The following is a 72,089-nucleotide window of genomic DNA, read 5'->3' on the forward strand; positions in this document are numbered from 1 at the left end:
TCTGCTTTAGTATGTAAGATATGTATCTCAGTTACCTGTCCCCAGGTCTGAAACCAACCAACACCGTCTCTGAGAAGTCACAGGATTTCTCTCTAGGACCTTGGGTCTTTACGTTGGATAGGATTTTTTTTTTTTTTTCGAGACAGGGTTTCTCTGTGTGGCCCTGGCTGTCCTGGAACTCACTCTGTAGACCAGGCTAGCCTCGAACTCTCGAACTCAGAAATCTGCCTGCCTCTGCCTCCCAAGTGCTGGGATTAAAGGCGTGCGCCACCACCGCCTGGCTGGATAGGATTTTCAAATGCATATTTTAACAGAACCGATAACTTGCCTTAAATCTACACTCACTTTGAATAAAGTACAACATCATGGACCAGCAAGATATCCAGTGAGGAAAGGTACCTGCTGATGAATGTTCGATTCCTGGGACTCACATGGTAGAAGGAGGAAACCTTCCTCTGTGGCTTGTTCTCTGACCTCTGCAAGTGCGTCATGGCATGTGCACCCTGGCCTTGTCTGGAGGATGGCCCTGTGGAGAGCTCTCTGCAAACACACATGACTCTGCGCACAAGTCCCTCCCTCCTGATAATCAGGTGCTGTGTTAGGACCAATCAGCCCTCTCCACCACACCCCTAAGAGCCCTTACATACCCTACCTGTGGAATAACAGAGTAGAGCTGTCCCACTGCAGCTTACCTGGGAAGTTCTTACATCACGGGGCCTTCTGAACCCTGCTTGCCGCTTCTGCTCTCTCCATCATCAAGGGCCAGTGGGCATGACCCCCTGACTCCCCCCCACTCCCCCGAGAAGGGAGATCCACAATATCCCTAATCATAGTCCACTGAGGGAGGCCAAGGCAAGAACTCAAACTGGAAGAGGGGGACTTGGAGGGTGTCTGCTGAGTGGCTTACTCCCTATAACTTGCTTAGCCTGCTTTCTTATAGAACCTAGGACCACTAACCAAGGGCTGGCCCCACCCACAATGGGCTGTGCCCTCTCCATCAGTCACTAATTAAGAAAATGCCCTACAGGCTTTTCTATAGCCCAATCTTACAGATGCATTTCTCTTTCCAATGGAGGTTCCCTCCTCTCAGATGATTCTAGCCTGTGTCAAGCTGACACAATGAGCCAGCACAGCCATCAAGCGTTATATCATATGAGCTCATGGGAGCCTTTCATTCGAACTTCCACCGACCCCCAGCAGCCACACATAGGGGGGAGGGGGGGCAGAGGGAGAGCGGCTTGAGAATCCTGACAGCACATACCTGTAATTCCAGCACTCAGGAAACTGAAGCAGGAAGATAACAAGTTCAAAGCTAGCCTGGGCTACATAGTGTGAAACCCTGTCACATACACAAAAAGGCTTAAAGCACCTGTGGTGGTTTGAGTAGGTATGGCCCTCATAGAGTCATGTGTTTGAATGCTTGGCCATAGGGCACTGTTAGGAGCTGCCGCCTTATTTGAGAAGGTGTGGCCTTGCTGGAGGAAGTGTGTCACTGTGGAGGTGGGCCTTTGAGATCTTAAATGCTCAAACTACACTCCGTGTGAAACACATTGAGTTTCTTCTTTGCTGCCTGCAGATCAAGATGTAGAACTCTCAGCTCCTCCAGGACCATGCCTGCCTGCATGCTGCCATGCTTCCTGCCATGATGATAATGGACTGAACCTCTGAACCTGTGTGCCTGCCCCAATTGTTTTGTTTTATGAGTTGTCTTGGTCATGGTGCCTCTTCACAGCAATGGAAACCCTACCAAGGCCTAAGACAAGGACTTCAAGGCCTCAGACCCACAAGACATTTGCAGAGCTGTTCCCCACGCAGGCTGGAATGGCAGAGCTTTGCTCTTGAGTCAGAGTGTTTGTAGGTGACTGATGTTTCGTGCAAAGGACCAGGGTTCAATTTCCAACACCCTCTTCTGGCCTTCATAGATACCAAGTGTACAAGTGGTGTACAGACATACATGCAGGCAAAACTCTCATACACATAAAATAAAATAATTTTTAAAAGAAAGAAATGACCCGTAGGAGAGCCATCCCTGCACTCTTCTGTGGCCCATCTTGGTTAGCAACCGTGCTACACTCACATGGTAACACGAAGGGAAACCTGGCAAGGAGGTCTTTGGGAGTTCTCTGTTGCAATATCTTTATAATGTTTCTATAAGTCAAAAATCATTCAGAGTAAAAAAAAGTCCTGTTGCTTTCTTCTTTTCTTTTTCTTTCCTTTTCTTTTCTTCCCCTTTTCCTCCTCCTCTCCCTCTTCCTCCTTTTCCTCCTCTTCTTCCTCCTTTAGTTTTTCAAGATAGGGTTCTCTGTGTAGCCTTGGCTGTTCTAGAGCTCGTTCTGCAGACCAGGCTAGCCTCAAACTCACAAACTCAGAGGTCCGACTGCCTCTTTTTCCTGAACTAGGATCAAAGACACATGCTGCCACCTGCTACTTCCTTAAAAGATGAAATTTGACAGGCTAGCACACACCTTTAGTCTCAGCACTCGGGAGGCAGAGGCAATCCGGGCATTGTGAGTTTGAAGCCAGTCTGGTTTACAGAGCTAGTTCGAGGACAGCCAGGGCTATAGTGAGATACTATTGACCAAAAAAAAAAAAAAAAAAAAAAACTTGTCTCCTCTCACTTCAGTCTCTGGGCAAACAGGAGCCAGTGTGCCAGCTTCTGACTTAACACAGGGATATTCAATTAACACTCAAGAAAATATGTGTACCCTATGAATGTCACTTTCAGAAAGCAGAAGCTGGCTACAACGGCAAAAAGCAATGAGGTCCTGAAGAAGCGGCAGCCACACCGTTAACGTTCCTAACATCAATGACCACTGTCCCTCAGAGAGCCAGAAGGCTATTGTCTAGAATCCACTGCACACAAAGGGTCAAAGCCTCAGGTCTGTGCCTCCTGAGGGGTGTGGTGGAGGGGACACTCCACAGGTCAAAGCGTTCAGATTACGCCCAAGAAAATCCCTTTGCAGAGAGCCAACAAATCCCCAGCGCAGTTGAAAGGACAAAACTTTCTTCACCTTAGAGACACTGCAATGAATAAACCGGTTAAACATGGTTTGGATTTACTGAACATGAAAACAACTGGATTAACGTATAATCTGGCTCGAAAGGAAAGATGTCCCAAGAAAGCTGACTAACCGTGAGGCCAGGGTTTCCCTCGCCAAGCAGGAACCGCCAGGCCATTCCGGTTTTAATAACTCAGATCAATCTGGACAGCACTTCCCTCGTTCAGACTGTTGTGCACAACACTTTCTAAAAAACTGTCACCAAATGGCTGGTCTGTCCTTAAGGCACAGTTACAAACGAGAGCTGCGTGGGTATACACCTGGGCAAACTGTGCACTGCGCCTGCGTACGGAGCAGCATCTGCTGCACAGCGCCGCACAGGGCCAAGTTTTAGGGCCATGTGATACTGGGCAAAGGAAAAGCTGTCCCAGCTCCTTCTCTAGGTGAGACGAAGATTCTAAGTTTTGCTCTCTATGCTACCCACGCACTTGTGCGTTGTCAACCTTTGCCGTGAGATCATTATACTTATCGGTTACTTCTAAGGTGTAATTCTACAACCTGTGATGTGTCTCTCTGGCTTTGACTGCTTTCTCTCTTCAGACTTCTTTCTGCACTGTGTAATACTTAAAACTTAGAACAGGCATGACGAGGAGCGACGCGTGGCAGATCTGGTAGGAGTCGGACTGTTTATGATTTGTGGTAGGGTTGGGTTTGTTGTTGTTGTTGTTTCCAGACAGGGTTTCTCTGTGTAGCCCTGGCTGTCCTGGAACTCACTCTGTAGACCAGGCTGGCCTCGAACTCAGAAATCCACCTGCCTGTGCCTCCCAAGTGCTGGGATTAAAGGCGTGCGCCACCACTGCCAGGCGTTGGATGTTTTGTTTTGTTTTGTTTTTTAACCTGCTGGAGGCTTCACCTTCTTCTGGTGTCTTTGTTTCTGCTCCTCTGTTTTAGATTTCTCTAATTACTCCTCAGAGAAGGGCTGCCTGTCAGCAATAGCCACTGTGATGTCCACGCCCCACTGGTGTAGTGGAAGGTATGGAGGGAGACGCTACAATGTCCAGCTCAAAACTCAGTACTTACTGGGTTTCTGGCATCACAAATGTACCAAGGTTGTATAGCTTTTAGCCCCTACTCCCTCCGGGCAGTGGTATTTCCTGTTTAATTCTAACCCCCTGTTGACAGGAGGCTGATGCAGGGGCTGGACGGGAAAGGAAAGGACATCAGTCTAGACTTGGTTTAAGGGTCTGGAGGTTTCACTCTGAGGATCAGGGCAAGGCAGGAGGTTCTGGCTGTTACTTCATGATGAGTATCCACTGTTTCTTCTGCTGCTTATCTTCGATGTTATCTGCTGGGTCCCTGTAGGAGCTTCTGTAGAAAAGACTTCCAGGGATTTCTTAGTCTCATTTTAATCCATACTCAGCCTCCAGCCTCCAGCAAGCCACACACACAGACAAACACACACACACACACACACACACATATGCTGTGGTGCCTGAGTGGGGATCGCAAAACAATTTTGGGAGTCAGTTCTCCCCTACACCATGTGAGTCTTAGGGATTGAACTTATGTATCCAGGCTTGGCAGCAAGCTCCTCTATCACGCAGAGCCATCCTGCCAGCCCCAAGTCACCTGCGTTCTGTTCTTAACCAGGTTATAGCTCCAGTGACTTCTCCCAGAAATCTGACAGTGGTTGATTCACTTAGATGAAGTACCCTGTGAGATCTTGGGGAGATAGTTTGCTCTGTAACCATAATTCTGAGGGGTCTGAGAAAGGACTGATTTGGTCTAGTTTTTGTTGTTGTTTTGCTCTCCCCCCAACCCCCGCACGTGTGCACGCACGCATATCTGTTAAGCCCAGGGTTTTGTACCTCAGGTAAGTGTTCTACCACAGAACTACTACCCCTTCTCACCCCTACCTCCAGGTTCCTGTTTGGAAGCGCAGACTCTACTGCCACCCCCCCCCCCTCCACTTGTACCCCACATCCCTTTGTCTTCACATTTGCTGTGTTTACTTTCTGGCCTTGAGGAAGGGGCTGGCATTTGCTCTCTCTTGTCCACACTTCTCCAGCACTCAGTATCACTGGCTGAGTACACAGGAACTCAGCACAGCACAGGCTGTCATGGTGACTGTGACAGGCAGCTCTAAGTGCCTTTTGGGGCTGTAAAATAGCTTCCTAGCTTCCAGATCAAAGGGCATATTTTCTCTGAGTTCAGAATAGGAGAAACTTTACTCACTATACATGAAGATTAACAAGCTGGGCAGTGGTGGTGCACGCCTTTAATCCCAGCACTTGGGAGACAGAGGCAGGTGGATTTCTGAGTTTTAGGTCAGCCTGGTCTACAGAGTGAGTTCCAGGACAGCCAGGGCTATACAGAGAAGCCCTGTCTCAAGAAAAAAAAAAAAAAAAAAAAGATTAACAAAAATATTTTTTCAAGATGTGATAAATACCCTTTTCTTAATTTCCTGTTTTCAAAGTTGAAGTTGAGCTGGGCATGCTAGTATACGCCTTTGGTCCCAGCACTTGGGAGGCAGAGGCAGGTTGATCTCTGAGAGCTGGATGTTAGCCTGGACTACAAAGTTGAGCTCCAGGACAGTGTAGGCTGTTACAGAGAAACTCTCTCAAAAAACCAAAAGCTGACGTTGGTCAATGAGGTTCAAATATGATCAAATTCATCACAGCACCTCTGCTCTCAGCTGCACGTCCGTGTCAGGATTACCCGGAAGTCAAAAGGGCCCAGACTCAGTCTTACTGAGCAACTGTGGCATTTACTTACTTGAAGCCGAACTGAAATCCAACCCCCGTGCATGCATGTCTTCATGTCTGGCTACCCCACCTTGGCGACTGAGGGTCAGGAGTCATGACAGGATACAGTCCTGGAAACCCAGCCTTTCAGTCTGCCAAGAGCTACATGGAAACCCACTGTTGTATGGGAGAACTTTTGATCCAGATATCTTTAGTCATCCATCCTGAGTAACCCCAAGCCCAGCTTGTGAAATTTGGGAATCTGTTCTGTCGTTTATCAAGGGGACGGTTACCTACATAAGGGTCAGCACACTCAGAGCTCACTCAAAACCCTGGAGGCTGACATTACTCTAGAATAGTTTCAAACTCAGCTCCCATTCTGACAGCGTGAGCAAGCTCTGGCTATGTAATCTTCAGGATGCAGCACTCTCAACTATCTGCCCTTCCAAAACAGCAGTGGATTTTATCTGTACTAGTTCAGGGGCCTTGGGCCTCCTCACAGACTCCACTTCTCCTACGGAAGGAGGAGATCCCTTCACAGTGACCCACAAAAAAACCATCGCAGGGTCTTGGTAGCAAAACACTCCAGCAAGAAAGCAGATACCAACTATACTCGCTACTCTCGAATGGCCACAGGAAATGGCTATGAGGCAGATCCAGGGCTTCCCAGTGCGAAGACAGCACTGTTGCCCAACTGAGCGCCACCGCCAAGCCCGGAATTAGGTAACTACACGGAAGCCTCTCCGTTTCTCCAAGCTTCGGTTCTAGACTTTCACAATTAATCCTGCTAGGTATTTTTGTGTCCCCAGGACTTCAGAGGGATTAATAGCTAGAAGGGTTCATTTTGACTTGTGGGTTAAGGGGCTATCGGTCCAAAGTCTTGAGGAGGGCACAGTGGCATTACAGTAGCAGAGATGTCACAGCACCAGTGATCACTCACATATCCATATCCATGGTCCAGATATCTTCAGTCATCCATCCTGAGTAACCCCAAGGCCAGCTTGTGAAATTTGGGAATCTGTTTTGTCATTTATCAAGGGGACAGTTACCTACATAAGGGTCAGCACACTCAGAGCTCACTAAAACCCTGAGTTTCCTCAGGGAAAACTCACATGGCAGTCACCCAGGAAGCAGAGGTTCCTGACATTAGGGGCTGGCCCAATAACCTTCAAGAGCAAGCCCTTACTGACTTACTTTCACCAGCTAGGGGTCCACTTCTTGATGTCTCCACTGTCCTCGCTGAACCGAACCGAACTGAACCAAACCCCAATTGGGAAACAATTACTGAAAACATAAGCCTGTCAAGGATATTTGAAACCACAGTCCCCAACAGGCCTGTGAGTCATCAAAGGCCCTGCTGATACTGACTGAAGCAGGCAGAAGTGGACACAAGGAATTACCGAGGAGGCAAGGCCTGAAATTCCCTACATTCACCCAAGGCTTTGAAACCCACATACAGAGTGAGTTCTGGTAGGAAGTCTTGGGCCTTCAACACTGACATCTTTACATGATGAGCCGTTGTGTCAACCCCTTCTATTTTATATAGCAAAACCTGATAGCCTTGATGTTTTCTGTGGCTCACTGCAATCAAATTGTATAATATGTGTGTGGTGTTTGTGTTAGAATCTGTATATGGGTGCACTGAACATGTGTGTATATAAATATGGAGACCCAAAGTCAAAGCTGGGGGCCTCCTTTGATGACTCTCCCAGCATGCATGCACACAGGATTTCACATGCAAGCCCAAGCTCACTTCCTGTTTGCTGGGATTATAGGTTAGCAACATGCTCTTCTGGGCTTTATAAGGGTTCTCGGGATCTGAACTCTGGTTCTTACTCTTAGGTAACAAGCACTTTCCCCACTGGGCTATCTCCTCAGTCTGTGTATCTTTGTATCTTTATAAAAGATAATTTGTTTTTATTTTAAATCATGTGTCTATAAGTGCAGATGTCCTTAGAGGCCAGAAGATGTTGGACGGCCTGAACTAGAGTTAAAGGCAGTTGTGAAGTGCCAGATTATGTGGATGTTAAATGTGGAGACCCAAAGTCACAGCCAGTGTCTTCTTTGCCTACTTTCCCACATGCATGCATGCATGCATGCATGCCCTCAGAGGATTTCACGTGGAACCGTTAGCTTCCTATTATGTGCTGGGATTATAGGCTGAGTAGTATACCTGGGCTTTACACACGTTGGTTATCTGCTGAGCCCTTTGTTTTTCAGTTTTGCTATGGATCATCCTGGATTAACTCTGGAACTCACTATAACCCTCTTGCCTTTGCTTCCCAAAGGCTGGGATTACAGGTGTTCACCACTGCACCTGACTGCTTTATAACATCTTGTACTGATTCAAGTAACTAGTTTTATGAAATTCTGAAATACTGTTTTGAGCAACAAGGTCTTTTTCTGCACCTGTGACTTCACTGCACTTGCAGTCTGCTTGCGGATATCTCAAGCTTGTTTCTTCTCAAATATATTGTCTCAAGCTGGTGTGTGCTGGCCGATGCCTGGGATTCCAGCATTTGGGAGGCTAAGGCAGTAGGTGTGTGTAGGTCTGTGCTACTCCCATGATTCCACAGATACTCTAGGGATGCTCTTCCTAGAATCTAATACCCAATTTCATCGGAGTCTCAAACCACTTGATGTACAGGTTCAAACTAGAAACCTCATTTTAGCTGCAGAAGTCTGGTCAAAACACGTCATGAAACAAGAAGCTGTGTATCTTCTGGTCTTGTGATTTATGTATGTCAGGCTGCAAGGCTGTGCTCTTCTCTCCTCGAAAGGACAGAGCCTGCCAACAAGCCAAGCCAAATGATAGAGAGCAGACCTCTGCCAACTCACTACACCATTGCTAAGTTCCAGCAAGTCACTCGTATGCCTGGGAAAAGCTGCTGAGAACAGGAGGCATGGCCTTCCACAGAGTGACTCCAGACTACACAGCATTTGTCAGCACACAGTCCTTCCCAACAGGGCTGTAAGCCAAGGAAGCTCGCCCAGCTCCCATTGTTTAAAGCCCCATTCAAAAGGTGGTAGTCTATTTGATACCACTGGCCTTTAAAAAGGAATGGAGTTGAGAGTGAGTGTACAACCCCTCTCAGCAAAGGGGGATGGCAGTATACAGCTGGAGAAGCCAGGCTCTGGAGGCCATGCAATCAGAGCACACAGGAATGCATTTCAACTTTTATTTGAAAACAACTTAAATTTTAGACAAATGATTTTAGTATATAAATTTGATTTTGTTTTTATACAGAATATAAAGATTTCCCTCATTAATCTTTCATGTGAAGGGGATTACAGGTCAGAAGGAAGACACATTCTGCACACAAAGTTCACCTCATATGTGTGGCACTGGAGACGAATGGTGTCGTGCTCCTGCACATAAATTAGGACCAAGTGGTGACATCACACATCAAGGGATGGGGGAGCAATACTCTAGTCAATCAGATCCAAGAAGCAAACATGACACAGGAACTGTGAGAGCAAGTCGGCAGCTTTAGTCAGGACACAGCAGGGTCTATGGGGCTGGGAGGCTACAGTGTGCACAGGGACACAGCGGGAAGAGCTACTTAGAAAGAAGGCTGGAGCGAGGGAGTTTCACTAAAGCAAATAACATCTTGTCAACTGCCAAAACAAAGCGAATGGAAGGGAGAGTGTGAGTGTTAGTATACCCAGGACGTGTTATACCAGCGCCTGTGCAGCATGCTAAGTTAGTTACAACTTCTTCATTGGTGTGGATGAATCATTGATGGTCTCGGGTTTTACTTCTTCTTGCCAAACTCAGGCATGTCTTATTTTAGATGGAGTATAGCTTTTATCTATAATTTCATCTTGTAAAAACATGTGAAGACAACGTTCATTCTGGGCCAGAGGATGACCAGCGACCCTGGAAATAAACAAAATTTTGGTCCATTGTTTATTAAAGACGGTGGTGGGAGGAGTCAAAACAAACATACTTTAAAGCTAGGAAACATGTACAACTTATGGAATGCAAGCAGTACCCTGATGACCCATAAGCTATGGTATCAATAATGGCCTTTCCCTTGGGTTTATAAAAGGTGGCTCAGCAGGCAAGGGAGCTTTTGGCAAGTCTGCTGACTTGAGTATGGTCCTCAGGGCCTCACCTGGTAAAAGGAAAGAAAAGAGTCTGCAAATTATCTTCTGTCCTTCACATAGGCGCAAGCACACGCGCACACGCGCACACGCACGCACGCACAAAGTAAACATAATGGAATGCATATCGAGTTAGCTTTATCAGTTGGTACATGCCTAAGAAATTTATTTAAAATATTTTATTGGGGGCTGGAGAGATGGCTCAGTGGTTAAGAGCACTGACTGCACTTCCAGAGGTCCTGAGTTCAAATCCCAGCAACCATATGGTGGCTCACAACCATCTGTAATGAGATCTGATGCCCTCTTCTGGTGTGTCTGAAGACAGCTTCATATATAATAAATAAATAAATCTTTAAAAAAAAAACATTTTATTGATACATGTGAAATAGTTCATGTATTATTAAAATCTTTAAATGTACAGGATCCAAACTAGGAATGTTAGACCATGCCTGTAATCCCAGAACATGTAGCAAGGGAGCTTTGAGTTTGAGGCCAGCTTGGGCAAAATAAAACAGGGTATATAGGTGTTAACTTGAAATCCAGGACAGTCACTGATAAACCACACAGTGCCTAGGAGCTCTTCTCCTTTCCCGGCCAAGTTCTCCTCTGCAACTTGCAAGCAGCCTGTGCTTCAGACCGAGCTCTGCTTTCTCAAAGACTATGTTCACAGAAAGGCAACTGCAGGGGGCGTGCTGGTGTACACCTGTCATCTCAGTGCCTGGGCTACACAGTGAGTCCAGTCTTCAACAAAGAAAACACACACACACACACACTCTCCCTCTCTCTCTCTCAGAGAGAGACACACATGGTTGTGTGTCAAGAAGGTAACAAAGTTACAGGCTTTGATTCACCTCTCACAGAAACCAAATTATTAGTTAGAATGAATGTGTGAATGTGTAGCTCCCACAACCATCTTCTCTAAGAGCTGGCTAACTGGGTAGACCTCACGACTGGTACATAATTACACTGGGTGCTGCGGCGAGCTGCTACAGCCCAGCTCAGGGACAACAGTGAGCACTGCTTGAGCTGAGAGAGAGTCTGTCAGTCGGTCTGTCTGTCCGTCTCAGCCGGGTGTGACATTGCAATACTTCTGCTTAGCTTCCTTAGTGCTGGGCCACATCTCTTAGGAAAGAAAGGAAGAAAGAAAGAAAGGAAGGGAGGGAGGGAGGGAGGGAGGGAGGGAGGGAAGAAGGAAGGAAGGAAGGAAGGAAGGAAGGAAGGAAGGCAGGCAGGCAGGCAGGCATGCAGAAAGACAAAAAGAAAGAGAAAGGAGTGATAATACTGGTTTGAGCTTATCAATTGACAGCTACTAGAAGACAATCATAAATTTTCTTACTTTTTTTCCCAAAAGAACATTTTGCCATGAAAAAACTACAATGTACACTTTTACATAAAACACATTGATAATACTACTACCTGCAATCAAACAAAATGATTGCAAATATATTGTACATTTTATTACTCACAAGAGAATATATCTTAAATCAGAATCACAAGTAAAACTATTTCTGAATGATGCAATTTTAAATGTAATTTGCATAAATTATCCAAGAACAGAAATAAAACTTAGGTCAACACACAATCCCTCACTTCAACAACTCAAAAGAGTGTCAGCATTATTTACCATGTGGTGTTCAACTTGGGGGTACTTTCAGTTCATTTAGACAGTACAAAAAGGCTGGAAATGGCTAAAGGGAAGGGTGGCATGGATTTAGTTTAACATTTAAAATGACAGGCTGAATAGTCAAGGCTAAAGATGGCTCAGCAGGTAAGAGCACTGGCTGCTCTTGTAGAGGACCTGGGTTCGATTCCCAGCACGCATGGCGCACATACAGGCAAGCATCCAAACACACACAGTCAAACACTGAATGAACAGAAAGGGAGCAGCGGTCCTTAGTGCCTCACAGCGCGCGGGTGCCCCCGCGCGCGTGCACGGGGAAAAGGACTTACTTGTTTATGAACTGTTCCAGCCCTTGCTTCCTCTCCTCGATGAAATTGTCATCAAATATTCCATCATCTCCTCTAAAAGGAAGCTGCCGCAAAAATGCTTTCCCGGGGAGTGGGGGAACCACAACCTAAAACAACAGAGCAAAGTGAGTCCTGGCGATGGCAGCCCAGCAGCCAATGGCCGCTCTGTGGGACAGGGGGAGGTGCCAAGGCCATCCCTGGAGAATGCCCTCACAAGGACTGCCACCTTATTCTCAAACATGTTTAAATACACAACTGAGAAGAAAGCAACAGGAGGCAGAGAAGGTAGCTCAGTTAAGAGTGAGGCCCAGGTTCAATTCTCAGCACTGGAAAAACCAAATCAAAGGAACAAACAAACCACAGTAAAACAAGACATGACTCTGGAGGCAAGAAGGCCAGCTGTGGATGTGGACAAGTCCACAGGGCCAAGGCTCCTTCAAAGTGGGGTCCCCAAAGGTTTCTTCTTGAACTTATTAAAGACAACATCCTGTCACTTGACACTGAGACAAAGGTTCCTGAGCCCCTCAACTTCTGTGGGAAAGACAATGCTTCATTGCGCTAACTCAAGCCCCAGCTAAAGGATAAAAGGCTCTTTCTGCAGCGTGGCTTCACCCAGGGGTGGGGTGGGGGCGCTGCCCGTCTTCAGCCATGTGCATCTTCTAACAAGCCATCAACTTTCCCCCAAACTTCCTCTTCTACTCTTCCTCCAAAACCTCTCATCCCTCCTTTCCCACTTACAGATGATTCAGTCCTTCCCACTCAACATGATATGGACTCAGCTTCCCCTTCTGGGAATTTTCTAAATCACTTGGTTCCTCAGTCAGCACCTAGCTGTTCACCAGTTCCTCTGTCCATCCTCGGGTCGCACATCCCAGCTGTACCCCCTCCTCCACTGGGACCTGGGACTTCATTCACCAGGGCCTTGTGCATGTTAGGCAAGCAAGGAAAGTGATGCAGAAGATCAGAATTCATGGCTAGCCTCAGCTACCACAGGAGTTTCAGGTTAGCATGGGCTACATGGGACCCTGTCTTAAAACAAAACAAACACTATCAAAATACTCCTGTTGCCATGGTGCTAGGGGCTGTAACTCTAACCAGCACCCCAACTAAGGAGCTACAGCCCCAGCCCAGGAGCTCAGCTCTAAGCCCCTGGTCCTTCCTATGCAGCCCTTGAACTTGCCTGACTCTGGAGTGACAGCACTGTAGACACGTGCTCTGCAGCAGGCTCTGTCTCTTTACAAATTTACCCTATAATAGTAACTCAATAAAGTTAAAATAAAAGGACCAGTTCAAATGCAGATAAGTGGGGGAGCAACAGAAAACAGCAGCAAAGAAATAAACAAGAAACCAGATGCTCAAGATAAACTTTGCAATCCCTTCCTAGACTTGCTCTCCGATGATTAAGATGAAAGGATTTCCTTCCAGAAGTCTGTGTCAGAACCAACATATCTCTTTCCCATATTGGCAATTTGTCAAATTAAATGTTAAAACCTGCACAGACTTTACAGCAGAGAAAAGATCCCATCCCACAGTTATAACAGTGCCTTGGCAGGGAGGGAAGAAAGAATATCCACACTTACAGTACCGTCTATTAAGGAAAAAAAGGCTGGGCAGTGGTGGTGACACACACCTTTAATCCCAGCATTCAGGAGACAAGGTCAGTCAGGTCTCTGTAGTTCGAGGCCAGTCTGATCTACAGAGTGAGTTCCAAGACAACCAGGGCTGCACAGAGAAACCTTGTCTCGAAAAACAAAACAAAACAAAAGGAACCCTGTCTCTAAAACCTAAAAAGGTGGCAAGATGCTCTGCAGGGAAACTCACTGAGCAGGGCTGCTCTTATAGAGGACCCAGATTTCACTCCCAGAAGGTACATGGCAGCTCACAACTCTGCAGCTCCACTTCCAAGAGACTTGGACGCCTTCCCTGGCATACAAAATTTAAAATCAAAACAAAACAACCCACCCCAACCAAACATAATAGAACCAGTGTACTAAATAATCATCTTTAATTCAAGATAAAATACATATGTAAGATTTCTCTGCCTTGCTGTTTTTTCGATAAGGTTTCCTGTAGCCCAGGGTACCCTCGAGCTTGTTATGTAGCTGAGGATAACCTTGAATTTGACGCCCCTGCTTCCACCTAGGATTATGAGCTTTGGCCCCCATGTAGACGCTTTCTTTTCTATAGACATATATTCTTCCTAACAATGTTCAAAACAGTCATTAGAATGGCCCTTACAGGCAGCAGGCCTACAAAAGTCATGAATGGCTTCTCTAGCAAAGATCCTCTTAAACATCAAAGAAACTAAGAACCTTTGCTAGATGGCCTCAAATTCCTTATGTAGCTAAGGATGACCTTATGTTTCTGGTCCTCCTATGCTGGGACTACCTGCAGGTGCCGTCACACTGGGTTTGTGTAGTGCTGGGAACTGAGCTCGGGCTCTATGCATCAGAGGCAGGCACTCGACTGACTGCTGCATACATTCAAAGTTGATCAGAATTCTTTCTATCAATCTGCAGCCAGGAGTAGTAGGGCACACTCATGATTTCAACATGTAGAAGCAGAAAGAAAAGACCTCAAGGTTCCCTCTTGTTACACAGAGTTTGAGGGCAGCCTAGACTGCATGAGACCCTGTCTACAACAAACACACAAACACTTCTTGTATTTGTTTCCATATGTGGGTAAAAAGGAGGATCTCTGCCGTATAATATTGAAAGCTAAAGAATCAAACCATGATGACAAACATACTGAATGTCACTTGCTGTCTAGCTTAGGCCTCTGAAACGAATCAATAAACAACAGAATGACCCATGTGCACTGCTCTTCCCAATGATGTCATCTTCCCAAACATGTTCAAAGAGGCTGGACTCCCAAAATGCTTAACACATTCACGAGTACAAAGTAGAACGGCCCACAAAGCCTGCAGGGCAGTGTGATGTAATAAAAAAACAGGCAAAATCTCTCAGTAAACATCTCTGCAAAGAGCAGACCCAGCCCATGGGTGAATGCAAAGCTCGGCAGCAGTATTATCCACCAAAGCACACCCGCAGCACAGTAATCCACTCCTCACACAACCAACAAGGGTAAGGGGGATGCCGGGCGGTGGTGGCGCACGCCTTTAATCCCAGCACTTGGGAGGCAGAGGCAGGCGGATTTCTGAGTTCGAGGCCAGCCTGGTCTACAGAGTGAGTTCCAGGACAGCCAGGGCTACACAGAGAAACCCTGTCTTGAAAAACAAAACAAACAAAAAGGGTAAGAGGGACACAGAGCACGGGAGAGCCGGGGTGCTCACTCACACCGCGGGCAGGAATGGGAAACGCTGCAAATACTGGTACAATGGCACAGGAGCTGAGAGGCCAACCTGGGCTACAAGGTGAGCTGGACGCTAGTCTGGGCTACACAGACTTAACTTTCAAAAGGAGCAGGGGGCAGTTATGGGCTGGCAAGATGGATCAGCGGGCAAAGGCACTTCTGCCAAGCCTCATTTGATTACTTCCAGGGTAAAAGAGAAATCGCTCCTGAGAGCTGTCCTGTCACCTCTGTGGCACTCATGACTGCAGGCATGCATATACATATCGACATGTAATAACAAAATTTTAAATTATGTAATCCAGCAACATAATCCTAGGTGTCTATTCAAGAACAGTAACAACCTAAGTGCCTATCAAATGATGAATTGCTAGAGATCAGTATCTATCTTCGTGGATGGGCATTCTTCTAACGTGTGAGTCCTTGGGTTTCATTCCTAAGCCATCAAATGAAGGGAAATAATTACTGAGAGATGGAGACATGGCTCACTGGCTAAGAGCATGACTGCTCTTCCACAGAACCCAGGTTCCGTTTCTAGAACACACATGGCAGCGCATACTATCTGCAAGTCCAGTGTCAGGACAGTTGACACCTTCTGGTCTCTGCACACACAGAGCACAGACAGGTAAACGCTCATACACATAAAATGATAAATCTTTTTAAAAAGAAAAAGTATTGGGCAGATAAAAAATGGTATTTCTATACAACAGGCTACTATTTTGCAATAAAAATCAATGATGGGCTAGAGAGATGGCTCAACAATTAAAAGCACTTGTAACTCTTACAGAGGACCAGGTTCTGTTCCCATCACATACACAGCAGCTCACAACCACCTGTAACTCCAGTTCAGTGGATCTGATGCCCTACTCTGGGCTCCTCAAGCACCTGATATGCATACTCATGAGGGCAAAATAAAATCCTTTCTACAAGTGTGATATGTGCTACAATAGGATAAAACCTCAAAAACACGACGACACTGGGTATTTTGTGCTCCCGTTTATAGTCAAGGCCATAGAGAACATAAGTGACTAACAGGAGTACCAAGGAGGAACTTGGAAGAAACTGCTCATTACCACCCAGAGACACAGGACTCCTTTTTACTCTTTCTCTCCCTCCCTCTTTCTTCGTCCTTTTCTCTGGAGATGGTCTTGTCATGTTGCTCTAGCTGGTCTGGACCTGTAAATCTATAGACCATGAACTTTCCCAGTCCCGCCTCTGCTGCCTTAGTGCTGTGACACTTACAGGGATGTCACGCCAAGCCTGGAAGCTTCCTTTAAAAGGGCCATCGATGATAATGAGTTCCTCCACTATGGTCATGGCAGTGTAATTCTCAATATCTTAGGTGAATTATATCACTGTTTAGCATGCAAATTATCTCTTAATAAAGCAGTTGCTGGGGGGAAATTATATAGTCAGCAACATTTATTAAACACTCCAGGACCTGGAGAGATGGTCAGAAACACTGGATGCTCGCTCTTCCAGGACCTTGGTTTAATTCTTAGCACCCACATGGCAGTTCACAACTGTCTATAATTCCAATTCTAAAAGGATCCAACACCCTCGTGCATACATACATGCAGGCAAAACACCAATGCACATAAAATAAAAATAAATAAATCACTTTAAACACTCCAGTGTAGGACCGGGCGGTGGTGGCGCACGCCTTTAATCCCAGCACTTGGGAGGCAGAGGCAGGCGGATTTCTGAGTTCGAGGCCAGCCTGGTCTACAGAGTGAGTTCCAGGACAGCCAGGACTACACAGAGAAACCCTGTCTCGAGAAAAAAAAAAAAAAAACACACTTCAGTGTAGCATATAAGCTATATAATATATAATATGAAGAAAAAATGCAGTCTATCAAAATACTTCATGGTCATTTAGTTTTTTTCTTTATTTTCCTAAATTGTTCAATTTATTTTATTTTTTAACACATATATACATACGCATATATATATATACACACATACATTTGCTTTTTGAGACAGGGTTTCTCTTTGTAGCCCTAGCTGTCCTGGAACTGGCTAGCCTGCACTCAGAGCTCCTCCTGCCTCTGTCTCCTGGGATTAAAGGCATGTGCCACCAGGACTGGCCTAATGACGTTTATCTCTGCTTCTTATCTCTGCGGTCATCTACTGAAGCCATAGGCTGTATTCCTCAATACTCTTCAGAGTTTTCAAAGTCTTTAACTGAATTCACCTATCCATTGGCAGGTATTATCATGTGGTTTTGGTAAAGATGGGTGTGGTTTGGTACATGTACTCTGTCGCTGAGATACATTCCTGGTCTTCACCCACGTTATCTGTGTTATAAATTAATCTTCTATAAAAACATGGGTTAGTTTTTAGACTCCTCACACTCTGCTAGTCTGTGTGCACAGCCCAAAAGCAATATAATATATAAGGTTTCTCAGGTGTGCTATACTCCAGCCCCCCAAGTTTTAACTGCTACATCCTTAAAGTATGTTCTTGGTATCCAGGAGAACAAATAATACATGCTCAATATACCATCAACCACGTTCTGATTCTAAAGCTTGAATCTGCTAAGTGCACACAGACCTCCTGTTGAGATTCCTGTCACAACTTTATGGATTATAGCTACGTTAGGAGATGTGCTCCTTTTGAAGGCAAGTATTTTCCTTCTCTCCACTGCAACTTCTCTAACCGGATGTGAGAGCCTTAAAAGGGATCTTCCTGTATTCAGAGCTCCTCCTTGACTCCTAGAATAACAGGGCGAGTCTTGTGTTCACAGACTAAATTGACACGCCCACCTGTCTGCTTCCGGGCTTCCTGTCCCACTTTCAGGGCTTTTTTTCCCACATGGCTGTAAGAAGTCCAGGTTTATCTGAACTACAGTTCTGAGGGATGTTATGACTTACATACGATGTTTGTCTCCCATCTGGCCATCTTTACCTGGCTGGAGTTATTTTCCTTTCATTTCTATTTTACTGAGTCAACTTCTTTCTACTACATTCTAGTTACAAAATAACCTCACATTTTTCTTCTAAGAGCAGACAATTCTTAGCAAGGTATACAACAGTGTCTTTCAAAGTACAGGCAGCAATACATTAGTGGACCATTGTCACCACTTAAACCTAGGCCTGGGAGGTGGCTCCGTTTGTAGATTGCTCCCCTCACGTACACAAGCTTGTTCCCTAACATCACATGGAAACTGGTGTGATAACATGCCTGTACTCCAGCATTCAGAAGGAGACAGACCAAGGTCAGCCTCCTTAGCTACATAGAGGCCATTCTGGGTTACATGAGACTCTGAGACTCTGTCTCAAAACATACTCCCACTCATACAAACGATCTAAGGGCTAGAACGTGTAGCATGAGGACACGAGTTCAGATTCCAAGCGCCCATATTAAACCAGGAAGTGGCAGTGCCTGCCATTCCATAACCTGGGGTAGATGAAGTGGATCTAAACTTGCTAGCCAGCCAGCCTAGCTGACCCAAACTTCGGCTTCCGTCAGAGATCTTGTCTCAAAAGTAAAGTGGAAAGTGATAGAGGAAGACATTCAAAGGCGTCTCCAGGTCTTCATATGAGCACACACCTGCCCATCAGTCTCCTATAGCCACCCAAAAGTGTATCTGAATATCGATGCATCAAACAGTATGATCATTATTTTATGAAACTTCTGCATACATGTGAAATAATAAAAAATGCAGACTATGAGTTAAACAAAGTTGGAAAAATATACTGCCCTTGAGGATGAGGAAGGAACAGCAGGAAGGCTGTTCAAATGAGGAGGGCTATTCAAATGTCAAGCTGCAGAAGCTCAACGGCACTACTGGGCAGAAAAAGGCAAGCGCTCTCAACAGTGAGGACAAATGCCCACTATTCGGGTACAGACGGTGGGAAGCCCTGGACTGGCTTTCACCCACTTTAAGACACATTCTGGAGATCTTAAGTTAGAACTGCCTGCCATGTTTTGCTTTCGAGTTACAGGGTAAATGAGGCACAGCTTCACTGTAACGTCTTACCTTACTCTCTCTCTCTAGTTCGCTTCGAAGCCACTCAAAGTCACTGTACCTTCTTCTCACAGTAGATTCCTTCAGCTTGAAGATGGGAAGATTTGTCTGAAACCAAAACAGTCACTCCTGAGTTGAAGTACATAAGACTATCAGAAAAAGAGATGATGTCTGCCACACCGATAAGGTGACAAACGTGGTCACCGTACAAACACCATAAAGTTATTAAGCATATCACCCAGGCTACGCCTTGACTACCCCTTACTACGTAGTCCAGGCAGGCCTTGAACTTGCCGTCATCCTGCCCTGGCCAGTGACCGCTCTTCTTTCTGCAATGCCAGGGCTGGGGCAGCGGCTCCTCACACTAACCTGAGACTCATTTCCAGTCCAAAAACATAACTTTGTTTTTTGTTTTCTCCTTTGAAATTCATTTCTCTTGCATGTGTGAGAGAGGGTGTGGGTGTGCATGTGGAGGTCTGAGCAACATTTTGAGTTAGGTCTTTCCTTCTACCGTGTTTTGAAGTAGGGTGTCTTGTTTTAGCTGCTGAGCTGTGTGTTCTTGTCCGTCTGGCCTGCCAGCTCTGAGTGAGTCTTCCGGCTCCTCCTCTCATCCTGCTGTAGGAGAGTTGGGATTATTGAAGCCTGCCACCATGTCATCCAGCTTTTTAGCATGGGTTCTAGGAGACTGAAGAAGTGATATTATCCTTAATTGGTTTCTTTAAAAATGCCCAAAGGTCAGGGAGTGTTATAATTTCTTTATTTATCACTAGCAGAAAATTAGGAGTCATATAAAACAAAAAACACCTCCCTCCCAACATAAGAAAGGCAACTAAGGGGCTGGAGAGATAGCTCAGCAGCTAAGACTCAAGTTCCGTTCTCAGCATCCATGCTGGATGGCTCACACCACTTGTAACGGGTTCCAAGAGATCCAATACCTTCTTCTGGTCTCTGTGGCTACTGTACTGGTGGGCACGTGCCCATATTCATGTACAGGAAGAGGATATGTTAAGACCATGATGCTGAGTATTCCGAGGTTAGTCATAACGCAACATAATTTTTGGACTAAAGGCTACTTGTTGCTATTTCTGTCAACTTTGTGGGTTGAGTGGGTGGGTGTGGAGGGAGGTTGAGACAAGGCTTCTCTATGTAGCCCTGGCTATTCTGGAACTCCCTATGTGGACCAGGTTGATCCTGAACTCACAGACTTATCTTTCTGTCTCTGCCTCCTAAGAGCATTGAGATTAAAAATATGCACCACCAATCCTGCTCCAGTACCATGAGGGTCCTGCCAGCCAGAGAAGTGAAGGTGAACTTTCTATCAATTATAAATCAGTCCCTGAAACTCATGTGAGAGCAGGCAGGAACTAACTACTGTAAGCTGTCTTGACTTCCACATGGGTATTGTAGCATGTGTGCACACACAGATAAATAAATGTTAAAAAACATACAAACAAGAATTGGCTGGGATGGGATGCATCCCAGTAGTAAAGTGCTTAACTGGAAAACCGAGGTCCTGGATTCAATCCCTAGCAGAGGGAAAAAAAAAAAAAAGGAAAACCACTAAATCTATTAGAAATTATTTATGATTAAAAACATTAGCAGAAGAAAACATTTTAGTATGTGTGTGAGAATTATAATCCTTGTTCTCTGGAGGCAAAGCGGGGTATCAAGTGCAAAGGCAGCCTGGGCTCTCAGAGCTGCCCTGCCACACAGTCCACCATAGAGCTCAGAAACTACCCCATGCAGCAAGTGCCGAGCTCTATTAAAACCCCACCCAATACGACCGACTCTCTCGGGTGAATTTTATTCTTAATTCACTATTGCACTTCGGGAACTGAAAACTGCTTTATAGCTGAGAAGAAAAAAAAATTGCAAGCCGCCTGGAGGAGAGTGCTTCCTGTTGTGTAGACCAAGGCACAGTGCTGTAGCATCCACTGCGGCGGTGGCCATGGCTGCGAACATTCTACTCACTTGCTAACCTTAATGCCGCCACTAAACACAAGAATGCCTTCTATTCAGGGCCCTGCGTTCCGTTTGTAGTGGTGTCGATTTTTTCCAAAGTGTATTAACTTCTATGTTGTACAGCTTAAAGCTTGGAGCCTTCTACCGATGCTACTGAGCATAACAGTGTATAGGTTTCAAGCATGAAACCAGATCTCACAAGAGGTTTAAAAGCACTTGAGTTTTCTTTCCCAGGTAACCACAACATTTGTTCATTGTATTAATGACTAGGAGAAAAATTGCACCTAACAAGACTCTTATTATACTAAAGTCAAGCTTGCATTTAAGAGATGCTGGCTGGCTATACAGAGCAGCATTCTCATTCCTCAGAAAGAAAAAAAAATCAGGTCCCCTGGAGAGCAGGATGATAATTCCCAGAAAGAAAGCACTGGATTATTTCTCTCTAATTTCACCCAGTGGCTTTTTAACCAGGCTCACCCTTCCGCATTAAAATATTAAGTCTTTGTAAGTGTCTAAAGATAGAAAGGTCTTTACAGAGCTGAGTATTTTCTGCAGGTGAGATTTTACATTCTGAATTCCCTCCTCTCAAATTACTTTACAAAAGGGATTAACTGCTCTCTTTATTCAGTATGCTAAGATCAAGCCTGTGAAATGAGGTCCCCAAGAATTTTCATACTTCTGGGTACGGAAGTCTGTAAAGTTAATCTCTCAAACAACATATCAAGCTTACAGGTACAATGTTGAGGGAAGGGAGCCAACTCAGCTCATTTTACATCCCATTTTCCCTTTTGAACTTTTGACACAATCATGATTATATCTGATTCTCTCTAATTGAGTGAGGAATGAGGGGAAAGTCTCTTCCCTTCTATATTAGCTAGTAGTTTTTATATTTGAAAAGGGATCTTTTAGGTTTACTCAGCTGGCTATAATTTGTCTTCTTGGACAAGTGCTACACTGGAGTTCTGACAAGGTCTAGCAGGAAACTCTGGTTAGTGTGTGACAGACTAATGACGGGAACCCCAGAATGCAGAGACCCTCTAGCACTGTAAGAACAAACAAACAATTGGATATTATTTTCCCATTACATTTAGAATACTGGGCTTGACAATGGGTGTCTGTCAACGTTTTTCCTACTTGATCTCAGGGGCAGCTAGCAAAGCCAGCATCAATCAGAAAGTCTCTCTGGCTAATCTTAGTCTCTTACTCTCTTGCCTCTAGCTTCTCCTCGCCCTTCTGCCCTTCCCTTCCCCCTCTCTCCACATGGTCATGGCCAGTCTCTACTTCTCTCCTTTCTCTCTCCTCTTTCTCCACCATCCTCTCCCGTTTCTCTCCCTACCTTTGCCCTCTGCCCCGAATAAACCCGCTCCCCTTTGGAAAAAAGAAGAGAAAAAAGAAAGTCTCTCTCAGCTACTTAAGTGTGAGGCCAGCCTGTGCTCTGTGTCTCAAGAATCAAGCAAGCTTCCTGAGGCTTAGCATTCAGGAACACTGGCTACTCTTCCAGAGGACCCAAATTCAGTCCCCAGCACCCACATGGTGGCTCACGGTTTTCTGTAAGTCCAGCTCCAGAGGACCTAAAGTCCTCTTCTGACCTCTGTGGACAATAACTGACACATGGTACGGTACACACATGCGCACAGAGACCAAACATTCACATAAAATAAGTCTAAAAAAGAAGTTGTCTTGATCATTAAAGATCACTTCAGCCGGGCGGTGGTGGCGCACGCCTTTAATCCCAGCACTTGGGAGGCAGAGGCAGGCGGATTTCTGAGTTCAAGGCCAGCCTGGTCTACAGAGTGAGTTCCAGGACAGCCCGGACTATAAAGAGAAACCCTGTCTCGAAAAACCAAAAAAAAAAAAAAAAAAAAAGATCACTTCAACTTACCTGGTCAAAAGAAAAAAAAAACCGCCATGCTTCTGTCTGAACCACTGAGCTACTGCTATCTGACTACACTCTTGTGTGCCTACTTGCAATTTCTTTAATGCTTATAAAAAGGCCTGAGGCTGGATATTCCCCACCTCCCAACTTTGGCAGACTATTTACCAAGCATCTATAAGACAACAGTGCTAAATATGGAATCATTTAAAACGATGAATAAAATGCAGTCCAATCCCTCATGAAGCTCATGAACACCAAGGAAAATAGAAATGATATAAAAAAATCTGAATTTGTGTGGTTAAAACACCACAAATAGGACTTGGAGTTTAGTTCCTCAATGGAGCCTTGCCTGATATGTGCAAAGCCCTGGGACTGATCTCAGTGCCCCTCCTCCAATGAATGCCTTTACATCCCTTCCCTATTACATTAAATCAGCCATACACCCCAAAACTGGGAAACAAATAAACAGCAAAAGCAGAAAAATGAGCAATGTGACCAGGACAATGACACTGTGACAGGGCTCAATATATATAGCTCAGGCTGGCCGTGCAGTCTCCCTCAGAGCTGGCTTTTTTTTTTTAATAAAGATTTTCTCTTTGATTATAAGTGCACATGCGTTTGAGAGTGCATGTGTCCAAAGGCCAGGGGCACTGGCTCCTAGGTGCTGCAATCACAGGCAGCTAGCAGTGAGCTGCACAATGTGGGTGCTGAGAACCAAACGGCAGTCCTCTGAAAGAGCACATGTGCTCCAGAGAACAGGGGTCAGTCTTACTACTGCCACTCTCTCTGGATGATAAAGTGTCTCTAAGGACAGCTGAAAGACCTGGTGTGTGTGGCCGTGAATTAGAACAATTCTGTTGCCTGGTCCGCATGTTCTTAGGAAGTAAGAGGAAGACAGCTCATCAGGAACAGGGCAGGAGGGCTGCTCAGTGAACACCGTGAGGTAGGGTGAGCGAGATACGAATCCTAACACTTCAAAAAGCTATGCAAAATTATTTTGAATGTTTTTAATCAGAAAAAAAAAGTATGTTTCAGATCTATTTAGACTTCATTCTAACATGTATTTAAACATCATATTTAGCTGATAATATTTCATTATGTAAACATTTCTGTTGTTCTGAGACAGATGTTCCCTACATAGTCTACCACTCTGTGGCCCTGGAACAGCCCTGAATTCTGATATTCCTGCAGCAGCCTCCTGAGAACTAAGCTTATAGGTGCACAACATACATTTCACCTTAATGTGTGCAACTTTTAAGTACCAGGTAAAACAAACAAACAAACAAACAAACAAAAACAACAAAAGATGGACTGACAAGATGGCTCATCAGGTAGGGGCAGCTGCTGCCAGCCAAGCCTGATGACCTTGACAGTGACTCTTGGGACCCACATAATGGACGGAGAAGAGAACTGATTCCCACAGGCTACTGTCTCATCTCCACATTTGTACTCTGTCACATGTGAGCACACAGGTGCATGCACACATGCATGTGCCCACACCGAGTAAATAAAAAAAATTTACTGAGACAAGTTCTTTCGCTGAGGCCTGGAGATTTCTGACTGGCTAAACAGGAGCCAGAAACCCTCCAGGAGCTGCCTGGTCCTACCCAGTCAGTGCTGGGGTTACAGGACTGTGCCACCACGGCCAGGTCTTACATGGGTGCTGGGATCTGAGCTCAGGTTCTCACACTCTACAGCAAGCATTTCATCCACTGAGCCATCTCCTCAGCCCCATGTGTCTCTGAACAGAGTACTTGTAGGAAGACATGATGCAGCCCAGTGCTTGGGGGGAGGCTCTGGAGGGACAATGGGAAGGCTGCCTGTGAATCTTTGTTTTACTTGTTTACTTGGACATTTTAAAAGACTGTAAAGGGGAACAGACAACAAAACGAAACAAAGTTACAGTATAATTCAATACCCTGTATGTTGCTTCCCTATTTTCTCTAAGTTAGCAACATATTTTATAAGTCTTTTGCAATAACCTAAAAGGCAGTAATTCCCATGTTCTAAGAGCTAGCCTTTGCGTCTGTAAAGATAAGAGGAAGAAGACCACTGACGCTCGTGCTGAGAGCCGCTTACTACAGTAACAGAGCCGCTCACTTGTAGCTGGGCATCCACTCTTCCTTTATGCACCCAGGTTCACTTTATCACAGTAGGGTACTGAGTTATGATAAACCTGAAAAAACATGTTTGCTGCTGCTGCAGTCAGTTCCAAGCAGCCCCATAGCCCCACATTTGTGATTAAAACAAAAACACATTCTTACAATATTTCTGGTTTTTTTTAAAAGAGAAACCAACATTCCAGAATTGTCACTACATATATGTACTAAAATACTTAATAATTTGGGTCCAGAGCATAATGGCTTGGTGGTTAAGAGCCCAGGCCATTCTTCAAGAGAACTCACGCTAGAGTCCCAACACCAACAAGGAAGACCACAACTATCTATAACTCGTCCCAGGGGATCCAAAGATACATCCTGGCCTCCACAGGCACTACGTGCAAAGACATACATAGAGGCTTAACACACAATCATAAAAGTAAAAATAATGGTTTGAAAAAGTAAGTATGGGGGTATGGGTTTGATTGATGACTTATGCCTGTAACCCCAGCACTCAGGAGGCTGGAATAACGGGTTATAGGCAAACCTGGGCTACAAAATGAGTTTGAACTATTCCTTCAGACCTTTACATTATTTTATAAGATTAAATGTCCATGCATGTATGTATGTCTATGTCCACGTATATGCACAAGTGTGCAGGGGCCTGCAGAGGTCGGACACTGACGGACCCTCTGCAAGAACAGTGTATGCTCTACCTGCTTCCACTCCAGCTCTCCTTCCTAGTAAAAACCACACTGCTCAGGGGCAGCCATTTGAGCTATAATCTATGGTGGGCTTTGTCCCATCATGACTAGTTCCACGCCATGTGTTTTGGCAGGGATACCAAAGCTTTCTGAGGACCCCAGCTGTTGTGCTCAGAAGTGCTTGGTTCACACTGTGATGGGACAGTCTCTGCCTTGGCAGATTTCTCCAATGTAGTAAACTTTCAGTCTCCTTCCCCGTCCTCTATCGACTCCCTCAACCTCTGCCTTTTCTCCTCCTCCCAGAGCTGGGGCTTGAGTGCAGGCTATGCACATCTAGGTGAGCACTAGATCACCTGTCTGGTCACCCAGTCTTGTCTTTGCCTCTTTCAAGCATCATCTCTCCTTCCTTTAACACTTGTCCTTTATATAGTTCAAGAGTTACAAACTTTTAAGAGGACAAAACAAATTCTGCTTCTCGGGAATTCATATATTTGGGTCAATATGCCTAAAATTTATTTTTATCAGCACTTAGGACTAAACACAGGCCCTGAATGCTAAGCATGGGTTTTACTAATTAGTTACACCACCAAACCTGTGTGCTTGATTTTATCACTAAGACAGAGACTAGTTTTTACTGCAGAAAGGTACCATTCCCTGCCAAATACTGTGTGAATAAACAGATTGTGTTTTATGGTCACGATCTGTTGATTCAGCATACAAAACATGAAGAGATCTTATAGTGGAGTTGGCAGGAAGAAGGAAAGGCTCTCTCTATCTCTGTCCAAAAGAAATCCAGGGTGATGGGTACAATTCTTATATATCATTCTTGCCTAGTCATTTGCAATTGATAACTGAATTCTTCTAAGCTCGTGAGAAAGACTAGATTACAAAATCATGGAACACAAAGAAAATGAGAAAAAGAAGCAGGCCTGCTGGTGCATTCCTACAAGCCCAGTGCGTGGGAAGGAGAGGCAGGGGATAGAGAGCTCAGGACGATCCTCAGATACACACCAAGTAGGAGACCAGCATGGGCTACTGAGGACTTGTCTCAAAAACCAAGAGGAAACTAGAAAAGAACAAAAGCCAGAAATGCAGTACCACCTTTCTGCTGCTAATGTACTTTAAACACCAGAAGCAAAATGTAGCAATGTTAGGCAAGATCTTGGTAGCCTGTATTCTTAATTTGCTACTTATAAACAAATTAAAATCAGCCTTTTTTTCCCTCCCAAAACTGTACCATGACTCACACGGGTAGGACTATCAGGACTCCAAATGGACAGAGAGGACAGATTTCTGAACCCATGGTACAGAGCTCTAAAACAAACACTCCCTTCAAGTCTAGGCACAGTAAGTAAGCTGCCCCATCGCTAGTCTTAGACACTTAACTGGCTGACCTACGAAAGCCAGCAGCTCACATACACCCTATATGTAACCCAATTATCACTGATACCAGGCAGAAAACCACGCTTTAAAATGCAATCAACTGAATATAGCTTAACCACAGATAGGAGAGAAATGTTTACCAGGTGTTTCTAGTATTTCTTCAGATAGTGTCACGTGTGCATTTGAAAAAGACTGGCAACAACATCAAAAGTACACTCAATAGAGCACACTCTATTCAGCCAATCCTAAGAGGTGTAAGTGGATGCCCACTCCAGGCTCTCTCGGTCAGCAGTGCGTTTCTTTAAACTCCTGCATCTAGAGATAAAGGATAAGCTGCAGCGCTGAGCTAGCTATCGCCTCTCCCTCCCTCCAGCCCTCTGGATGCTCATTTCACCCAATCCAGAACAGCGTGGGTAAGTAGAGATACGGTTATAACCTAGATGAACTCCTAAATGTGGCTGCAGAGAAGTCACTTACACGAAGAATAAGCTTCTAGTCTGAAGAACCTTTGAAATGGAGATTGTGACTAGGCCAAGGTATTTAGTTTCGTCTTTTTTTAAAAACTAAGGACATGGCCCTCTAATGATACAATTCCTCATTATTGTAAGAAAGTATGCTTTATGGTATAATTTCCAAAAAGGACAACAAAGAGTTATTTAAACTAGTTTAATGTATAAACCAACTAATTCCATGTATTCTTCCCACTTTGTTCACAGCCTTCATTTATGAACTACCAACAACATGAAAAGTTTTCAATGAACAACTTTTAACAGAAATATATAATACCACTATAAAGGAAAATCATGTATACGTTTACAATTACCTAATTCTATGTACTTATGGTAGAAGAAATAGGCCTATAAATGAACATATCTGTTACTAATCTAACGTCCCTGAAAATTTATATATGCAAAAATTTTAAATTTGTACTTATTATGTATCTTCCCAACTTGTCCAACCGCAAGAATTGCACCTAGAAATGACTCCCACCTAGAAGGGCATCCACATGGCCTACGGTGGTGGAGCAGTAACTTTTCTGCTGCTGTGGTAAAAGACAATGACCAAAAGCAGTGTGTGGAATAAAGAGTGTATCTGGGCTTAGAGGGTAAGACACGTCATGGCAGGAAGGCTCCGAAGCAATAGCAGGAACAGCAACGGGAGAGAGAATCTGGGTGTTGACATCTTTTTTGCTCCTTTTCTGTTTCTGAGATAGGATCTTTCCTTCTGTATAGACCACGCTCACAGTGCGGGAACTAAAGGTGTGTGCACAGAAAATGCTCACATCTTGAACCACAAGCACAAAGCAGAAGGAACAAACTGGAAGGGGCCTGAAGCTTTAATCTCAAAACTTACCCCAAGTGACATACTTCCTCCATCAAGTCTGCACCACCTAGATCTCCCCCAAAAAGGGATACCAACCAGTGACTAAGTGTTCTCTGAAACTCAAAGTACCACAAGATACCACAAGCAGTATCTAGCCATCAGCATTTTAAAGAAATCCTAGGATAGAGCCAGAGTTGAAAACTACAGCCAAGACTTATTAACATGAATAAGGCAAAAACTCATGAATCTGAACATAAATCAATTTTGATGTCGCTAAGATAAATATGAACAGCACAATATGTTGCCTTGGATAAAGCTCCAGAATACAATGAGAAATGTGAACTGGGAATGGTATGCAAAAACCACTGTGAGTTCTTCTAGGATGTAAAAATGGGGAAAGATTATTAGTTAAGTGGCTCTATTCAATAATCTTAAAATTCTTAGAGATCCAATAAAGACTTTGAACAACTAATACAATTTTGAAAAAGGAAAAAGTTAGAGGCATTACATTTTCTGAATTAAAAATAATGAAATTGTACGGGCTGACCAGATAACTCAGTGGGTAAAGACACTTGCTGCCAAAAACTGACCAAGGGAGTTTGATCCTCAGAAGCCAAGTGGTGGGAGAGAACTGATTGAGTAAGTTATCCTCTGACCTCCACATCTGTGCCAGCTCAGGTGGGACGTGTGTGCGCGCGCGCGCGCGCGCACGCACATACACACACACATATGCACATACACACACACACATAAATACATACTTTTTTAAAAAATGAAAAAAGAGAAAAGAGGGAAGTCCTGTAAATAGACCCAGAAAAACTATGGTCTAGTAATTTTGACAAAGAGGGAAAGAAGGGGGAAAAAAGAAAGGAAAATAAGTTTCTCTTCAATAAACTGTGCCAGAGAAATTGAGTTTGTTTACATAAAAGAATAAAACTTGCCTGGCAAGATGACTCAGTGGGTGACAGCACTTGCTACTCAAGCCTACTTGAGGAGCTGAGTTCAATTTCTGGAACTCTGATGTGAAAGTTGTAGGAGGAGGAACAGATCCACAGAATCCCCTTGACCTCAAGAAGCAGGGCATGCTCACATCCCACACTATAGTAGACAGTCGTCTTCTGCTCCCACCCACATGCCCCAGCACAATCTCAATAGAGGTGCACACACACCACACCACCCACCCAACAACAACAACAACATGAGGTAAGATCTTTTGTCTTCAAACTATAGAGCATTAAAGAAATGTATAAAATAGAAGTAGGCTGGGGTAGGCTTCGGTGATGGAGTGCTCGACTAGTACCAGGCCTTGGGGTATCTTTAGTATCACCAAAGTAGGCAAGGGTGCAACTGGAGTGAGCGCAATAAAACCTCTTCCCTAAAAGTAGCAACGGAAGTAGACAACTGAGTTACCGACATCTGGCCTTTGGAAATGGCATAAGCAAGCTGAAAAGCATTTACTAACAAAAACTACGTCTGGGCATGGTGAGAGCCTAACATCTGTGTTCTCGGGAGGCTGAGGTAGGAGGATTTTGGATTTGAGGCAGTGCAAGCTACGTGAGATGCTGCTCCAACAACTTGCTACTGAATCACAGAGAAGAGTGGGATTTTGGACCAGGTCTGTTACTATCATCCCAGTTCCCACTTCAATCCAGCAATGACAGAGAAAATAATAAAGTTGTATTTGCAGGTATACTGCTAAAAGGAAAAAAAAAGTGTTCTTGAAAACTGAATATTGGGGAGGACCAATACCACAGGAAACCAAGACTGCAATTCTAAGGTAAGCAACAAACCAAGAGACCTGATGAATAGAGGAGAAACAGCCACGACAAGCCTTGATAAGCTCCTATCTTCTCTTGGGTGGCTTGAAAGACTGAGTGCGCTTGCAAAAAGCTACAAGCATGAGAAAGACTGGACGTTAGGAATTCGGGTTATCTACAGAGCTACAACTGAATGTGACGCCTTCCACAGATAAAGGACAGAAACAAACATGAGAATCTTGTATGTAAAAGCTAGGGCAAGTTCATAAACCGCCTGAAGTTTGAACACATTCCTCAGCCTACACACTGGTCTCTTCCAAAAGCAAGTTTTTCTAGCTTTTAATGTATTTATGTATAACCTTTGACCAGTGGCTAATCACTAGTGTAAGATGACACAGAGGTGACCCCAAGGGGCCAGGCTTAAAACCTCCTGAAGAAAAAAACCAACAACTTCTGCTCAGAGAAACCGGTTCACACTACAGACTTACAGGCAAATCCCTAAAATACACAATGAATAGAAACAATGGACATGATATGCCTCTGTCAAACTGTCTTCAAAGTTTTGTGGCTTTGTTTTTTTCCCCCATAGACAGTGTTAACTTTAATCAGAAGTTGTTTTTGCAGTGGGCAGTATATACTGCAGACTCATAACTGGTCAAAGCATTAAGAATAAGTGACTTGTGGTGGTGCAAGCCTTTAATCCCAGTACTTGGGAGGCAAAGACAGGTTGAATCTGAGTTCAAGGTCAGTCTGATCTACAGAGTGAGTTCCAGGACAGCCTGGTAAGGCTACACAGAGAAACCCTGTCTTAAAAAAGAAAAACGCCTAAACAAGGTTATCAAGAGATCACTTAAGAGAATGGGGTGTGAAGTCAATCCACACCTGAAGTTTGGCACACAAGTACCAGTGACCAGACAGAGTGACAAGTAATTAAAACAGACCGAAGGCCAATGAAAGTCAGGGAGCCGCCATGTTCTAGTAGACCCTGGTTCCTTCATCAAGAGCTGTTCTGTACATCTTAGATGTCAACCATCACTTATGATCAAATAAGCACAAACTGAACAAGCCAAAATCAATTTCTGAGAGACTAAGATAACATCTGGTAGTATAACTCTAACATCCCAACTTAAATGATTGCTAGAGGCTAAGAGCACAGACTGCTCTTCTAGAGGAGCTGGGCGTAATTCCTAGCACCCACATGGCAGCTCACGAGCATCCTAACTAGTCCCAGAGGATCCGACTCCCTCTTCTGGCCTCTGCAGGCATTGTATCCACACAGTGCACAGACATACATTAGGGCAAATGCTCATATACATGAAATCAAAATAAATACCCTCTGGCAAATTTAAGTGATTGCTGGGTACTGTATCAGGAAAATTCTAGAGCAGAGACCAGAGAACATACTGCTAAGTAATTCACTACTGTATTCATAATTGATGGTCTAAACACCTAAAGCTCTCCTTTTTTCTCTTAGCCAAGGTCTCTCTACATAGTCTGGTACTCACTATGTAGAGCAGGATATTAACTAAAAAATGGACATCAACTACTGAATCTCCTGTCTCTATCGAGTGTGGGGACAGCAGGTGACCACTGACATGATATAGACATTAAAAAATTCTTAACCTGGGCATGGTGGTGGCACACACCTTTAATCTCAGCACATGGGAAGCAGAGGCAGGCAGTTTGAATTCGAGGTCAGCCTGGTCTAAAGTAGCGAAGCCTACATTAAAAAAAAAAAATCCTATCTTGAAGAAAAACCAAAAAAACCTTTTTGTATATACATATGATGTGTGCATGTATATTCAAACAATCTAGTGGAATTTGGTTCTCTTTTTTCAGCTTTAACTGAGTGTGTCTGGAGACTAAACTTGGGGTGCCAATCTTACAGCATCAGGGCCAAGTACCTTTTATACACTTAGCCTTCATGTGGCCTTATGAAAAAACATTGCTTTTGTTTATTCTAAAGTCTACCTAAAGTTCAGGGAAATTGTGCAGTTACGTATTTATTAGCTAAAAAACTTTGGGTATGTTTTGTACTTTGATACTTAGAGCCACAAGCTGCAAAAGGACTTTTCTTCTAATGCATGAAAAAAAAATGTGACACTACTGATTCTAGAACCTTGCTTAGAATTCAGGTGGGTTAAAAGCCTGACAATAAATAAAGCTTGAAATTATGTCACAGTTGAAGATTGTGTTTGTGTGTGTACATCAAAAAAAAAAAATGTATAGAGGTCTGGGGAAACAGTTCAGAGGGCCAGTAGTTTGCCACACAAACCCTAGAAACTGAGTTTGGATACCCAAAAAAGGGTAGTGTGGTATGTACCTGTAATCCCAGCACCCAAAGGTTGAGACAAGAGGATCTCAGGAACTTGCTGACCAGCCAGTCTAACCCAGTTATGCTTCAGGATCCTGTCTCCCTGGTAAAGGCACGTGTCCCCACACTTGACCACCTCACTGCAATCCCCAGGACCCAAATATTGAAGAGAACAGACTTCCCTAAGTTATCTTCTGAATCCCACTGGTAAACCATGGATGTGTACACCAATACCCTCACATACCAAAAACAAAACAACCACAAGAAAACTTTATCTCACCCTGTTAGAATGGCTATCATTTAAAAATAAAAAAAGTTGTATGGGTGTTAGTTAGAACACGGACAGCCAGTAGTATGACGGTTCATCACTTATATGACCCAGATATACCGCTCTAGGTCTAGGGATCCTGTGAGCAAACCAGAGGCGCCCTTGTTCACTGCTGCACTATGCATAACTGCTAGTGTGCAGAACCAGAACCAGCCTTGGTGTCCATTAACAGATGAATGGGTAAGGAAAATGTGGTACTTACATGAAATGGAATTGTATTCAGCTTTAAGAATGAAACTGTGACATTGTAGGGAAATAAGTGGGAATGGAATGAGGTGAAGCTGGGTTCAGAAAGACAAATACTACATTCTCTCATATGTACAACTGAAAACTTACTTGTGTGTTGTATGTGGGGAGACATAAAAGTGGAAAGGGGACTATGGAGCCAAAATAGGGCAGAGAAATGTTTCAGTCAGTAACAAGGAGTCCTGGGGAATCACGTGGTTGGAATCCAGTATCAGTATTATTTGACACAGGCAGGTCTATAAACCAAGATGCTGGCAGGCAAGTACAGAAAACATAGGTGCTCCCTCTACTGGCCCATCTTCTGCACCCATACTCCTGGCCTGTCGTGGGTTCTTACCACATATCATGCACATTCTCACCAGGCATGCACCAAGCTGGAACTGAACTTACCTCTTTCCTTCTCCCCATCGTCAATTTAACACACAGACAGACAGACAGACACAGAGTGTGTGTGTATGCATCCAGGTGCGTGTGGAGGCCAGAGGTCAGTCTCGTGTGCTGTTCCTCAGGATCCATCCACACTGGGGACAGGAGCCTCTCACCAGGACCTAGGCCTCTCAGATTATGCTGGCTGGCTCTAGGGTTCTTCCATCTTCACCTCCCACTGCCATCATAACTAGCTTTTTACATGGCTGCTGGAGGGCTAACTCAAGTCACTATGCTGGAATAAAAGTGTGTGCCAATATACCCAGCCCCCAGGGCTCCTCATCTTTTAGTCAAGCATCTAACCAATACAGTATTTGACACACAATAGTTTATAAATCTTCATTTATTGGCTGGTTGTGAGAAACAAAAACTGATTAGAAAAATCCAGTCCTGCTTTAGGATGGTGTAAACTTATTTTTTTGAGAGTCTCACTGAGCAGCCTGGGCTTGCCTGGAGTTCACTGTGAAGCCCAAGCTGGCCTCAAACTCTATGAATCTTTCTTCCAGCCTCACAAGTGCTAGGACTGCAGGTGTGAGCTACCCAAGCTGGCCTCAAACCCCTCAATCTTCCTTCCAGCCACTGCAGGTGTGAGCTACCACGTTTTATTAAACTCAGTGTTCTGAGCAGTCAGTCATGAACTGGGCCCCAGAAACTACTCAAATCTACAATTTTTCCCCCTTAAACATGTATTCGCCTTTTCTTGATTTCCAGCTTTCTTTCATGTTATAAAATAGATGTGCCTAGAGGTAACACCACCTGACTTAGGTGAATACAGCTTGGGTCTCTTCTTTTCAAATACCAAGCGGTAGACACTGACATTTTTTAACCTATTAAATTGCCTCTCCTTCAAAACACATTTTCTATCTTTGGAAACTATCCACGGTTTTTTTTCCATTGGATCTGCCATATTTGTATTTTTTACAACTATTTCAGAAGCCTTTTAATCCCACCAAGGCTACGTAAAAGTGTAGCTGTGTTTTTCTTAGTCTTCCCTACTGTCTACCTGTATTTCTTGGAGAGACAACACAGTGTACACAAAGACAATCCCTAATTAAGTGTTAAAAGTGCCTTGCTGAGATGCTTCTTAAACTACCACTGCCCAGACCTCACCTGTCTACCTAAGAGTATGTCTAATGGGCTCAGAAGCTCTCCACATGATGTGGATGTGTGATGGTATAACAAGTATACACTCTACTAGAAAGAGTTAAAGCCCAGCTTCACCATGAAGAGCTATGACCTTCAGCAAGCTAATGTCCCAAACAGGTGTGAATGTAGGTGTCCGTTATGTGCTGAGCAGCGTATGGTGTAGGACAAGGGTAGGTACGACAGTCTTTATCCTTTAGAAACTTCTAGTGTGAGATACAGGAACCACAGAAAGCCACAAACATGAAATAGGGCAACTAAGGCACACAGGAAGTAAAGCTAGTCTAGTGAGGCAGAGTCAGCAAATCTCTACAAAGGGGACATTAAATCCAAGTGCTATGGGATACCTCATGAGAGCAGATAAGGCTGCTGAAGGAAAACTGTTCTGAAGAAGAGGAGGTTCAAAGTTCTGAGGAGAGTACACTTGCATCTAGTAAGTGGAGCTCTGGTGTGGTCAGACTGTTCACGTACTTCCGATATAACGGCTATCAAAGGAGAAATTCCACCCTTCACAGCATTAGACCAACACTCTCCTGGTTTCCTCTTCACAGCAGACTCTGACAATCTTCTCAGTTGGTTTTCAGCCACATCTTACCTACTGATGTCAACTCCTATAATTCAAGCACGCCAATACTGGAATGTCCTTCCAAGGTTTAAAACATCTGAATACACCAAAATTAGGGTGTAGATATAACAAGTTTATTGTATTTTTTTAAGTTAAAAAAATTGCAGTCCATACCAAGTGCTTAGTTTATAATCACAGCAGCTCTTGTGCAGTAATCAGACTACTTCCTTTGGGGAGGCGAAAAGCTGTGAGCCTTTGCTTTGGACTCTTTAAGCTGAACATAGATCTGAGTTTCTAATTATCCAGTATAAAACAACAGGGTTCTTTGACTGCCACTGCCTTTATGACATTCTCTTAAGGCTGGTGTTAAGTTAGAACACAATCTTCTCTCATCAATGAGTGACTCCACTTGGTGGAGATCCAGAAAAACCAATCGTAGGGCTGGAGAGACAGTTCAGTGGGTGAGAGCACTCGCTGCTCTTGTAGCAGACCCAGGGTCAGTTCCCAACACCCACACGGTGGCTCACAACCATCCAAAACTCTAGTTCCAGGAGATCCATTGGTCTCTTCTGACTTCCATGACACGACCAGGCTTGGACAAGGTACACATACATACAGACGGAACACACACACATACACACACAACAATAATTCTAAACAAAAGACCTTTAAAAGTTAATTACAACTGACCTCAAATGTGTAACTAGAAAACATTTCAGCTGGGTGTGGTGGTACACCCCTTTATTCCAGGCACTCAGGAGACAGAGGCAGGAGGACCTCTGTAAGCTCAAGGCTAGCTAAAACTACATAGAAAGACCCTGTCTCAAAATTAAGAAATTAAAAACAACGCCAACACCCCAAAAACATGGCTAATTGACTAACTGAATGAACTATGAAGATTGGACAACTGCCTTCTGGCCTCAAGATGACCTGACTTGATCTCAGGAGTTTAGAGCACTTTCTGCTTTTACAGAGAACCTATGTCCAATTCCTAGCTCCTACACAGTGCTTTACAAACGCCTTAACTCCAGCTCCAGGGGATCTAACATCTTCTGACCCCTTAAGGCACCCAGCATGAATGTGGAGCACAGAAATTCATATGGATAAAATAAATATATTTTTTAAATGACCCAGTTTTCAGTTGGGCATGGTGGCACATGCCTTCAATCCCAGTCCCTTGGAGACTGGGGCAAGTGGGACTCTGTGAGCTCAAGGCCAGCCAGGACTAATGAGATCCTGTCTTTTTTTTTTTTTTTTTTTTAAAAAGAACTTGAAGCCGGGCAGTGGTGGCGCACACCTTTAATCCCAGCACTTGGGAGGCAGAGGCAGGTGGACTTCTGAATTCGAGGCCAGCCTGGTTTACAAAGTGAGTTCCAGGACAGCCAGGGCTACACAGAGAAACCCTGCATCAAAAAAAACAATAAAAAAAAAATTGATTTTCTAAAATACTATTCTGGCCAGGCATGGTGGTGCTGGCCTATGATATAGTATTTCTGAAATGTAGGCAGAAAGATCAGGAATGAAAAGTTACAGTGAGCTGGAGGGCAAAGCTATCTCAGAAATCACAATATAAATAAATAAATGAGTACACACATGCATGCACGCTATACTGGCCCTTTAATAAAACACTTTCAAGTCTTAAATACTGATTTCTGAATTTAGTATGAGAGGACTGAGCCCAAAAAAAACCCGAGACATCTTTAATAGTGAACACTATCAAGCTGCTACTTGAGAAACGGGCTCTCTGTAGCCCTCGTTGGCCTGAAACTCCTCATGTAGATCAGGCTGGCCTCTGCCTAAGTGCCGGGGAAAGGCATGTTGGATGCCCAGCCATTTTGCTACTTCTAACAAGCACCTCCCCTTGTTAAAACTATGTTAGTATTAAACTTTAAACCTTAATACAAATTTCAAACGGCTATTTGGAATGAAAAGCTACAGTGAGTTTAGTACAGTGAGTACTAAACAAGATGCCTTCCTTTTATATCAGACTTGCTTCAAAGAAGGTAGCCGTCCATGCCAAGTAGTCTTTCTGATAATAAGGTAATTCATTTCAGTAAGTCAACTGCAAGTTAACACACACACACACACACACACACACACACACACACACGTAATCGCCTGCAGACGTTCCGTTTAGAAGTTACTTATACTATCCAGTCCCGGGAGGTTGGTGACTCCAAGGACTTCCTTCATGGAAACGAAGAACTTTAGTTTGTTGGTCTCTCATCCTGCCAGGAAATGATATTTATTTTGGAACCCAAGGCTAGCTCAAACCTCAAGAAAGAGTCTCAATTGTCTCCAGGTACAATAGTAGACTCTAAATAATTGAAAAATTCCCAAACTATTAACAAACTTCAAGCAGTGGCTCAATTTCCTTTTCAGCCTTCTTTAATATGCCAAATGATCTGGACCCTAAGCCTTCCCAGACCTTTAATCATTCCCAGTGCTCTCTGCCGTACCTACCCATTATGACAATTTAAAAACATTAACACTGCCAATTATTTTCAGAAGCTGAGAGATGCTAATCAAGTGATCCTAACAGTCTTCAACACTGTTCTCAAAGAGAAAAGAGATAAATGGAGAGTGGGAAACTTGTATTCTAAAGTGCCACCATCTAGATGAAATTACCCTGTGAATTGGAGCAATTTCAATCAGTCCCTGTAAAACTGAACATTCTTCTCAAGGCTAGAATTAGAGTGTAACTTTACGATAGTTTAAGGGCCTGAACTCTGAAAAATAAAATGGCTTCATATATGATGAACACAATAGCAAAAGGCAAGCAGTGAAAACTAGGGAGAATATCAACAATTTAGAACAGTAATAAATAAAATGAGGAAATGATAAATGTATTCATCTCACCGTCATTCTACTTTCCCCTCCTATCATGAACTACACAGACCAGGCTGGCCTTGAACTCAGAGATCTGCCTGCCTCTGTCACTCAAGCACTGGGATTAAATGGATGAACCACCACCTCCAGCTCATTCAAACTTAATACAAGATCATCACTATTCTCAAAAATCATATCCTGCTTAAACAAAGCCTAGTATCTTACTACATGGTATTCTGAGTTTTAGGTTAATACAATATATACTAAGAAAAATGCCAACATTTTCTAAGCATTAAAACCCCAATTATTAGCCAGGCAGTGGTGGCGCATGCCTTTAATCCCAGCACTTGGGAGGCAGAGGCAAGCAGATTTCTGAGTTCGAGGCCAGCCTGGTCTACAGAGTGAGTTCCAGGACAGCCAGGGCTACACAGAGAAACCATGTCTCGAAAAACAAACAAACAAAAAAACCTAAAAAACAAAACAACAACAACAACAAAAAACCCCTCAATTATGCTTTATTGTTGGGCATCAGTATTTCTGACTGTAAGTCATTAACACACAGCCAACTGCCTCATAATAAAAAATAAAGCAGAATAAATATACAATTTATTTAACTATCTAACTCACTAATCACTCTTAAAAAGGACTGTTTTCTATGCATATAGCTGGCCGTTAATAATTATATCAATGTCATATTTACTCTTTCGTAAGAAGCTCTCGTGTGTTTTAAGGAAGAGTCATCTACTAGGATTCCTTAACAACACACTCAGCAAGATAAGCACCAAGTTGTTAAGTGGAGGAAGTGAGGGAGGATCCAACACAACTGTGACAGGAAGCGCTAGCTAGCTATGGAAGTGAAGAAACAGGAATACCAAGTTTCATGCCAACACAGGGAAAACCATGCTGGTGAATAAAGGCAAAAGAGGAAGTTCTTTTTTTGTGACAGGTCATATATTAAAGACAAAAATCATCCCCAAAGCTACAAAGAAAAAATGACCTTTTAAAAAATTTTAGTTAAAAAAAAAAAGCCGGGCAGTGGTGGCGCACGCCTTTAATCCCAGCACTTGGGAGGCAGAGGCAGGTGGATTTCTGAGTTCGAGGCCAGCCTGGTCTACAGAGTGAGTTCCAGGACAGCCAGAACTACACAGTGAAACCTTGTCTCGAAAAACCAAAAAAAAAAAAAAAAAAAAAAAAAAAAGTATGTATGTATGTCCATGTGCCATGTGTCTGAAGGGCTCAAAGGGACCAGAAGAGGGCACTGGATCCCCTGTACCTGCAGTTAGAGGTCGTGTATGCCATCTGGTGTGGGTGCTGGGAACTGAACTCAAATCCTCTGCAAAAGCAGTAAAGTGTTCTTAACCACTGAGTCCTCTCTCTAGCTCCTAAAATTATCCCTCTTTAAAACAGGCTTGGATAAAAATGTATTTCCCTAGGTGTACTGGAGCCTGAATTTTCCAGTCTTCGGAAAACAAGACACTAATTTGGCTCATGTCTTTACACATCTATACGGTTCGAGTATCTTGAAAGACCAGGGTATTTATTAAGCTTAATATCTTAAAACTTTGATGATCCGACAGACAAGGAAACACACTTTTAATTCCAGCAGTTGGGGGGGGGGGGCCAACCTTGTCTATATAATAAGTTTAAGGCCAGCCAGAGGCCTACATTTGAGATTCTCTTTCATTCTATCTCAAAGGGAAAAGTTTAATGATTAACTTTTTTTCCAGATCACTAATTACTTAAGAACCATTCTTTAAAAGTGTGTAAGTTTCACAAGCTAAATATACACAGCACTCCTGAGCCATACAACTTAAAAAATGACTAGCATGGCAAATTTCGTTTACCACACAAAAAGTGCTTACTTTAATAAGAAATTTCTTCACATAAACGCTAACATTACACACAGCCATCATAACTTCTAAGATTGTTATATTTATTTATTATATGTAAGTACACTGTAGCTGTCTTCAGACACCCATATGAGGGCATCAGATCTCATTGCAGATGGTTGTGAGCCACCATGTGGTTGCTGGGATTTGAACTCATGACCTCTAGGAGAGCAGTCAGTCTTCTTCACCACTGAGCCATCTCACCAGCCCCCCATCATAACTTCTTATGAGTCCTCTAAGACCAAAATTATCTTTTTTGTTTAGCCTTTCGAGACAGGGTTTCTCTGTGGAGCCCTGGCTGTCCTAGAACTCACTCTGTAGACCAGGCTGGCCTAGAACTCAAAAATCTGCCTGTCTTTGCCAAGTGCTGGGATTAAATTAAAGTCGTGCGCCACCACTGCCCGGGCAGGCCAAAATTATCTTATGGTTACTTTTTAATATTTAACTTTTAGCAATGAATTAATTTAATAAAAAAATTCCAAATGCGGAAAAGACCTTTAATCCTGATCTACAGAGTAAAACAAAGCAGTACTTTCATTTAGCACCTGTCAAACCATCTGAATTACTTACTGCCATGAACCCCACTAGTTATGAACTTCTAAGTGTACGTTTCTACTTCAGCCTATTCCTTTTTTCAGTTGAAGTGAAAAAAACTAAACCTTAAGAAAGATATTTCAATGAGTGGGTCCCCCATCCCCAGGCAGTTGTTATTTGGGATACTGAGGTAGATGACATTCCACACACCTAGGCTTTCAGCAGGAGAGCAGCCAAGCATGCTAACTAAGGTCAACCATTTCTCGTCACTGCTAACGCTTGGCTCGCCCTACCACAAAAATCTGACGCGCTCCCGTCAACTCCCACCAAGTTCTGCTCAGAGAAGTGTATGGCCCAGGTCACTCTTACTGTAGCTTAAGAGAGGCCTGGAAAGCAGCTAAGCTTGGCTCGACTACGTCTTGGTAAGCGTCCAGGAAAAAAAAAGAGAGAGAGAGAGAGAGGGAGGGAGGGCTCCAACTTCGCACAACCCCCCTCCCTTTTTCCCCTCAGTCACACCTAGCTCCTTTTTCGGAGAACAGTGTTCTCGAAAGATCTACCTCTTCAACTCTAATGTCAAGCCCAGATGAGCGGCTCGAGAGGCAAGCAGAGTTCAACCCACGCCCTCATCTTCCAGCACCTTCTACCAGAGCTAGCGGGCTGGTCCGCGGAGACAGCGAGCCCCTGGCTCACGCCTCCGCCCGCAGACAAGCTGCCCTGCAGGGGCGTCGGGCCTGGGCGGCCGCTGACACCTCAGGGCCCCGCGCCGGGGTCTGGCGGGGGAGAGCCGCCCCGAACCGGGGCTGGCGGGAGAGGGGCGGACGCCTCACCTTGACCCTGATCTCGTAGGTGGTGAAGCGGCCCCGGCCGACCCCCACGGTCTGCGGGTTGCTCACGTCGATCTCGAGGAAGTTGCTGGGCGGCCCGTAGGCGTCATTCAGGTTCTGCGGCTTGGTGATGAGCCGCCGGGTGTCCGCTACGGTTTCCGCCATTTCGCTATCGCCGCGGCAGCCGCGGGCTTCTCTCCACCGCCGCCTCCTTCCGCCAACGCCGCCGCCGCCGCCGCCGCCCGCCGCGGGGACTCCCGGCTCGCGCGCAGCGAACGGAGGCGAACGAGCACGTAGGGCGGGTGGGCGTTCGCTCCACGCGAAGCTCCGCCCCAGGCAGCTCGGGCTTCCGCCCTTTGCCCAAGGAGAAACAGCTGACTGGCCTGGACGCCGCGCCCGGTTCGCAGGCCCCGCGGCGGCCCCGGAGGGACACTGCGGGGTGGGGCGGAGGCGCCGCGGCGTCACGGGACTGTGGGCGCCTAGGATACGGCGAGACTACAACAACCACAATGCCTCGGGCGAGCGCGCCGCCGAGTGACGCGCAGGCGCAGAAGGGGGCCCTGGGGAGGGGGTGTGGATTTCCGGTTTTTCTGACCCAGCTTCTCTGCCGGGGTGGACCCCGGAAACGGTTTTAGCTGTCCTGGCGCATTGAAGGCAGTTGTTGGAACAGCAGGAAGGAGACAAAACTGCCTATACTGTAAGACAGCCAGTCCAATGCCTCACTGTGATCCCTGGAAATTCATTTCTAGAAACCTTTAATACATGTCTTAAATGAATCATTACACATCTGTAATCCTGACCTTTGGGAAATGAAGAGCAGAGAATCAGGAGTTCGAGGACAGCCTGGGCTACATGAGACCTTATCTCAAAAAACCAAAGGGAGCTGATGATGTAGCTCAGTTGGTAGATTGATGGCCTAGGACTCATAATGTCCTGGGCTCAATCCCCAGGAAGGACATAAATACCGACGTAATGTAATGCCAGCGCTCAGAAAGTAGTGGAGGCGAAGGATCCGAAGTTTCAAGGTCAGATTCAAAGTAGTAAAGGAAGGGAGTGGAATTTTTAAAACCGGATAAGATCAAACTAAGGTTAAACAGTGCCTAGAGACAGGTCTGGCCCCTGAAACAAAATAGTGGACAAGATAAAAGCCTGTCATCCTCTCTGGGTAGGCTGCCACTCTTGTTTCCCACAAATCCTGGTCAGTTTGTTTTGTTTTTAAGTGGTAAACTCCAAATTACACTTGGAATGCAACTTAGATAAGCCTTTGTACAAAATGGAAAAAAGGACCATGGAAAGACTCTGGAAGGGAAACGGAGACAGAAGATAGGGCAGTGCCCAGAACCAGGATACCAAGAGCCATTGCATTGTGCTGTCATCCATGATACGTGAATCGAGTCTCATAGGCAGTGTCTCATAGGTTCCCTAGAGACCCTCCAGGTCAGCCTACAGAAACAGAATTGTAGCACAATCAGAAAGCTAGCAAGTTCCAGACTTAGCGGTTTATTTCCAGAGTCCAGGAGAATACAGATCTGAAAACAGAAAAGAGTTGGCGCTCCGGTTCACTGATCAACAGCGCTTGTTGTGGGAGGACGAGGGCCTGAGTTTAGACCCCAGGATTCATGCAACAAGGCTTGCCAGTACCGCCCGTAACTGTGACACTGCGGGGATGGGGGTGGAGAGAGGGGAATCACTGAGGTTTAGAAGGCTCTCAGCCTGTCGTAGGGTAGAGAACTACAAAACAATGAGCTCCAGGCTCAGAAAGAGATCATACCTCAGAGAAATAACTAAGAGTAATGGAAGAGAACGTGGAAGTTGGCTTCTGCACAACATGCTTGTATGCACCACACACATAGACACACAATGCTGCACACACATAGACACACCATACTGCACACACACACACACATACACAGGGTCGGGAGAGAGAATAATCTAGAATTAGAATACAGTGGCTAAATGAAAGTAACTGACTTTGTTTTGTCTAGACAAATGCCTGGTTATAATGGCAATGGGGAAAAAAATTTAAGCCGGGCAGTGGTGGCGCACGCCTTTAGTCCCAGCACTTGGGAGGCAGGGGCAGGTGGATTTCTGAGTTCGAGGCCAGCCTGGTCTACAGAGTGAGTTCCAGGACACCCAGAGCTACACAGAGAAACCCTGTCTTGAAAAACCAAAAAAAAGAAAAAAAAAGTTAAAGGAAGCAAACACACAAAGAGAAAACAACGAATCCTATTCATAACAATGACCAAAATAACCAAATCTCAAGACTCAGTGAGAAAGAAAGCATCTGGACTTCAAGGACATCCTGGGGTCCTTACCAAATCTAGAGGTCTGCATGAGAACTTTTTCTCAAAAAATGAGTTCAAGATTTAAATTAATAAAATTGAAGATCGGGTCTGAGAGACAGTGTCGTTTATAGAATGACGGGCTAGCATGCAAGGGGGCTGTGGGGCCGATCTGATCCCAGCACCCACATTAAACGGCTGTGCTAGCAAGTAGCTGTAATCCTAGCACTCAGTGGAAGGAGAAGCAAGAGTTCAAAGCCAGCTTGGACATCTGAGATCATGTCTAGAAATAATAGCTGTTGGGTTTGGAGAGACATGCCTATAATCCTAGCAGTCAGAAGACTCAGGCACGAGACTCTTCACTGGAGACCAGTTTAAGAGAGCACAGTCTGTCACAGTGGGAGACATGGCAGAGTTGGGGGGGGCACACAGCTGGGACTCCTCAAAGCTGGAAAGAGCAGGAAGCAGACAGCAGTATCTGTTGGTGTTCCTTTTTCAGTTTATTCAGCTCTGGCCCCTAGTCCGTGGGATGGTACTGTTCATATGGTGCTTCCTCCTTCAGGCCAACCTCTTGGGAAACACCGTCACATACTTGGGAAGTCTATGTCCTTAGTGATTCCAAACCCAGTCATGAAAGTGGTTGGTTTCCAGACTCCCGGACTAGGGACTAAGGTGCACATTTTACATACCAAAGCAGATCTGGCCTCCAGGTTCTCCCAGCATCCCTCAGACCCTAGCCGGCATACCCTGCCCTCAACTTGAACTTTCCAGCCCAGGGCCTAGACTGCCCTTCCCCTAATCCAGACATTTTACTCTCTTGCTCTCTTCCTTCTTTCTCTCTCGCTCCCTCCCCTCCTTTCCCCATGGCTACTTCCCTAGCCTAGGTCCTTTGGGACAGTGAACTTGATCTCTTCCTAATAAGCCTGTCTTTAACATAATCTAATTTGGCACGAAGTAGCTCATTATCACCATCAGTGAAGAAATAACTGATCAGTAAGTACATAACCTTCTGGATAAAAAAATAAACAGCAAAAAGTATTCCAATGAGAAATGGGATAAATAAATAAACAGAATAAATAAAAAATTTTTAAAAATTTAAAAAGAAAGAAAGAAAAATGGGGGAAGCCAGGTGTGGTGGCTCATGCCTTTAATCTCAACACTCAGGAGGCAGGTGGATCTCTGAGTTCAAGGCCAGCCTGGTCTATATATAGCACAGTCCGGGCCAGCCAGAGCTACACAGTGAAACTCTCTTTCAAAAGAGAGATATCTATGCTTATCAGTATTTCATATGGCCTCTGAAGAAAGGAATTTCAAATAGACAATAAGCAAAAAGCATATGCCCTAATATTTTAAATACATGCAGCTGACAGAGGCCTAGACCACTACACCCAATTTATAATTTTCATCTTAATGTTTTCATCGTAAATGTCAGTTAAGGGTGTGCTTTATCAACTGCCTTCTTATTAGAAGCCCCTAATTAGATTTAAAGGTCACTTCCCCAAACCCAGACATCTTGGAGGGAAACAAAAGCCAGTAATTGGATGTCCAGAGTCAGCGTCTGAGAGCACAGCACACCTAAGAAGACTTAGAGTCAGGGTCTGAGAGCACAGCACACCTAAGACTTAGGGTGGCAAAGATCAGCCTTGTCTCTTCTAGATCCTTTACCAGTTCAAAGCCTTTTTTTTCTTTGTTTGTTTGTTTGTTTGTTTGTTTGTTTTTCGAGACAGGGTTTCTCTGTGTAGCCCTGGCTGTCCTGGAACTCACTCTGTAGACCAGGCTGGCCTCGAACTCAGAAATCTGCCTGCCTCTGCCTCAGAAATGCTGGGATTAAAGGCGTGGGCCACCACTGCCTGGCCAAAGCCCTTTCTTTAATCCGCAGTCTGACCTACCTCCAGGCTGTTCAGCATTCCTAAAAATCCCTTACTGAATAGCACCTTAGCAAATTCATGGTTTCCAACTTCATTTGAGAACTCTCTTACTTTACCCACTTACATTGTTGTCCTCGTCGTCGGTGCTTCCTCGACCCTAACAGGTCACCTCACTTCTTTCTTTGTATATATATAGAGAGAAGTTAAAAAAAAAATGCTGAGCTTGACGACACAGAGCTATAATCTGTAATCCCAGCACTTGGAAGGCAGAGGCAGGAAGATCAGGAATTCAAGGTCATTTTCAGCCACATAAGGAGTTAGAGGCCAGTCCAAACTACTAAGACCCCATCTCAAAACAGACAGGTGCTCGTTCTGCAAGCCTGGACGACCTGAGTTCCAGCCCCAGAACGCAAGTAAAGGTGGAAGGAGAGAAGCACCTCCACAGAGTTGTCCTCTGACCTCTACTCCCCTGCTCTGGCTTGTGTTCACTTGCACAACATCCCACATACACTAACAATAATAAAATCAAAAATGGAAAAGGAAAATGAGGGCTGGAGAGATGGCTCAGCAGTTAAGAGTATAGACTGCTCTTCCAGAGGTCCTGAGTTCAGTTCCCAGCAACCACATGGTGGCTCACAACCATTTGTAATGGGATCCGATGCCCTCTTCTGGTGTGTCTGAAGACAGCTACAGTGTACTCATACATTAAATAAACAAATAAATAAATAATTTTTTAAAAAAACATTGAATTTATTTATCTTATGTGTAAGAGTGTTTTGTTCGAACCTATGTGCACTGTGTGTGCCTGGTGCCTGAGGGGTCGGAAGATGGCATTCTTTGAACAGGAGTTCTGGTACTGGGACCCAAACCCTGGTCCTCTGAAAGAACAGGTGCTCTTAACTGATGAGCCATCTCTTCAGTCCTTGACATTTGACTACACGATGCATGGAAGCACACATTTGTCTGTAGTTTCACAAACACAGTGTATTTTCCTTTTTAATCTTTACTAGTCTGAATGGTATCATGATTTGAATTGTCCTCATTTTGAATGCCTGAACATTTTTTTTTTTTACTATTTATCAACTTTTTGTATTTCCTTTTTCTATGCATGACCTATATGAAGTTTTTGACTTTTTTAAAAATTGATAGTTCCTTTTCCTTTTCTTTTTAAAAAAGTTATCCGACTCTTGTGTGTGTATGTCTTGTGTTGGAGTGCCCTGAAGACCAGAAGGGATTGTTGGAGCTGAAGTTACAGGCTTTGTGAGCCACCATGTGAGTGCTCGGAATTGAACCTGGGTCCTCTGCAAGAGCAGCAAGTGTCCTTAACTACTGAGCCATCTCTCTAGACCCCATGGCTGCTTTTTCTTAAAGGATACTTGTTTTGTAAATCACAAAGTACTTTCTCAGTTATACTTTTGACCACGATAATGATTTTTAACACCCAGCTTATTTACATATTTGTTTGTTTGTTTATTGAGACAGGATTTCACTCTGTAGCCCTTGCTGGCCTGAAACTCACAGAGGTCTGTCTGCCTCTGCCTCCTGATTAAAGGTGTGTGTGCCCCCTGCCTTGTAATCTTTTCTTTTATAGCTTCTGAAAAATGACAGAGAGACAGCAAAACTCCACCACCACCACCACCACCAACAACAACAACCACAACCAGAACAACAACACCTTCACCACCACCACCACTACCACCTCCATCACCACCAACAACAACGAAAACAAAACCTCCAGCAATTGCTGTCACAATAGGAATCTCAGAGTGGGGTCAGACTAAAACATAGCAAAGACAAGTGGGAATTTACAATCAGGGAACCAGAGTAAGAGCATCAGTGCATGGAAAAGTACTGAGAGGAGCCGCCATGATGCCGAGATACTTGCTAAGCAGAACTAAGAAGATTCTTGCTATTATCAAGCCAAGGGTTCAGACATTTATCACGGTCAGATGATGAAACTGATCCAGCATCTCTGAGGATCGTCTCTAGACTGACTTAGCAATGAGTCATCCTTAGTGAGGATGGGCGTGGAAGGCCAAGATGAGGAGGGCGGCAGAGAACAGAGCTCAAGGATGTGAGGGTGATCTGGCTGTGACATCTGTCACTCCATTAGTCACTCTGGCTGATCTGGCTGGTAGACAGATGTCTCCTTCCTCCCTCACTGCTAGCATCTTTCCTGAAGTTGCATGCTGGGTGGAGGAGAACATCTTCCGGCGGAGGAGGACCTTTCGTCTGTATTCAGAGTCTGTGTTCCTCTACTAGACTGTCCCAGAGAAGCTCCTAAGAGCTCAATGGGGCCTCTGTGCTGTTTGTTCACTGGGAGAGGCTCCAGCAGTGTTAGAGAGAATACCACCAAAGACCAGTGAGTTTAAAGAGCAGACTCAGGGTTCTCTCTGACTTGCCCCCTCCCCAGTTACTTAATCATTCCCAAAGCACTGGGAGATAAAAAGGTCTGATCTTTCCTTTCCAGGAGGAATGCAATTCTTAGGAAATCCCACTTAAGAAGAAAGATTAGCCACCTGAGTGAGAAAAGGTTAAAGGTCTCTTTTTTGTAAGAAAGACTCCAACAGGTCACCTGAGAGGTTTTATCTACTTAAAATGACCTTTGGCAGGGGCAGGGGGAAGCACACGCCAACGATCCCAGCACTCGGGAGGCTGCAGTTGGGGGGGTGTGTGTGTGTCATGACTTTGAGGCCAGCCTAGACCTGCATAGTAAATCCCTGTCTCAAAAAAGAAAAGCACGGGCAGGAAGACATGGTTTATGGGTGAGGTGTGAAGGAGAATCCCATTCTAGGATCAATGGCGCCTTGTAATCTTGTGGCCGAGTGGAAATGTCCTCTTCTCCAGAGCTTCACAGTGAGAGCCGTCTCAGAAAACAAACAGCAACTAGAGAGACGTCTCCTCGGGACGTTTGTATCCCGTCGGTCATTTCTTAAACAACCATGTAGTAAGCAGGTTGTGTGAGGCTGGTATGAGTGTGAGCCGCTCAGGGGAGGGCAGATGGCAGACAGCTGGTCACAGGGACAGAACAAGGACACCATAGTTCCAGCACCTGGGAGGAGGAAGCATGAAGTTCAGCAACTCAAGGCCAGGATATAATGAGTCGGATGCCATTCTGGGCTTCTGAGAACCTGCTTCAAAATAATAATAAAACAATAAAAGTCACATGGTACAGTCTAAGGGGAGGGGTAAGGGGCTCAGAAATAGCAAAACAGAAACATGAAAATTGATATGAATTTTTCCTTTTTCTTTGTGAGTGTGTGTGTGTGTGTGTGTGTGTGCGCACGCGCGAGCACTGAGGACTGAACCTAGAGTCATGCTTGATTGCTTACTGTTTCCTACCCCTGGAACTGATGACTGACTGGTAAATTGCCTATGATTCGGGTGTACCTTTATGAGGGAGATACATTTCAAAGATAGGAATAAACTGTCCAGAGTGTAGTTGTCACACACCTTTAAGCCCAGCACTTAGGAGGCAGAGAAAAATAATTTCTGTGAGTTTGAGGCTGACTTGCTCTCCACAGTGAGTTACAAGATAACCAGAGCTATGTAGAGAGACCCTGTCTAAAAAAGAAAAAAAGAAAGAAAGAAAATTACAGAAGGCTGGGTTGGAGGCTCACAGTAAAAATCCAGGACTTAGTGTCAGCATGGGTTACATGAGTCCAGTCTCAAAAAAACCAAACCAGACCATCTGACATAGCTTATGCTCAACTCTAAGCCTGATAACCCGAGTGCGATTCTCAGGACCTACTTGCATGGTGGAGGGAAAGAACCAACTCCTACAAGCTGTCCTCTGACTTCACACAAGAACCATGCACACATATACACTCCTGTAAGTGAGCATAATAAAAACTATATCAACCAAATAAAGAGCAACAAAAACTACAAGTGCATGCATCAAGGCACAAGACGGGCTAAAAATAGTAACTGAGCCAGTTATTCTAAAGTACCATGGCAACCAAACTCAAATCAATCAGCTGACCTGACTTTCTAGGATCTAGGGAAAAGGTGAGACAGAGTTATAATCCCAGTGCTTGGGAAGCTGGAACAAGCATACTGCAAGTTCAAGGCCAGCCTGGACTAGCATACCGGGACCCCTGTGATTTTTTTTTTTTAAAGTTGAGTTTGGTTTTTTTTTTTTTTTTGTAAAGAATTGTGTTCTATGCACTATAGTTAACAGGAAAAAAAAAAAGATGCTCAAGTTGAGCACCTCCGATGATGGTGTGGCCATCTCAAAGGAGAGTCCATTCACTGAAAACCCCCATCTTTAGGGGAAAAAAAAATAAACCAGAAGAAATAAAACAATAACAATAATAAAAATTGCCAGGCAGTGGTGGCTCACGCCTTTAATCGCAGCACTCCAGAGGCAGAGACAGGCAGATCTCTGAGTTCAAGGCCAGCCTGGTCTACAGAGTGAGTTTCAGAACTGCTAGGGCTACACAGAGAAACTCTGGGGGTGGAAGTGGGGGAGAAAGTAAAGAAAATAAATGCTAGTAGTTTTACATGTATGCCCAGAACTATGCCTAACTTGTTGCAGGGAGCTGGGATTTGAACTCAGGTCCTCGTGCTTGTGCGGTGAGAACTTATATCTACTGAGACATCTCCAGCCTCACCAACAGTCTCTGTACTGTACTCTTTCAATAAAATAAGCCATCCCAGATAAGCAGCAGTCTTTTTCTCCTGCCTCTGTCTCCCATCCCCGCTTCGTGAGAAGGTAATTTTGCAGTGACTGACCTACTTTTGTTTGTCTGCTTGTCCTTTTCTGTCTATAAAACCGACCTTTTCGGCTCACTGGAACATTTATTCTGTTCTATGGAATGAAGTACTGCCAGTTCTATAACGGAGAAGAAAGTCAATCAAGACCTTTAGGGACAGAGAGATGGCACAGAAGGTACAGGCATTTACCCCACCAGCCTGACCACCTGCATTTGACCGGCAAACTCAAAAGTGGAGGAGAGTCAGCGTCACAGAGTTGTCCTCTGATCGACACAGTCCCCTTGTCATACTTACATCATACACAGTGACAACAGTGATAATAATAAATACCGTCAAAAAATCAAGCTGGGCTGGGGATGTAGCTTGTTGGTACAGTGCTTGATTATCATGTAGAAGGCTCTTGGCCCGATCTACAAAAGCAAACAAAGTTTAAATTGCTGTCCCTGTTTTAGCCTTAGGGAAATAGAGTCCGAGGCGTGCCATGCCAGGTGTGGTTCTCAATTGTATTTACAAAGGAAGCTGCGGATAAGTCTTCTTTTGGGAGCACCTAGATAAACAGGAGGTGTTTATCTAGATAGAACCTGTGTTTTGGGTTTGGTAGGTGCCTACAAAAAGCCAAAGTGTGGTCCACTCGGCGCTCCTCTGCCCCCGGCCTATCGTTCCTTCAGCCGGAGTGTGAGCATATCACTGTATTATTGACCACGCAGGGGCCAGTGAAATGGTTCAGCGGGTAAAAGTGCTCGTTATCCAGCTTAAAGATCTCGGTTCTATCCTAGCATACACAAGATCTGAGGAGGAAAAGGACTCTGACCCTGCTCCCAAACACGCATGCACGCATGCGCACGCACGCAAACACACGCACATGGGGGTATGAGGAAGGGGTTCGTAGGAGGACCTGGGTGGGAGGGGATTGTAATTAAGAATGAACAGTAGCCATTCAGTGTGTCACACATTCACATAGGCACATATATTTGATTTCTGTTTGTTGTAACAATAATTAAATTCTTTTAAAAACCATTCTCACTTGCTTCCCCTCAAGTGAGTTCCAGTATTTTCATCTGTTTCCCGCCCTCTCTTTTGCTTAGAATTGGGACATGACATCATTGCTTTTGGACCTCTCCCCGGCCTCACCCTGCTCAGCGGATGTTAGAATGCTCAGACTCCGCCCCGACTGGCTTCTGCTGTAAGCTCCAGTCAGCTGTGCATAACCCTAGCATGACCTGCATGTTACAATTCTAGTCTTTTTGGCTTTTGTATTATAAATTTCTCTTGGCTGGAATTTTATATTTTATGTAAAAACATGTTTAAGATGGAGGCACTACTCTAAGCAAATAAAACCCTGCGGGCAGTAACTCTAAGGTAAGTTCTCCCTGGCCATCCACCTTTTTCTTTCCTGCCCTCTCCCTGCCCCCCAACTCCCTCTCTCCCTTCTTAACTCCTTCCTTTATTTTCAACAGAGTCTCAGTGTACAGTCCAAGCTAGTCTGGAACTTGCCACATGGCCTAGGCTGGTCTCTGGTTTGTGATACTCTTGCCTTAGCCTCTGAAGTGCATATAACACCATACCAGGGTGAGTCTACATTTCTTCACATGTAAGACGTTGACAACCAGCAGGGCATGGTGCCTCAAACCTGTAATCCTAGCATTTAGGAGGCTGTGGTAGGAAGACTGCTGTGAATTTAAGGCCAGTTTGCATTACAGTAGCAAGTTTGATGCCAGCCATAGCTACATAGCAAAACCTTGACGAATGAATGAATGAATGAATGAATGAATGAATGAATCAATGAATTGGGGGCCCTGATCATAGCTCAGTCAGTAAAGTACTCGGTGCAGAAGCATGAGGACTGTTTAATCCTCAGCACCTAAGTGACATGACAGACATGGAAGAGCGAACAGGAGGCTCTGAAACCTATTAGACACGCCGTGTGACTAAATCATGAATTTAGGCTCAATGAGAAAGTCGGCCTCAAAAAGTAAGGTGGACATTGGTTGAAGAAGACACCCAGGGCCAACAAGTACCTCAGCAGGTAAAGGCTCTTGCTGCTGAGTCTGAAGACCTGAGTTGGATCCTGGGGCCTACGTGGTGGGAAGAGAACTGTCTCCTTTGTCTCTCAGCTTCCGTGTGTGTGTGTGTGTGTGTGTGTGTGTGTGTGTGTGTGTATACGTGCACACTCATACATATAATAAAAGGACGGGGTCTGGAGAGATGGCTCAGCAGTTAAGAGCACTGACAGCTCTTGCAAAGGATCTGGAGTTGGTTTTCACATGGCAGCCCACAGCTCGCTGTCAACTTCAGTTACAAGGTGTGTGACCCACCCTTCTGGCCTCTTTGACCATGCGCGTGCACATGATGCACATACATACATGAAGGCAAAACACTCATACACACATTAAAAAGAAAGACGACACCCAGTGTTGACTCTGTGTTAGACTTCGGTGAGCAGCTTAGAACAGACAACACCAGACCAAATGGTTCCAAAGGGGAGGGGGTTTATTCAGGACAGAGGGCAAAGGTGGGGAGAGAAACGGGAGGAATGGTGGAGGGAAAAGAGAGAGAGAGAGGAGAGAAGTGGAGGCCCGCCATGGCCATGTGGATAGAGGGGGAAGGGAAAGGGGGGAGGGCGAAGGGACAGAGAGAAGCTAGAGGCAAGAGAGTAAGAGAGGGAGGAGGAGGCAAGCAGCCCCTTTATAGTGGGTAAGGCCTACCTGTCTGCTGCCAGATAACTGTGGAGAGGAGCATACTTGGGTGTTGCTAGATAACTGTGGAGGTGGAGTTTAGACAAAGTACTAACACTCTGGCCTCCAGATGCAGATGCACACACATGTGTACACACACATGATCACATAAAACTAAATAACAAATAAAAATAGGGATGAGAATAGGACTTCTTCACTGAGTACCGAAAGAGTTAGTACTCTGAAGGCACTTGGAACGGTGTTGGACTCACGGGATTTCTATAAAGTCAACAAGAAAATGGGCAGAATATGGTTTTGAGGTCATGTGTTGAGGCCTGGACTACCATGATTGGGAGTGACCTTGTGGAGTTTGGTGGGGTCCTAAGAGGAAGAAGGTGCCTGACAGAGTCATAGTGGGACACAGAGCTGCCTTCCCTGGACCATAATAAACCCAAGCTTAAATCTGATGAAATATTTGAATACCTTCGTGTATTTAACATGGTTTTAAGTTCAGAACATAAGTTTTCAACAACATATCAATTGAATGCAGTGTCAGTTAGTGAGACCCTAAACAGAGTAGTGTCCATAAAGATTTTTATATCAAAATAGTTTCCATTTAAGAGAGCCAAAAACTTCTAAATGTGCTTAGTTTCAAAGTAATTTTTTGATAAACCAACTTGAATACTGCATTGTGGGTAACAAGGTTAAATAAAGGTTCTAATAAGACAAACAGTGACAATTTAAATAAATCAGATGTTTTTGTGGAAGATTACTCTGTGATTTTCTCCAATTATTCATGACATTTCACCCATTCATATTGTGATCCGCTTTAATAGTGGAATGGGAAAAAACTCTTCTCTCCTTGTTTATTCTTTGTTCTCAAGGAGATAAGCTGTTTATAAAGACACGTTATTTGTTATTTAAATCACTTTTACTGAAGTTGTTTATTTCCTTGTTTCAGTTTCTAAAAATATTGCAACAATTGTAATGCTTCTTAGAGATGTCTATTCAATTCAGCTGATTTGTACTGAAATCTCTGCTGAATGGGCACAGGTGCTGGTGTGTAGAACACACTAGTGTGAGTCAAAACCCACAGGCTGAGAGATGGGAAAGGGACTTACTGGGTCAACTTCTCAAGTCTGTGGCTAAAGCCATTTTAGGCCTTTAAAAATTCTCCACGTTTGCCAAGATCTAATGCTATTACATGCCATCTTGTAAGTATTTAATAATAGTAATAGAAATAATGATAATAATAAGCCAGGTCCAAAGCTAAAAGCACAAGCAGAAAAATTGTGCAATTTAAATTCAGAAATCTGTTCCTTAGAAAGTGGCCTTTAATCACTTTGCAGACTTTCAAGATCATAATTATTACATAAAAGTAATTACATTAAAAGATAATTTACCTGCTAGTAAAGTATCAAATTAAAGCTGAAAAGCACTACTTATAAACAGAATTAAATATATATTTTTAAAAAATTGTTGGACAGCAAACATGAAATTACATCTCTCCTTCCTTTCTCCTTGCCGTGAACAAAATTACCACGGAAATAAAATTTCGGTGTTTTGATGCTGAGAAGGCACACGAGAGTCTGCCACACGGCCACGTTATACATCTTACATAGCAATCTACAAATCTACAAATGCCTTGACTTAGGTAAGCAACAGGATTAATGTGTGAAATCACACCGAATAGATTTGACGTTAGAAGGGACATTTGATTATTTCTAAGAATGAAGAACTCCAAATCCAGCTGGGTTGATTTGTCTGAAGAGAAAGAGAAGCTCACACTTGTAATTTACATCCTGCGTTCCTGCTGAGCGAGTCTGGGTACTGCAAACTCCGGTCTGTGGGTGCACAGCTCTCCCTTTGAAGCTGATGAGAATTGCTTTTGGTAAGTGAGAGGCATGCTGGGAAAATTGGGCCCTTACTTTGGTGTGTGTAGACATTAGTGGTCTCATGACACTTTCCTGATCTGGTCCTTCAGTTTTCTCCAATCTTGGTTTTGGCAGAAGATACTCAGCATCGGAAGGAACAGTCCTTAAATAACATCCTCGATACTTGTTAGTCATCCTCCGGTCGCATTCATTATCAGTGAAGTTGGGTAAATAAAATTTACCTGATTTAAATCTTATCTAAATCATCTCAGTTATCCATTTGAAAAGCCTAACCAAACCGAAGGCATCTTACCCCTTTGAAGTCTAGGCCAACTCTCTGCTAATTTGGAGTGTAGTCTCCTGGAGCAGGGAGTACAGCGGGTTCACATAGTTTTAGGATAAGCCATGCATTGTGGGTCAGCTTCAGTTCCTCTGGATACGTGGGCTATAGAAAAACACTCAGTTCTTCTTTCGTGGGCACATCCATCAGCTGAAATGGTTAGATCTTCAGGGAGCAGGGATGTAGTTTTGTTCTGGAGAGAAGGGCTCTCCATGGTTTGAACCTGAACTGTTTGGAATCTTGTTCCCCAGCTGTTGATGCTCTTGGGACCTGCGGGGCCTGACAGAGTGCATGGCTGTTGGAAGTAGATCCCCTGGGGCAGGCCTTTGAAGGGTGTCGCCAGGCTCCTACTTGCCTCTAGGCTCTGCACTAAACTCAGCTTGATCTACTGTCATGTGAACAGCAAGGTCACATGACCTAGCCACTCTTGAGAGGGCCTGTCACCTTGCTTTCTCTGCTATGATAAACAGAAACTTCTGAAAAAACGTAAGTCCAAAAGGAGTCTTTTCTCCCTGCTTTGTCTGATAATTTGTGACAGCAGCAGAATGAGAATGAATCTCTCTTACTGTATAGCCCTGGCTACCTTGAACTCAAGGTTCTCTTCCCTTAGCCCATTACATGCTTGTAATTATGTGTGCCGCCACCGATGAACATCCAGTTGCTGAAATCTATTCAAGATCCCACCATGGGGCTGGTGAGATGGTTCAGTGGTTAGAGGTGCTTATGTCCAGAACCTATGTAATGGAAAGAGAAGACCAACTCCAGCAAGTTGCCTTCTGGCCGTGGCACAGTGCGTGGACCTGTGCACACATACAGACATATTCAAATAAACAAATAAACATAAAAAAACTAACCCTAAAATCCCACCTTCGGAGTCACGTGAGCCTGGGAAGATACATGTTGAACAGTGTTAAAGCCATCCAGAAGCACTAGTCAGCTTGTCCTGCTGCTCGGCCGGCCAGCCTAGCTTTCTCCATCTTCACCTCTTATCTGTGGCTTATATCAATGTACAAACAACAGTACTCATTTTATGTCTTCTGGCCCCACATTTTCATTCTGAAAGGTGTTTTTTTTTTCTTGTAATCTCTGGGTGGTGGTCACACATACCTTTAATCCCAGCACCAGGCAGACAGAGGCAGGTGGATCTCTCAGTTTGAGGATAGCCTGGTCTACAGAGCAAGTTCTAAGACAGCCAGGGCTACACAGAGAAACCCTGTCTCAACATTTTTTTTCCTTTTAGATTTGTTTATGTGTGTGAGTTTTTGGCTGCATATATGTATGTGCACCACATACCTGGTGCCCATGGAGGGCAGGGAAGCTGTGTGACCCTGAGCCTGGTTTTTGGCAAACTGATATAACAGCTTACTAAACCCTTCTATTTCAGGAATTCGGAAGCTTCTGAGTCCTAATTGAAATATAGAAACTCAATGCATATATAGTATTAAGTCTTGAACATTCTTGGTATTTCCCTGGAAACTTAAATTTTAGTTAGTTGTTTTAATATTTGCTTAAAAAAAAAAACCCATACAACTTCAGCTGCCTAAACCTGTGGTGATCTTCCTGCCTCTGGAGGAGTGTTGGTCCATCATACCTAACTTAAAAATGTGTTTTTCTTATTAAAGACATAACAACCCACAAATAGTATCAGAATACACACTTAGGAAATAAGTATTGTTAGTTGGTAGATTGGATTACTATTCTACTTCTTCTGGAATTTTTGTTGTTTGTTTGTTTTTTTATTTTTCATTTTTTGAGACAGAGTTTCTCTGTATAGCTCTGGCTGTCCTGGAACTCACTCTGTAGACCAGGCTGGACTTGAACTCAGAAATCCGCTTGTGTCTGTCTCTCAAGTGCTGCGCCACCACTACCCGGCTGGAATTATTAATATAAAGTAATAACTATACTAAAACATAAATACAAATAAAACACTTGATAAACCACTGATGTCATTTTCCAAGACAGAATTCTTTGGGTGACATGAACAGAAACAGGAGCCAAATCTTGATTTTCTTTTTTTTGTTTTTTTTTTTTGAGACAGGGTTTCCCTGTGTCTAACCCTGGCTGTCCTGGAACTCACTCTGTAGACCAGGCTAGCCTCGAACTCTCGAACTCAGAGATCCGCCTGCCTTTGCCTCCCAAGTGCTGGGATTAAAGGCGTGCGCCACCACCACCCAGCTAAATCTTGATTTTCTTTTTTTTTTTTTTAAAGATTTATTTATTTATTATATATGAATACACTGTAGCTGTCTTTAGACACACCAGAAGAGGGCATCAGATCTCATTACAGATGGTTCTGAGCCACCATGTGGTTGCTGGGATTTGAACTCAGGACCTCTGGAAGTGCAGTCAGTGCTCTTAACCACTGAGCCATCTCTCCAGCCCAAATCTTGATTTTCTTAAGGTCTGTTACAAAGACATTGTGCCGAGTGTGATGGTGCATGCCTTTAATCCCATAATGTGGGAAGTAGAGGCAGATCAATCTCTGTGGTGGCTAGCCTGGTCTACATATTGAGTTCTAGGACAACCAGAACTTCATAGTGAGACCATGTCTCAAAAGAAAAAAGAAAGAGAGTAAAAGAAAAAGAAAGTAAATGGTTCTTTATTTTTCATTCCTTGGTCTACAAGGAGGGCCCACTGTGCCCTTTGCCCAGCCTTGAGCAGGCCTGAAAGACCTTGTTTACCACAACAGACCAAGTGATTGAATCTAAGTGGAGTTACCCACCTTGGCCGCACAGAGCTTAGAAGAACTGCTCCTGGGCTTGCCTTGAGTTATCTCCGTCCCTGACCCAGAACAGATTCCCTCACCTATCTCTGGCTTAAACCAGAAAGGGTTTTGGTGGGGCCTTTCCCTTTAAATTGAGAGCTGAACATTAAAGCTTTGAGCCTTGATCAGAGAACTTAGTCTTGGCTCCATCTCTTCTCACCCTCTGTCCCCTTTTCATTGCTAGCCCCCCTTTCAGGTGAACCCAGTTGATCCGTGGCCACAGGCGGCTACAGGTGGCTCTGCAACAAGGGACCTGAAAACGGGAAACCAGCTGTCTTAGGTGGAGCTCCACGGAAAACGGAACAAGAAGGAGAGTATTCTCTGCACTTGGTAAGCAACGAATGGCATTGATACTAGCGCTAGTTATTTTGTGGAAGCTGTGTTTGCAGGAAGTATGTTTAAGGGGAAATGGTCTAGGTTGAATAGGCGTTGACCTGATCTGATCTCACCTAGGAGGTGACAGCGAATTATGGGGCAGGAGAATTCTAAACAGGCATTTCCCCACAGCCTGCAAGAGCTGCTCCAGACAGGAGGAGCAGGGTTTTCAAAGCATATGTTAGAAAATTTCATGCTGCCCATGGTTCCCACAAAAAGGAACTTTGAATAAGAAAACCTGGGGCTGGGCAGTGGTGGTGCACGCCTTTAATCCCAGCACTTGGAAGGCAGAGGCAGGCAGATCTCTGAGTTCGAGACCAGCCTGGTCTACAGAGTGAGTTCCAGGACAGCCCAGGCTATACAGAGAAACACTGTCTTGAAAAATCGAAAAACAACAAAACAAAACAAACAAAAAACAAAAAAAGGAAAAGAAAAAAGAAAAGAAAACCTGGGAAACCAGAGTAGTTTTGAGAACCATCCAGGCAGATCCTAACACCCTCTGCCTCTGGGAGCTAAAGGTGCTATTGATAACAAACTAGATAATAAAATAGATAAGAGACCTTGCAGGCCTTAGCCCAGGCACAGCTGGAAGTGATTCAGGAACGCCTATCAGAGAGCACTGTTACGGAAAAAGGCCCTCTCAACTCTAAATCAGAGAAGTATAGACCTAGTACACCTTTTACAGCTCAGATAAAAGAAACTGGAGATTCTGACAATGAATTAGACCCAGAGGAGGGAGCTGATGTAAAAGTTTAGAGTGCGAAGTACACGTTCAACAATTCCTTGTCCCATTGGGTTATAAGGAATTCCAGTTTTTTGTTCAATACCAAATTCCTTACAAAATGATGTAAAGTTGTTTCCAGAATAAAACAACTGGCCCATTGTCTGTCTTGATGACTTTAGGTAATCCCATAGCACTAAAGGCTTGTAAGCAATGATCAATTACGTTTCTAGAGGCTTCTCCCGTGTGTAGAGAAGCAAAAAGGAACCCCGAGCATTGTCAATACAGACATGTATATATTTCAATTTTCCAAATTCTGCGTAATGGATTACATTCATTTGCCAAATATGATTGGGCATAAGGCCTCTTGGATTAACGCCTAAATGGGGAACCGGAGATACAGTAAGACAGTTAGAGCATTGTTTTACAATCATTCTAGCCTGCTCCTTAGTGATCTTATGTCTTAAGGTGGACTAGAGAGATGAAATTTATTATGATCTCGTCTAGCCAATGCAACAGGATCCAAAATTAAGGCTTCTCCTATTAAAGCTCTGTCAATATGATCATTGTCTGCAGTTAAAGGTCCAGGAAGATCAGAATGAGTTCTTATATGGCCAATATAAAAGGGATTTTTTCAGGTAAGAATGAGGTTTTGTAGTTGTGAAAACAGATCCAGCTGGTGTATTGAACTGAAATACACCACAAGTTTCTAACAAGGGGACAGACTGAGCCACATATAGACTATCAGTAAAAAGATTAAAAGCATCATTTACAGACTGAAACATTCAGAACTGCTGTCAGTTCTGCTAACTGAGCAGAGAGTCCAGGAAACTCTATGACTACCTGTTGATTATTTATGAGATACCCTGCTCGTCCTTTAGAGGAGCCATCAGTAAAGATTAAAAGAGCATCATGTAGAGGTTGCAAAGAAGTCATGTTAGGAAATATACCCTTATGCACATTTAAAGATTGTATCAATCTATCTGGAGGGTAATGACTGTTTATAACATCATTAAATCCTATTTGAGCAAGCAACCAATCTGTACTAAGCTGCTTTAACCAAGTATTCTGATCTGCATTAAAAGGCTGAATAATGATGTTTGGTTCTTTGTCAAAATAAATCAGTGTCTGTTTTCTTCTAAGTATAATCATATGGGCTACTGCCTCATAATATGGCATGATGTTAGGTTTAGGGGATATCTTTGAATGTATCCACATGAGGGGAGTCTTTTCCCACAACAATCCTGTAGGTGTATAAGCTGTATTAAAAAATCAACAAATGTAGAGGCAAGGAATAATCTATGTAAGTAACAAATTGTTTCTCAATGGCTCTTTCTACTTTCTGTAAGGTCAGCAATCCTTCTGGGTTTAAAGATCGAGGGGAGGTAGGATCAGCACTCCCTTTGAGAATATCAAATAAAGGTTTTAATTCTCCTGTAGTAAGCTTTAAATAGGGGCAAAGCCAATTGATATCACCTAACAGCTTTTGAAAATCATTTAAAGTTTTTAAACTGTCCCTACGAATAATTATCTTCTGGGAACAAACGGCTTGATCTGTAAGCCTAAAGCCTAAATAATTATAAGGATCCCGAGTTTGTACCTTTTCAGGAGCTATTTGTAGCCCTTTATCAGCTAATGCCTGTTGTAAATCTCCATAACACAAAAGCAAGTCCTGAGGGTCTTCTCCTAGAACAATATCATCTGTGTAATGTATGATGTACGTCATTGTCCATTGTCATCTTACAGGCTGAATGGCTTGTGCCACAAACTTTTGACACAATGTAGGACTATTAGCCATGCCCTGAGGAAGAACTATCCATTGATATCTTTCATTGGCTCTCTAAAATTAATAGAAGGAACACTGAAAGCAAATATTTTACAATCTCGAGAATGCAAGGGAATAGTAAAGAAACAATCTTTCTTTTCTTTTTTCTTTTTTTTTTCTTGGTTTTTTGAGACAGGGTTTCTCTGTGTAGTCCTAGCTGTCCTGGAACTCACTCTGTAGACCAGGCTGGCCTCGAACTCAGAAATCTGCTTGCCTCTGCCTCCCAAGTGCTGGGATTAAAGGCATGCACCACCACTGCCTGGCCTTCAGATTTTTTCTTGATAACAAATATTGGAGTATTCCATGCTGACTGAAATTGTATTATATGCCCTGGCTCTAATTGCTCCTGCAAAGCAATGAAGCAGCTTCTATTTTTTCTTTAGACAGAGACCACTGATCAGTCCACACTGGGGCATTATTAAGCCATTGAACCTCTAGTGTTAGAATGAAGCTTAGGCACTTCAAATGTTGTAATACCTTGTCCTTCTTTTCCTAGTCCTTAACCAGGCAAAAATTCTTGTCTTAGCATTTGTTTAGTCACTACTTCATTAGGGCTGCACATCATAAGACCAATTTGTGACAAGAGATCTCTTCCTCAGAAGGTTATAGGCAAATTCCGCATGACATAGGGTTGAATTCGTCCTGAATTGCCCTCTTCATCTCTCCAAGTTAGAAGTTTAGAACTGTGTCTCGGATTATTGGCATAACCAATCCCCTGAAGGTGAGTGAGAGTATCAAACAAAGGCCAAGCTGAAGGCCAATCTTTTTTTTTTTTTTTTTTTTTTTCGAGACAGGGTTTCTCTGTAGCCCTGGCTGTCCTGGAACTCACTCTGTAGACCAGGCTGGCCTCCAACTCAGAAATCCACCTGTCTCTGCCTCCCAAGTGCTGGGATTAAAGGCGTGCGCCACCACCGCCCAGCAGCTGAAGGCCAATCTTGTCCTCTAGTGATTGTTAAATCAGCTTGAGTATCTATTAATCCTTCAAAACTTTTTCCTTCAATTATTAACTTAAGATTAGGTCTCTTGCTAGTGATAGATTGAATCCAATACACATCAGACGAGCCAAAAACATCTTGTCCTCTCTCATTCTTAACAAATTTGGAAGGGAGCAGATGCAAAGGAACTAAAACAAGTTGAGCAATTCTCTTGTCAGCAGGTACAGTTATAATGCCATGGGGGGAAGCAGCCATAGTTTTAATTTCTCCCTCATAATCGTTATCTGTAACACCTGGATAGATTTGTAATCCTTTTACAATACTGCTACTTCAGCCCAGAAGTAATCCCCATGTGCCTGGAGGCAAAGGCCCAAAAACTCCTGTAGGCAGTGTCTGAATTCCCGTTTCTAGTGTCAGTACCTCAGGTAGTGGAACTGAGGTCTAGTCTTGTACTTCCTGGGGTTGTTCAGATAAGTTCAGAAATGGATTTCCCTGGCTTAGAAACAGCTTCATGGCCCTATAAGCTGTTGGCCGTGGATTCTTGGGGGCCTAGGGCTGGGCCCACCACTTGTTTCCCAACAAGGGACGGCCCTGATTATCTGTTTTAGATTTGCATTCCTTAGCCCAGTGATAACCCCTTTGCACTGAGGACAAATTTCTGGCATGTGACCTGATTGTTTGCTTGTGCCTTTGTTCCTGGGACAGTCACTTTTAAAATGACCTAAATCTCCACATTTAAAACATCTTTTGTCTTTTATCGTTTCCGTGCAAGCGTTGCTTGTACAGTGGTCCCTTGTAAGGCAGCAGCTATGGCCAGACCCTGATTGTATGAGGGGCCAATTTCAGCACAAAGACAAGTGTACCCATGTAAGTCTGTCTTTGCCTTATATGGTCTGATAGCTATGTGGTAGGCTGCATTAGCATTCCCATAAGCCAACTGTATAACAAAAGGAACTCCTGCTTGAGGATCTCCAAAAATTCTACCAGCTGCTTTCAGCAGCCTGTCCACAAATTCCTGAAACGGTTCATCAGGGCCTTGTTTAATGCCAGATAAAGTCCCACCAAGATCCCCTTTAGTAGGTAATTGATTCCAAGCACAGTGGGCAGCCATTGTAGTCTGTGCATACACTCCTGTAGGTAGTTCCACCTAATTAGCATTACCTTCATATTGACCTTCTCCTAGAAGCATGTTAAGATTCCAATCTGCATTGCCTGCCTGAGCATTCATCATGGCGGTTCTCTTACTCATATCACACCATTCTGAGCTCCAAAGCAAGTAATCTCCTCCTGACAAAGTAGCCTTACATATAGGTTTCCAATCTTGAGGCGTTAAATTTGCTTCTACCACAGTATCCAATAAAGCTTGTGTGAAGGTGGCAGTAGGCCCATACTGTTCCGCTGCTGTTTTTAATGCTTTTATCACTTTGAACTCCAATGCCTGATATTGTCTGATTATTCTGTTCTGCTGGTAAGTCACATCAACTATAGGAAAAACTAACATGTCAGATATATCTAAGGAGAATTATACCCTCCAAGGTCACCAAAAGCACACCTTACTTTTGTCTTATTTGTTTTAAATTTTATGCAAACTGATGGATGTTAAGGTCAGTCTGCAGCAGTTTGCCACTGGCATCCAGTCACTTCCAGCTCATTTGCCAGGGTCAGATCGAGAGCCCCCCCAACAAATACATAGAATGGTCCCGACCCTGTTTTAATTTGGGGTCATGGCTCCATCTGTATTTTTTCAGAAAAAGAAAATGGACGGATGCCTGAAAGATTGGTCCATCAAGTGAACACAGATCTTGAACCTAATGATTATGATTCTGTTGATGAAGATGGCTCAAAATTCTTATCAGCCAGCTGATTTAACCTGGCATGTAGTCTCCATCAATACTTAAAGCCACTCACTATATACCTGGTGGCCAGATTGTGTTTGATCCCTGTCAACCAGCAGTTGGATAAGATACTGGAACATTTCTGCTCTCAACCTTATTTTCTACACTTGCTTAAATAATCATGTTGCTTTTAACCTTTGAACATTGTGTCTCAAACAGATAGGTTGCCTTCATGCAGGATCCTCTCAGCAAGTTCAGCCATTCACCATGGCAGTTATCCATCGCTATGAAGAATCACATTGAGTGCATGCTCACAGGTCCTTTGGTCTGAATGAGGCTTTGGTCTATATGGGAAAGAGTGTGCCAATGATGGCCGGTTAGTCAAATACGGGTAAGAGTGTTCTTGAGCTCCTATAGGCCTAAGACATAGGCATACATCAATATGCTATGCATGTTTTCCTCGAGGACGGGTAATATAGGAGCAATATAGGCGCCAACCTAAGCCAGGCAGGGTCTCCCGGCCACTCTTTACCCTAGATGGGATGAAATCTTATACCCCATCCAGCTGCTGGCACTGCTTATCTTTAAAAACTAAAAAGGGGGAATTGTGCCCTTCCCCCAGCCTTGAGCAGACCTGAAAGACCTTGTTTACCACCACAGACCAAGTGATAGGATCTAGGTGGAGTTACTCCCTTGGCTTCACGGAACTTAGAAGAACTGCTCCTTGGCTGGCCTTGAGATCTCTGGCTGTGACCAAGAAAGGATTATCCCACCCATCTCTGGCTTAAACCAGAAAGGGTTTTGGTGGGGCCTTTCCCTTTAAATTGAGAGCTGAACATTAAAGCTTTGAGCCTTGATCAGAGAACTTTGTCTTGGCTTCATCACTTCTTGCCTTCCGTCCCCTTTTCATTCTCAGACCCCCTTTTAGGTGAACCCAGTTGATCCGTGGTCAAAGGCGGCTACAGCCCACTAATTTAGATAGTTGAAAGGGCTTTTGGTCAGTTAGGTTACAGCTTTGGAAAAATGAACATACTAGAGGGGTTTGGGGAGGAAAGAGACTACATCAGCTCGGAAGGAGCAATTGATAATAGATGGATTTAAGGTATTTTAAGACAATAGGGCACACGCCTTTAATCCCAGCACTTGGGAGGCAGAGGCAGTCGGATTTCTGAGTTTGAGGCCAGCCCGGTCTACAGAGTGAGTTCCAGGACAGCCATGGCTATACAGGGAAACCCTGTCTCGAAAAACCAAAAAAAAAAAAAAAAAAATCACAGGTGACTCTGCAACACTTTCTAGTTTTCCCTAAAAACCCTTCAGGTTCTTTCAATAGTACACTTTGTATTTTTACTGAAATTACTCCTTCAGTTTAAAAAAAAATTCTTATAAGCTAGACATTATTCCAGGTCTGGGGACACAGCTGTGACCATAACAAGCACAGGGAGCTTCAGCTCTAAGGAGAGCAGGTAATGCGATAGTCATCCAGCAAAGAATGCAGAGTGTCATGGTCTGAGGCTGACATGCTACTGTCCACTTACATTGCACAGCACCTTGAGTTCAAGCTCTAGTGTGTAGAGTGCACGATAGGTACCATATGGTTGTCAGTGTAGTGGAGAACATAAAATCAGCAGTGTTATGTGAGATTATAATTTTATATAAAAGCTGAATATAAATTTGGGAGTGTGTTGTGAGATTTATTGATTTATTGATTTCAGTTCTGGGTAGTGAAAGACCTTTTTTAAAAATCAGGTTGTGAGCAGGAGAGACGGTTCAGCAGTCAAGAGTACTGACTGCTCTGTCAAGAGGACATGGGCTCAATTCCCAATACACACCAGAGGCTCACAGCCATCCATCTTCAGTTCCAGGAGATTTGATGCCCTCTTTCAGCCTCCTTAGGCAATAGGCACACATGGGATACACAGGTATGTATGCTGGAAAAACATTCATAAACCTAAAACAACAAAAAAAATTAAGCCAGGCGGTGGTGGTGCATGCCTTTAATCCCAGCAGTTGGGAGGCAGAGACAGGCGGATTTCTGAGTTTGAGGCCAGCCTGGTCTACTGAGTGAGTTCCAGGACAGCCCGGGCTACACAGAGAAACCCTGTCTCGAGAAACAAAACAAACAAACAAAAAAATTAAAACAGGTTGCTTCAGCCAGGCAGCAGAGTGGCACACCCTTTCTATCCTTGCATGCAGGAAGCAGAGGCAGGCAGATCTCTGAGTTCAAAGCTAGTCTGGTCTATAGAGCTAGTTCTAGCACTAGCTTTGTATAGAGAAAGTAAAAATAAATAAAAAAGGCACACACACACATACAGACAGACACACGCACACAGAGAAAAAGGGAGAGAAGGGAGGGGAGAACTAATTAATTAAAGTGCTGCAGACATGGCTTAGGAGTTAAAAGCTCTGGCTACTTTTCCAAAGGACTCAGAAAAAAAATGAATGAATAATAAACAAATAATGCCATTCCACAAAGTGTCACACTAAAATTAGCAATGCTAATGATAAAAGTTCCATGTGGTATGGAGAAACAGTTGTTCCTGTCAGAACAATGACTTTAAAACTATTAAAACTATATATAATAGAATGTGTAAATCAGCAGATAGGGTTGTTCTAGTCAGAGCTTGGAAGCCTTAATAAACTAGAACCAGCTACCACTCCTCATAGAGCGAATTAGAACAACATATAAAGACACGTACAGCAGAGGTGGCTCATGCCTCCAATCCTAGTACTCAAGGGGTGAGACAGGAGGATCACTAGGAATTTGAGGCCCACCTGGGCTACACAATGAGATCCTGATTAAAAAAAAAAATGGTTAGTAGTAGCACACATCTTTGATTCCAGCACTCAGACACAGAGGAAGGGAATGAATATAGGCACGTTAGGAAGACAAACAGAGATTCAACAAAACCCCTCCTCCAAATCCATCTTGGGGGTCCTGACGTCACTTCCTTGGAGACAAGTTTCTCCCTTTTCTGGTTGGGACTAGGCTTCAACCTCGTCAGATTCTTGGGACCAGCCCAATTTCTCAGGGGCCATTGTCTCAACAGTGTAATAGCCAAAGAGAGGGACACACACAAGTGTCTTTCTTTAGACTATCTTTACTCCCATCGGGGTGGGTACAGACTTTGACAAATTAGCAGAGAAAAGCTAGTCTGCCAGATTACACCTTCCATTTCCTGTTTCTTCAGAATTCCTCTTCTGGTGACCACAATCTGGCTTCCTGGAATTCATCTTAGTGTTCTCTTTTCTGATCACACAATTGAAACTTTGTTCTCTTCTTCCTAGAAACAATAGACTTTCTTGTTTTCCGTAATTCCCAGCTAAACAACGTTCAGGTCTTTCAGATGGGATCTGTGGTTGAAGGGTTTACTTTTTTTTTTTTTTTGGTTTTTTTGAGACAGGGTTTCTCTGTGTAGCCCTGGCTGTCCTGGAACTCACTCTGTAAACCAAGCTGGCCTCGAACTCAGAAATCCGCCTGCCTCTGCCTCCCAAGTGCTGGGATTAAAGGCCTGCTCTACCTCCGCCCAGCGTTTTTTTTGTTTTGTTTTGTTTTTTTGTTTTTGTTAATTTACTTTTATGGATCTCATGTAGACCAGGCTGGCCTATGTAACTATGTAGCTGGACTTCTAATCCTGCTGTCTTTTTTTTCCCAAGTGCTAGGATTGCAGCATGTGCTATTCCTTCTCAAACTGGTGAACCTTGGGCTTCCTGCTAACTAGGCAAACACTCTATCAACTGAGCAACATCTGACACCCCCACCCCACCCCCGTCTTTATCTTTTGTTAAAAGTTAATCTTGTATGGACTGGAGAGGTGGCTCAACAGTTAAAATAATGTGTAACTTCTGCAGCCGACAAGGGTTTGGTTCGTAGCACCTATGTCTAGTGGCTCCCAGCTGCCTTTAACTCCAGTCAGCTCCAGGGGATCAATGCTCACTTCTGGCCTCCAGAAAAATCACTTTCAACATAGGGCACACACATCTAGACAAACATATAATCTCCTTACTTCACAACAGCGCTCTCTCCTTGATTCCACTATTTGTCTGTAGCTGCAGTTTTCATCTAGCCTAAGGGTCGCCCGACTCAAATGAGGGCAATCGCAAATTCAAGTCCATCCCCTGACAATCACATCCACCAGTTATCGATCTGGGGCCTTTGGCTTTCCTGTCCCACTTATAAGTTTCTTCAAAGCATGAAAGCATGTGCGATGTAGAAAATTATTTCTATTATTCAACAGCTCAAACAGAGAGTGGCAGAAGTACATTTCAGGTATCCTTCGGAGACACATGTTGAACTCCGAAAGAAAAGCATATTGAGGCTATATTATATCAGATTGGACGAAGTAAGGACCCACTTGGCCACCTTCATATTATGCAGTCTTAGAAGGTTCAGGATTGTTACTACAAGCTACAATTAGTTTCTCAGGTCCGGAGAACTAGGGTTTCAGGGGGGCGGGGTGGAGAGTTGGTCCCCGCCGCCTCTCAGTGGGGCGTGGCGCACTCACAACTGTCAGGCCACGCCCCTCCAGGCGCGCTGCCTTTCGGGACTTGTAGTCCCAAGGCCCACCGGAAGGCGTTGCTGCCTTTCTAAGCTTGAGGTCACCTCTCTTTAACGCTCCATCGTTCTCAGGCGTGGCCTTCTGGAACGCTACGGCACTCGGCTGCCCTGTCGCGTCTTCTGGGTTACAATAAAGTTTTCCTCCTTGTACGGATTTCAAGATGGCGGCCTCCTGGTCGCCCTTGGTTACCCTGCGCTCCGCTGCGCGCAGCCGGCTGACTGGGAGAGTTGTTGGGTGCGGGGCGCGGGTCGTCGCAATCCCTCCTCCGGCCCCTGGCCCTGGGAAACCCCTTTGGAAAGGTCAGTGACCGTGTCACGAGCGGGCCTTGCAAGGCCCCGGGGTCACCCCAATGTCTGATCTCTCCCAGCTGCACCCGTGGCTTCACAGGTTTTAAGGATCCTAGAGGCGAGTTCCTGTCTTTTGACCTTTTGTACGTCGTTGCCCTGAAGGAGCTCTGAGCAGCTCAGGCAGATGTCCAGAGTAACCTCCATTTGAGGGTCAGAGGTCAACCCAGTTCTTTCTCAGGCGGCTGAGACCTGGAAAGGGCAGGTGTGCAAGTGCCCGGCAGTGGAAGGATGGGGCGAGCGAGAGTGGGGTGGTGTGTGGTGAGCCTTTTACTCCACCCCATCTGAGTTCTTAAGGCTGGTAATGGACCTAGTCATGTTGGCCACAGACCCTGTGCCCCCCTTCCCGCCCTTTTTCTAGAAGCAGTCTCAAATGAGGATTCTGCTCTTAATGTTTAAATTCCTAGAGGCATCAGTTCATCCATGTATGTATGTATGTATGTATGTATGTATGTATGTATGTACCCATTCATCTGTTTTGCCCCTGACCTTTGATTCATTCGTTCCGCTGTTGTGTGTCTGTGAATGAGTGGATTATATTTTGGCTAACCGAGTCTATAGGCCAAATTATAATCAAATGGTCTCACTGTGTGGAACAGGCTGGCCACGGACTTGAGAATCTCCTGCCGTTTCCCAGAAGTGCTAATTTTACCTCTCTGTTCACTGAACTGGTTACTCAAAAGACAGCAAATCCTGTGTCAGTATTTCCTTGGCACTTAGGATGGTGATTGGTGTCTGATCAGCAGATATTTTCAAATGAATGACGTTATTCTCGTGGTCTTCCTCATTCCCAATTCTGCTTTACCTTTTCTCATCTCCAAGCGCCTCTTTATATACCTTAATACATTGATATAATTTAACAGAATATATATATTAATACTGATTCTCATCATCTGAAGATAGTTTTTTTTTCAATCATTGAAATAAATACTAGAACTGTTAGTTTTATGTGGCCCACTTAGCAGAGGGACTTGCTATCGAGTTCCATCCCCAGGATCCATCCATATGGTAGAAGGAAAGGACCAACACCCACCGCTTGTCCTCTCTCTCTCTCTCTCTCTCTCTCTCTCTCTCTCTCTCTCACACACACACACACACACACACACACAAACAGAGAGAGAGAGAGAGAGTAACAATTTTTTTAAAAGTAAAAAAACATTCCCTTCCAGTTTATAACCAAGAGAAATACTGAAGTTTAAATCTCACCAGTTGAGTCTGGATTATAGTTTCTGCCCCTTTCTTGAACACCCCCCCCCTCAAGAAATAACCCCGGGAGGGTGTGTTTAGTATTCACACTGTTTTATCTCTATTTTTTCCCTCTTGTTTGAAGTTTTATTTAACAAAGCATGGTTTAAACAAAGGCAGGAAGGAAGCGTTGGGAGAGCCTGTGAGGGCAGGATGGGCGGGATTTGGCTTGATTTGGGCAGTACTGTGCTTTGCACCCAAGGCCTCCTGTGCACTAGGCCACCCTTCTGCCACTGTTCTTTACACCTTTGTTTTGGGATGGAGTCTAAATTGCATCCTAGGCTGGCTCTGAATTCACTCTGCAGTTAGAGTGGGATTTGATGCCTGTGTCGTCCTCAAACTCTTAGGTAGCTGGGATTGCCCACCCGAACCCCCAGGTCTGGCTGGTCATTCCTTCATTGTTCCTTTAACACTTCCTTATGTGTGAGTGCTTGTCTGCATGTGTGCTGTGTACCACATATATGCATAATGCCTGTAGAGGCAGGAGAGGATGTCAGGGCCCCTGGAACTTGAGTTACTGACAGTTACCAGAGACCATGTGGATGCTGAGAACCAAGTCTAAGTCCTCTGAAGGAGCAGCCCGTGCTTTTAGCCAGGGGCCATTTCTGTAAGGCCTTTAATTTTGCTTTTAATGTCTTCTGTTAATACCGGGCCTGGCTCATCCATTTTGTAAACTCCACCTTGAAAAGTTTATGAGTCCTGAAATGCTACTACTCACTGGGTCCTTAAGTAGCACATTATGAACTTCATTTTGGGATATGTATATTTTCATTAGGTGCATTTTGGTATTTTCTGTAATTTAAGTTCTTTTGATTTTTATACCTGTTTTCTTTAGCTCTCAATAAATCTCCTTTTAATGAAAAGTTGTAAACTTTTTTTTTTTTTTTTTTTTTTTTTTTTTTAAAGACAGGGTTTCTCTACATGGCCCTGGCAGTTCTCAAACTTACTCTGTAGACTAGGCTGGCCTTAGAACTCACAGAGATCCACCTGCCTCTGCCTCCTAAGTGCTGGGATTAAAGGCCTGCGCCACCACCCGGCCAGTTTTAAACCTCTTAACAGTTAAAGGAAAGCCCTTTATCAGCCAACAAAGTGGCCCTCTGTGCTCAAGGGCTCAGGTGGTAATCAAAACACTTGTTGCCTGAGGCCAGACTATCATACCAGGTTTGAGGCCAGCTTATGCTACATAGTGAGTTCATGTCCAACCCTGTCTCAGCAACAACAGAGGCTAACAACAATCAAGAAATCATATTGGCCAATGTGCAGGTAGAAACGTGACAACCTTGTTAATTCATTTGAAGTCTTAAACTAAATGTAAGGAGTGTGTGAATGAATTGGGACCCGGCCCTGGGAGGGAGGCAGAATTACAGCACTAAAGTTCGATAGCTAATATGTGATGAGCCCTTTCTTTCTTATTAAAACAATTACACACGCACACGCACGCACACGCACGCACACACACACGCACACGCACACACACACGAAGGCGTCTTCTTTTTTTTTTTGAAAGAGGGACTTGAGTTTTGCTCCTTAAGTTGTCCTCTGACCTCCACATACCACTGCCCCACTGCTCCCCAACAAGACAGCCAGAAGACAGTCAGAAGGTAATCAGGAAGACAAAACAAAAAAAGCTGTATGTTGCTGTTCCTGCTGTTTGTCCTCCTTGGCAAGGATGGTTTCTTGGGCTCCATCTGTAAATTCCATCTCTTGGAGATGTCTGGCAAGGGCCACAGTACTGGGAGTGTACCTGGTTTGGTATGGATCTCTCTCTAATTTATTGATTTATTATTTGGTTTTTCGAGACAGGGTTTCTCTCTGTAGTCCTGGCTGTCCTGGGACTTACTCTGTAGACCAGGCTGGCCTCGAACTCAGAAAAATCCACCTGCCTCTGCCTCCCGAGTGTTGTAAGAATCTCTTAACCATGTCACACTGTATTGATTATTTCTTCTTAAAAAAAACCCCCACATTATTAATGGTGTGTGTGTGTATCTGGTGTGTGTGTGTATCTGGTGTGTGTGTGTATCTGGTGTGTGTGTGTATCTGGTGTGTGTGTGTATCTGGTGTGTGTGTATCTGGTGTGTGTGGGTATCTGGTGTGTGTGTGTATCTGGTGTGTGTATATCTGGTGTGTGTGTGTATCTGGTGTGTGTGTGTATCTGGTGTGGGTGTGTATCTGGCGTGTGTGTGTATCTGGTGTGTGTGTATATCTGGTGTGTGTGTGTATCTGGTGTGTGTGTATATCTGGTGTGTGTGTATATCTGGTGTGTGTGTATATCTGGTGTGTGTGTGTATCTGGTGTGTGTGTGTCTCTGGTGTGTGTGTCTATCTGGTGTGTGTGTGTATCTGGTGTGTGTGTGTATCTGGTGTGTGTGGGTATCTGGCGTGTGTGTGTATCTGGCGTGTGTGTGTATCTGGTGTGTGTGTATATCTGGTGTGTGT

At 44.2% G+C, this 72,089-nt stretch overlaps 2 protein-coding genes across 3 annotated transcripts in view; one reads left to right on the forward strand and one right to left on the reverse strand.

The window, feature by feature from the left end:
- Positions 1–8,908: 8,908 nt before the first annotated feature.
- Positions 8,909–41,789, reverse strand: Snx3 (sorting nexin 3). Its single transcript, XM_028769067.1, has 4 exons — positions 41,303–41,789; positions 19,110–19,205; positions 11,801–11,925; positions 8,909–9,623 (listed from the first exon to the last, which is right to left on the reverse strand). The coding sequence occupies exons 1-4, from the start codon at positions 41,462–41,464 to the stop codon at positions 9,518–9,520; spliced, it is 489 nt and encodes a 162-aa protein (XP_028624900.1). The 5' UTR covers positions 41,465–41,789; the 3' UTR covers positions 8,909–9,517.
- A 26,436-nt stretch (positions 41,790–68,225) lies between these two features.
- Afg1l (AFG1 like ATPase) overlaps positions 68,226–72,089 on the forward strand; it is a 161,622-nt gene continuing 157,758 nt past the window's right edge. For both annotated transcript variants that reach the window (XM_028769041.1, XM_028769042.1), the window contains exon 1: positions 68,226–68,364. In XM_028769041.1, coding sequence (XP_028624874.1) covers positions 68,226–68,364 — 139 coding nt within the window. The remainder of the gene's footprint in view (positions 68,365–72,089) is intronic.

The sequence above is a fragment of the Grammomys surdaster genome, unplaced genomic scaffold, assembly GCF_004785775.1.
Source record: "Grammomys surdaster isolate TR1022 unplaced genomic scaffold, NIH_TR_1.0 190, whole genome shotgun sequence".
NCBI classification, from domain to species: domain Eukaryota; kingdom Metazoa; phylum Chordata; class Mammalia; order Rodentia; family Muridae; genus Grammomys; species Grammomys surdaster.

What these genes read in the sequence shown, in the direction of transcription:
- Snx3 (XM_028769067.1), bottom strand. Translation starts at nt 41,464, where the DNA reads ATGGCGGAAACCGTAGCGGACACCCGGCGGCTCATCACCAAGCCGCAG. An exon ending in AACTAGAGAGAGAGAGTAAG is followed by an intron (nt 11,926 to 19,109) that starts GTAAGACGTTAC and finishes CTGTTGTTTTAG; the next exon opens with GTTGTGGTTCCCCCACTCCC. An exon ending in CTGGAACAGTTCATAAACAA is followed by an intron (nt 9,624 to 11,800) that starts GTAAGTCCTTTT and finishes GTTTATTTCCAG; the next exon opens with GGTCGCTGGTCATCCTCTGG.